At 34.0% G+C, this 72089-nt stretch overlaps 1 protein-coding gene across 1 annotated transcript; it reads right to left on the bottom strand.

Annotated features, from left to right (window-relative positions):
* Positions 1 to 6873: 6873 nt before the first annotated feature.
* Positions 6874 to 56654, bottom strand: LOC140437679 (uncharacterized). Its single transcript, XM_072527330.1, has 7 exons — positions 56289 to 56654; positions 48680 to 48926; positions 37990 to 38133; positions 35485 to 35634; positions 12622 to 12764; positions 11080 to 11260; positions 6874 to 7421 (listed from the first exon to the last, which is right to left on the bottom strand). Exons 1-7 carry the CDS (start codon positions 56546 to 56548, stop codon positions 7293 to 7295), a joined length of 1254 nt encoding a protein of 417 aa, XP_072383431.1. The 5' UTR covers positions 56549 to 56654; the 3' UTR covers positions 6874 to 7292.
* Between the last annotated feature and the right edge of the window lie 15435 nt (positions 56655 to 72089).

Below are 72089 nucleotides of genomic sequence, written 5' to 3' on the forward strand. Positions count from 1 at the left end.
GGACACATACAGACTTAATGATTATTTTGAGCAGCAGCTGATAAATTGCTGGCTTATAACATATTTTATTATTGATATCTGACATGCTATTTCGCAATTTAAATAGTAAAATTTTGACACTTATACCGATATATCTGCAAAATCAATATTGTTCGTTTTAAAAAACTTACCGTAGGCTAACTGAAAGTAATTAACAGTGCATTGGTAAAGTTATTAAAACATTTAAAGTAGTAATTCTGTCTCTAGTACCTTTTAAAATATAGATCTAAAAAGTTTTCACAGAATCATGTGGGAAATTATGTGGCATGAAAATGGGAATAGAAAATCTCGTAAACATAAAGAAGTACATGAATAGAAAACTGTTTCCAGTCGTCACAGATTTGACCTCTAAAAATCATATAAACAAGCTGATAGCTCTTGCTGATAATATCAATTTTGGGACTCCAAAAAAATGCAAAAAAGTTTACCACTTCTACCTCCCGGCTTCCCCCTAAAGCCCCCTTCGTAGGTGGGGCAAAATGGAAAAAATCGATTTACCAACAATTTGTACGCCTTAGAAAAAAATGTTTCAAACAAAAAATATAATCGAGATAATTTTAAACAAAATTGTTTATGAGCACTTTTTGTGCAAAATGGACCGTTCTCTTAGAAACAGCGCTTGAAGCGACCGGTGATTTTGATTGTTAGTTAAGCGCGCGAAATCAATTTTAAATAAAATTTGTATAAACTCGACGGTAAAAATTCAATATCTATTGGTCTGAGTGTCCCATCAACAAAAATCAAAATGCGTTTTAAAGGTGAAAAGAGCAACTATCGTATAAAATTTTTGTATTTTGCCGCAAATAAAGATAGTTTCTATAAATCTGTTGCGCGATTATATATGCCGCAAATAAAGATAATTTCTATAAATAAATAAATAAACGTTGCGCGATTTTTGAAATTGTTTATGAGTCTCATGAGATCAATAAAATTTATCACTTCCATTGACCGGTAGATATGAAATTTCCATTTTAAGAGCCTAATCTTCATAACCTATATTATGAAATTTCAATTTTGAATTTTGGCAACCAATGTGAGACATTTGAAATATGCCTAAAACACGCTGAATTTAACCTTTCACATCACAAACAATCGCACATCATGAAAAACGGGAGGTCTTAGAGGAAAGCCGGGGATAGAAGTGGTAAGCTTTTTTGAATCTTTTTTGGGATTCCAAAATTGACATTCTCAGCTTATGCATTGACATTTACGTGTGTGGCGACTAGAGTAGTACAGAGAATTTCTAAAAAGGTTTTGTTTTGTCATAATTTTAAGTCAAGCGGTCAGCTGCTGCCCAAGAATATTCGTTTCGGCTGAAACCACTTTTTCTAAACTTTCTCGCCGTGTGATATATTCTGTTATGTTATCAAATTGGGACTAACTTAATAAATAACATGGTGTTTGCTTGGTTTAATTTTATAAAAATATTCAAGTGTGAACTTTATTAATTTATAATTACTATCTTGTTTTTTCTCGAAGATATCGAAAAATGTACTACTAACAGAGACTTTAACACAAACATCATACATCTATTGATTTAGTTAAAAGAATTTGATTAAGTTTGTTTTCAGTATGGTTTCTTAATAAATGCAATATTTCATAGCTCTAAATCTTTTTACCAGCTCTTTGTGTTTCATTCGATGACATGCATTTCCATAATAACACGCAGATAGCTTTTTTAATATATCAAATAACAGTTTACAGTGTGCGTCAAAAATCCACCCTCTTTCAATTATTTTCTTAACCATAATATGTAAATTAAAACTTTTTTGAGTAACATTGTTTTTATGATATTTTAGTGACATCATCATTTAAAATGACGAATGGGCGAATTTTTTTAAATGAGATTATATAGCAAGTAATACCTCATTTGAAATCTCTTGTATTAATAAGTACGTTCATTCTGTTGTGACATTTCAGAATGAATACCCATTCAATATTAAATGATTATTGTATAAAAACAGTATGAACTAACCCTAATAACATGGTTGTCTTCAGTTTTTGTAGAATACAAATCAATTTATTTTTCCAGTATTCCACATTCTGATAAAGGTAATTTCGTATTGTATTGACATCTGTCAATAAATGTATTAAATGACAATTTATGACATTTACTGACATATTGTATTATATGACGTAATTCTTCCCCTTCAACCAATGGTCTCTTTGCTTCACCACAATGCTCAAAGATATCATTAGGCTAATTTCCATTTTTAAATGATAAAAATAACTCGTCTTAAACCAAACTAAAGATGCAAAAGCAATGGTAAACTTTAGACTGTTATGTTTGTTTATACCATTTATATCGGCCATGACACTGCAACCGACCTGCCCTCTACATTCAGTTTCAATCGCGAAGGGTTTTGTATTCTTGTGTACTCTGGTGACGTAACTCAGGCATCCCCACCCCAGTCGGAAGAGGCAACCGTAGTAAGTCTACGAACCATGGTCAGTACCAAATAATTTTCACAATTTAATGGTCACCATTTTGAAACTAGGCAACAGAAGTGCACAAAAATCTAGAAACATACAGTGACACAAGCGCTTTCTAGTGTTATTATAGCAAAATAGTTGATGACGTCATATTTTTGACAAATGTCAATAAAATATATTTATGATCCTGAAAAAATGAGTTTTTCTTTGACTGTCAGCTGGTTACAGATCATTTTCTCAATTCAATGATCACTATTTTCGAACGGCGCAATATAATTGCCCAAAAACGTTTAGAGCAGAACACGACCTTCCAAATGAAGTATTTTATGCATATAATCGCATTTATACTACATACTACATAAGAAGATCAAAGAAATATCGAATATACACAAAAGCCACCACAGAACAAGAATACGCAACGACAGAAACGAATACATAGAGTCAGAAGAGGAGATAGCAATGGCGTGGAAAGAATACGCAGAAAGATTTTTTAATGACGAAAGACCAACACAACCAACGCGCAAACTTCCTTCCGAAAACTTATCAGGGCCATCAATAATGCGAAGTGAAATAGAATATGCAGTTAGAACCACAAAGATGCATAAAGCAACAGGTCCAAATGAAATTAATATAGAAGCAATAAAACTGCTAGACGAGGAGAATATCGAAATCTTGGTAACGCTGTTCAATAGAATTTATGATACTGGTTACATTCCGCGAGAATGGCTGCAGTCATCCTTTGTGATGATCCCAAAAACAGCTAATGCCACAAAATGCAATGAACACCGCTTAATCAATTTAATGAGTCACTTGCTGAAACTCTTCCTTAGGATATTACACTCAAGAATGTACAAGATACTAGAAGAACTTAGCGGGTCAACACAATTCGGTTTTAAGGGAGGACTAGGAACAAGAGAGGCAATTTTATGTTTGAACACTTTAATACAAAACTGTTTAGATCAACGAAAAGATGTCTACCTCATCTTCATCGACTACGAGAAGGCATTTGACAATGTTAAACATGCTATCATGATGGAACTACTACATAGGGCCAACATTGACCAGAAGGAGATCAGAATTATTCAGAATCTATACTGGAACCAAATGGCAAAGGTGAGGATTGATCAAGACCAATATACGGATGAATTTGAAATCCGGAAAGGTGTCCGCCAAGGCTGCATACTCTCTCCGATGCTTTTTAATTTATATGTTGAAAATATATTTGCGGAAGCATTAGAAGACACGGAATTAGGCATTAAGGTGAACGGCATACCAATTAGCAACCTACGCTATGCGGACGACACAGTGATTATAACTGATAAATTGGAAGATCAGCAGTTATTACTTGATAGGGTGAATAGCATAGGTAAAAAATATGGCTTCAAAATCAACATTTTGAAAACGAAATATATGGTCATTAGCAGAAACCCTCCAGAAAACCCGATAATATGCATAGGTGACGATCGCATAAAACGCGTGAAAACTTTTAAATACCTTGGCACCACAATCAATGACCAATCGGATCCACAACAAGAGATAAAAACCCGAATACAAATGGCAAGACAAGCTTTTGTGAAATTCAGACCGCTCCTATGTAATCAAAACCTAAATTTCGAAATACGCTACAGAATGGTCAAGTGCTACATATGGTCCATCTTGCTTTATGGCATGGAAACGTGGACTTTGAAAAAAACATCTATCAACAAACTTGAAGCATTTGAAATGTGGTCATTAAGAAGAATGATGCGCATACCTTGGGTAGATAGAGTTCGAAACGATGACGTCCTTAAGAGAGCCGGCGTGGAAAGAGAACTCTTTAAATTAATTAAAAAACGCAAGATTGGTTACCTTGGGCACATATTGAGAGGAGCAAAATATGAAATACCACAGTTAATCCTACAAGGGAAGATCGAAGCTAGGAGGGGAGCCGGCCGCAAACAATTATCCTGGTTAAGAAATATTAAAGAATGGACAGGAATACACAATACAGGCGAGCTGTGTCACGCCGCCAAGAACAGAATTCTAGTAATGAGATAGTCGCCTACGCACTTTGGTGTATGGCATGTTAAGAAGAAGAAGAATCGCATTTATAATACTTTTACAAAATATGTGTCCGCTTTTTTTATTGATTATGTCACTAAGAGTACATAAACATAGTTTACAGGTGCCTTCGTGTAGATATGACTTTAGACGTGCTTTATATATGTTAAAATTATTCATATAAGAAGTATGCATCAAGTGACTGAGTGAAAATTAAGGATATTAGGCGACAATTAACTTTAAGGCTTTAATTAACCTTCTCACTATATGTGGATCTCTTGCCAAGGCTGATTATCTGTTTCCTAGCTGTGTACGACAAGAATGGAGCAGAAAAAAAATAAATAAAAATCAGCAAAGAAAAAGTTTTAATACTTATTGAGGTAAGGTGTCGACCCAAAAAGAGGTTCGAAAGCAGGCGCTACCACGTTCTTAAAGTCGGTTCGCTATATTTACGCGGGTTTCGGATTAACAAAATTATGCTAATGACTCATTGATAACCAGTTGCAGTAAACGACTTCCCAGAAAATTAGGTAAAAACTGCATTAATGGTCATATTTTAAAATACATTAAAATAACATTAGGGTAGGTATAAATTTGTTACAATATTGCAGTTGAATTGATTCTTTGCCAGTGTTGACATTGTATGTTTCGTGGAAATATTTAAAAATGCCTAGACGTGTGTTAGATGTAGATAGTCTAATTTGTAGTGTACATAAGTATTTTACGGATGAAAAAGAAAATGGCGGTCCTTTAAAATCGGTAATGTCTGTTCAACAACGCGTATGTGATGCTCTAGGAATTAGTGAAACCAAACTAAGAGGAGTATTACAAAATCGCAATAATGAACGGCCGAAAGAAGATCACCGAAAAACTCGCCTATCATTGAAAACGAAAGATATTCCAGATGGAAAAAAATTTGAAATTCGTGATACCATTTATCGAATGCGAGCCAACAAGGAACATGTGACCTTAAATACAATTCTCTCGGAATTAAAAGATAGAAAATTTGACGAAATTGGCAGAACAAGTCTATGGCAAGTGATACATAATTTGGGTTTCAAATTTCAAAAGGAGGATAACAGAAAAGCCCTTTGTGAAAGAAGTTCTGTTGTGCATAAAAGAATTAATTTTCTAAGAAAATATTCTAAATTAAAAGAAGAACGGGCACATTTTATATATTTAGATGAAACATGGATATTTTCTAGGGGTGCAACCAAGAGAATATGGCAAGATGATAACGTAAAGTCTATCAAACATACTGATGGAGAAGGGAAGCGACACATAATTTTACATGCAGGAGGGAAATCGGGTTTTATAGAAGGTGCTGATTTAATATTTTCATCTAAATCAAAATCAAGTGACTATCACGATAATATGAAAACAGAAATGTTTGTAAAATGGTTACATGAAAAACTTCTCCAAGGTTTAAGTGAGCCCAGCGTAATTATTTTAGACAATGCACCTTACCATTCTGAAGTATTAAACAAAAGTCCAACGAATTCTTGGACTGTTAATAAAATTAAAGAATGGTTGACAAAGGAACATATACCATTTACACAACATATTTTAAAATCAGAATTATTACGCTTGGCAAATATCCACGCAAAACCAAAAACCTTTGTTGTGGATCAGATTATTGAAAGTTACGGTCATCAAGTTTTACGTCTGCCACCGTATCATTGCCAGTTTAATCCCATCGAATATATATGGAGAATAGCAAAACAATATTATGACAACCATATTGGGCCTAACGGTTATAGCGACGACGCAGTTCGGGAAACTTGGCGAAAGGCACTTTCAATTGTAACTCCAGAAGTGTGGTGCAACTGTATATTCAAGTGCGAGAAACTAATAGAAGATTGGTGGACTCGTGAAAATAAAATAAACGAAATAAGTCCAATAATAATAACAATTAATGGTGATGACAGTGATGATGACGATTATGATATTTTTGATGATAATGACTGATTTTCATTTTTGTTGGCAAGTTAAATTTTTTTATTTTTCATTAGAAATTCTCACCATGGAACAAATATACATAGACCATATTTTCTGTGTGAAGTGTAATATAAAATTATTATTAGGTTTATATTAGCCACATTAGACTCCATTAATGAAGTAATTCTCCTTATTATACTGTCAATTATATAAAAGATTTTCCATTATTATTTAATTAAAAAAAGTTATGGATTATTTTTCATTTCATTTGACCAGTTGATATTTCCCCAAAGAGCAGGTAATTAAAACTAGGTACTTACAATAAAATTTTTAATCCGAAACCCGCGTAAATATAGCGAACCGACTATATCTACAATCTACATTTGATCAGCAGAGAAACTACAATCATGAGATTTTGTTAGCTTAAATTTTCACCAGTCAGATAAACATCTCATAAGTTTCTGTATACCTGAGAAAAATAGATGACTCAGTCTTGTTAATTTCTCAATGTGTCATCCTTGATTCTCCGAATTTGTTAATTTTATTTTTATGATTATTGCAAATAACAATTACAACAATTTTTGTCATTAAAAGTATAAAATATTTTTTAAACACGTTTTACTTATTAGTTAGTCTCAAAACGGAACTCATATACTTTGTCTAAGGAATGGTTAATCGCAATAATCTTTGCTTATTTCTAATCAAACAAAATAACAGAAAATATAAATATTCCAATTATAAAAAATAAACTATATATATCTTTATTTATTAAAATACACAATAAAAATAGTAAATAGGTGTTAACTTATAAAAAAAGTTTTTTTGAGCAATGCTTGTAAATTTCAATATTTGTGATAAACTGGTAACATAACTTCGATGATTTTTTGTAGAGCAGATAAAGACAATAAAGTTAGTTCTTTAGTAATTTTAACCCATTTCTTTTTCTTCTCCTCGAACAACTCCAAAGTTACCTAAATCAGTTTTACAAATTTTATATACAGTAATATTTGTTACACAAACAAAAAAGTCAAACACGGTGATATGGATGCGAAAATCTGAACAGCGCCTTTGTACTGTCCCACCATAAGATTGTATAGGCAATATAGAGGACGTAATTATGAAGGAATAAGGACCGTAAACTTGTTGTTTATTTGGGTTTATATGACTGCGGACACTAAATCCATTCGCCAGACCGTAAACTTTAATAACGGTAGCTACAGTAACTCATATTTTGAATATGAAGACAAGTCCTTAAGGGTTGGGTCTCCCCAAATGCTGAAATCTTATTATCTAGACACGAATCATTCCTGAATGACCGACGAGATTTTAAATTTAATGAATAAACGGAAAACAAAAATTGCTGATATATACAGGGAACTCAATAAAACTATTCATAGAAAGTGCAAAGAAGCAAAAGAGCATCATCAGGACGACCACGACACTCCCTTCACGGGTTAGGACTGAAGAGAGGTCTATACCGAGAACAAAATATTATCAAAATTAAAATCAAGAGATTGAGATGAATGAGTGGACTATTAAGGATAAAAAGTAAATACCCAGTCCGAAAATCGATGTTAAAAAAATTTCTGATAGAGAGACAACGATGAAAACAACGAAAAACGCTTGCTGGATGATGTGGAAGCAGATATACAGGTACCCGGAATAAGGACATGAAGAAGTCTGACTCTGAATATGGTACGCTGAAAGAAGCTTCAAAGGGAAACCTTTGTTAAAATATTGAAACTGGCTGCAAATATGATACGCAAATTAATTCAGGCACTTTTAACCAACATATATTTCAGCTAAAATAATTTATAATTACCATGTGCCTAATTTTTAAAACATCGTAAGTTATCGTTAATAACGCCCAGTGACTACTTAAACCAAACTATAAAAAAATACCTCCAAAATAATATCAAGAATGCTGCGAAACTTATTGAAATAAATAAATAAATGATTTTACATGTCAGAATAATTGTTCTTACCTTAATGATGCATATCATTATCTCTGCTCATCTTAGATGGATGATCAGAGTAACAAAAATAAGAGAATGAAGAATGGCTTTATTAGGAGAAGTTTATAGGTGAAATTAATTAATGGCAAAATGAGAGACCATAGGTTAAGATGGTTAGGGTGCACAATACGAAGAATTGCTGAATTGGAAATTTGTACCAGTATTAGGAGGGGAAGACCAAAGAAGACTGGATTTGGTAGAAGTGGTAAATCTTCTAAAGACCGTTAGGTCGTTAAGGATGCCCTGGCGTGTGCTGGATTCATGGTGGAAGTATCTACTAAAGTTCAACCCCTCAACTGGACTACTCATGCAGTAGGTCGTTTTCAGACCCGTGCATCACATGAATAGCCCGTCTTTTCGTTCTCTTTCCCCTTCTCTCTCTCCCTCTGTGTCTCTCTCTCTCTTGCCTTTGCTGCATATTCCTCTCTAGTATTTCCTTCTCTTTGGGTTACTGCCTCCTACATTGTTTTGTATTGAGTGTGTCCCCTCATTGCTACCTGCATTATTATATTTGCACTTACCCTACCTACCTTCCTGTGTAATTCATTTCCGTCGTCATTGAAAATTCTGCATTCGAATACACAGTGCTCAGCCGTATCTGATACTCCACATTCTGCTCAATTTCCATCCGCTACCTTCCCTATTCTTTCTAGGTAGGCCTTGAAGGAAACGTGTCCTGATAGGGACTGGGTGAAAAAGTAATTAATGTATACAAGAGAAATCATAGGATTTCTTACCCGGCGAAACTAATTAGTGTCTCTGTCGCTGAATTTCATCCAGTCTGCAATATTTGAAATTAATATCCTCGTCCAGGCCGCCCTATGCTCGTTTGTCCATTCTTCCTGCAACTCTGTTATACTTCTATTCCTAGCTACTATTTTCTCCTGCTCATCATTCCAGTAGGTTTCCACCCTTTCCTTCACCATCAGGTGGATGGGTAACACCCCTGCGATCACTTATATGGTCACCGTTGATGTTGTTCTGTATGCACGTGCTACTCTTAGCAGTGCTTTTCTTTGGGCTCTATCCAGAATTCTTCTATATTTCTTGATGTTAACCCATATCAATACCGCATAGAGTATAGTAGAGTGGACACCTTCCATTAAAATTCTCCTTTTTGCAGTCCCGGGTCCTTTCACATTGGGCATAATCATTGTCAGCGCCGAAGGTTGCGCCTTGCGAACGACGTACTGCACGTGCTCACTACAGGTTTGCCTCGTATCTAGGACTACCCCAAGTACCTCACTTTTTTGGCAGGTAAGATCCCTTCTCCCTACAGTGCAAACACTATATGGTCTCTCCCCCTTCATCCATAGAGGATCATAGTTTTAGTTCTCTGGGTCGCCAGCATGAGGTCCCTGCTTCATATCCACGTCTTCACTTTGTTGAGGGCTTGGTTCGGTCTATGCATGATTGACCAGTTTTCGTTGTATACAACCACCAGCACCACCAGATCATCCACATACGCTATTGCCTGTACACCAATGCCCAAGTCGGTCTCAAAAATCTCGTTGTAAAGAACATTTCAAAGCAATGGTTCCAGGACGGAGTCCTGAGGCACTTCCGCCATGCACCTATCCGTGAAGTAATTCTTGACCACGTTCTGCAGATAGAAAATTATTTCCGGTTAGTCTGATAATTTTCCAGCTAGCACTAATAAAAGTATTTCTTATATCGAGAAAGAAAGCCATCTGCTCCTACATATCTCCTCTTTATCCTGCTTATGGCATCTAGCGCAGATTTTCCTTTCCTACTAAACCCATACTGGCGGTGCCACCTTTTTCCATTATCTCCCTCTTCAGGCGTGTCTTCACAAAAATCTCAAAGACCTTGCCTAATGTATTTAACAGGCATATAGGTCTGTACACCCCAGGGTCATCTAATTCCTTTCTCGGTTTCAGGATATGTATGAGATTTACCAGAAGGTGCATATACTAGATATAGTATATTTTGATAAGGTAAGGGTATATAAAGAAACTAAAACAGGCTATTACACTGTTTGACAATACTTAATACAACTCACCTTAGCGCATACGTGAAAATACTGCTTGTAGAATACCAAACACTGATTTTAGACTGGATAGGTATACAATAGACCAGATTGCGCTACATAAATATTAGAAGAAAAAACACAACGAATTTAATATTGATGTTTTTTACCTTTTTGTAGATTTCAAATCAACTTATTAAAATATACACTATATAAAACCATGAATGAACCAGAGACCCCCGACAAAATAATGAGTATTTAAGGTGCAGAGGAAAGGGAAAGAGAATGAGGAAAGCGGTCTGCGCAGTGGAAGTAAAAGGGTTTTAAAAGCGATTTTTCCAAAGCCTTTTCCCTCCAAACACTTGTGAGATTACGACAAGGAGAAGCTCTGCTATTTCCGCATTTCAATGTAGCAGAAGAAGATCAAGACTTTAACAAGATAATAACAGCAGTAGTAGATAGAGACCAGTGGAAAAGTGCGACATATGTTCAAAAATGGATGGAATAAGGTGCGATAAGAACCTCATTCCATCCAGCGAGAAAATAACACATAATTAATCATATTCGGATAAACTCTTTTCAAAATACAGTCTTTTATAGTAAACCACATAGTTTAAGATTTACCTCGGCAAGATTTTCCCTTATCGTTATATTTTCGTCTTCTAGATTTTCTATACCATCTATATATACCATCAATTCGTTTTCCAAAGTTTTAACACGACGCTCTAATTCAATTTTTGTATGTTCTAAACTTGCCATATTATCTTTTAAGGAATCATTTAGTTTTACTTCCAATTGGAATTGTCTAAGAAAAAAATATAAGGTTAATGTTGAGCAATATTTTGAAATAGTAATATTGTCAAATGCTACCACAAATATGACGATTTCAATGGAATTATGTTAAATAGAATTGCAATATATTTTATCATAACATTTTGTGGTTAAAAGATATACATAATGCATTTTACAAAGAATATTGTTTGTTTCCCATTTGTGAACAGTTTTTTGCATCATCTTTAACAACAATTGCTAATCTACGTTAAAACTTGACATTCTTAGACTATTAAACGATAAATTTCGAATACTGAAGGGAACTTTATTAAGAACTTTATCTCTCGGTCTAAGATTGTGTGGAGGGTGCTCTATACTGAGTAGAACTTCAAGCAGGATATACTGGATGGGGAAGTTCTCATTCCCGAAACGGCGCGTCCCAGTAGCTGATAGGGAAAGTCCTATATAGAAATAGCACAGGTGTGTATTTAGAAGAATTTTAATAACTACACAGTTATTTTAATTTGACCGTAATTTTTTTTCGTTATGCAATTACAACAGTTATTTTATTGACTTTAGATTTGTTGATTGAATATGACACACTCATTCACACACATAAACATACACTTCAACATAAATACATAAACATACAAGCGAAACACTTCGCTTTCCCAATGCCGAGTTGAAATACCATCGTGCCCATGGGATGCATAGATAGCACAGGGAGAAATTTGTTATCTCAGTGATATTCCAGAAAGATGATGAATTTGGGGCATTATAGTCTTGGCACGGCATGTGCACGCTGCTGCGCTTGGCAAAATTTCGTCCCAACTTGTGGGAACAAAATGGACACGGAGACAAAAAGATATTGCCTGAAGGGGATTCAAAAAGAAGTATTTTTTTTTTTAATTTGAATTTTGAATTTACAAATGAAAATTTGCTCTGTCTGAAATAGGTCTCGATGACTTCAATCAGGATCCTACAGGCGAACCTTTAGCGCAGTAAAGCAACTATGGAAGTGTTAGATTTGCTCTTGATACTGGAGATCTTGGTATAACCATTGCCAAATAAATGAACAAGCTTTTATTGGCGGAGAGCTTATATAGCAGATCTGCTGAAATCTCGATGACTTATGTGTCAATGAAAGATGTATAGCAAGACCGATAGTAGTACGACTAGGAACAATTCAAGAAATCAGATATAGTATACACAGATATTATATTAAATTTTCTTGCTTTTAGATTAAATTTATGTAGAAGTATATACAGATCATGTTGATTCTCTGCTACAAGTACAACAGCATTTCTTAACTTTTAATTATTATTGACGGCCCAATTTTCAATCATTCTTTTCATCGCGCATTCCTTACAATAAATATGTAAAAGAGTCTCTTACTCTTGGACTGCCTCTAATTCTTCTTGTTTGTTCTTGAAATTTGATTCCATATTATGAAGATTATTCTCTATAATTTTGAATTTTTCTTCCAATTCGACAATCTTTTCATTTTGACTGGACACTTCCTGTTCTTGACAATTTAACTGAAATATTAAAGTTGTAAGTTAAAATTTGATGAATAATTTACAATAATAAAGAAAACTTTGGTTTACAAAATTAAAGAACAAACCAAACGTATCATTTGAACAGTCAAAGCGAAGAAAAGTAATTCTTTAAGCAGCGCCCAGCATTAATAAAGCAGTGTGGTATAATTATATTGAGATATTTTCAAAATACTAAAATCCGTTAAATTAAGAATTATCGCCCAAATAATTATTAACGAAAATATTAAGTCAAATTAAAAGATTTAGATTTTTTTCTATAGAAAATATGTCCCAAATATTGGAAGCGAGAAATAAAAATTTTGATCCAACCGAAAAGCAATGTACCAAAAGTGAATTTTTCAAGATGATCGGAATGATTTACACTCTAATATATTACAAAGACAATGAAGGAACAATGCTCTAAAAATAGAGAGAGAGAGAGAGAGAGAGAGAGAGAGAGAGAGAGAGAGAGAGAAAAGGTAAATTGATACTATATCAATTTTAATTTGCCTGTGCAATGATTTTTCAGTTTTATTTAAATCTATACCTAATATATAATTATTACAACTTTCCCATTTTGTTTACTATAAATAATAAGAAATGTCTATAAATAGCATAGCAAGGGAATTCCTTTAAACAATATTGATGTTTGATATTTCCGATACAACTCAACTACGATAATTTTACAACAAAATCTTTTTATGAATGAATTCGAAAAGGATAAAAATAGATTTAAATATGCATACGAGTGAAATCCGTAGGGGAATTCCAGTTTATATGGGAAATGGCATTGAAGAAATAGAGGTAAATGATTTTATGCGAAGAACACTTGTTGCCCACCACCCCCGCTATAACTTTTATTGCTGGTTATAGCCTTGCTTAATGTTCGAAGTAATAATAAATGTTCGAAGTTATAAAGGCCAACAATATTGTGAAAAAGAGCAAAGGTCAGACTTATGGACTTTTAAAACAGCAAATATCACAGGCCATGGAAAACAAAACATGTAAATCTCTATAAGAAATTCTAAGGTCCATTCTGCTCATTTTTCTTCAATACATAATCATTCACTATATTATCTTCTCTGACTGATCGTTACAATATACGAATCATCATAATTCGACAAACTTCTGACCTCTACACACTAAACTACTAGGATTGATCACTACTATACATGGATCTCCCACCAATCATAAACCTGCTGTTTACAAAGAGGTATTTTGATAAAGAGGCCGTTTTGGTATTATCTTTGCGTTTGTTTTTGTCTTAACATATTCGTTACCACCTCTCCTTTCCATCGATATCTTGTACGTTGAACCGTTTAGACGTTACAAGCTTAGTGTCCTTTTGGCAATACGCCGATATGTTTTTTCTATCTCAACGTCCTCTCCCCTTTCCAACGAGCCCTCTTATGTCACGATCTGGTGAGCCGTCGCGTCTTCACCTCAAAATGAGCCAAAAATGAGCAGAATGGACCTTAGAATTTCTTATGGAGATTTACATGGGAAAATGACCTGTTTTGCGCTCGTAGCCGTGCTGCTACTCATGAGAGTACTGAGATCAAGAAGAAACTATAGGGATCAAAGATAACTAAAATTAAATATCAACAGGGAAATTCTACGAGGAGTCTGAAAGGGATGATCTCATATTCAACATTTGCTAAGAATAGATTTTTCGAGAAGCCCTAGAAAACACGGCGGGAATAGCCGGAATAAATACTATTTAATGATAAACAGATAAAAGTTTTAGACATGCCGCTAACACCATCATTTTTGCTAACACTGCACAATGACTACAATTTTTAGTGAACTTAGTAAGATGTGGCGAACTTAACACAAAAAACCAAATAGATAAATTGAATTTTTCGATGCTAAATATTCTCCATATTGTTATAATAAAGTAGAGTCCTGCACTTTGATTGAGGCAACAACAAAGAGACTGAAACTATTCGAAAAGTGGACTAACAGAAGAACTGTTAAAGTATCATGGATGGTAAATAAGAAATTTTGGGTCACATTATGAGAAATACAACCAAATATAAATTACTTAAATGCTTTTTGCTAGGAAAAGTTCCGGCCAGCTCTAAGAATCTTTTTTTCTTTTATCACTAGGTAGGAAATCTGCAGACAGATGATGGAGGTAAACATTTCCGACATTGCTGAGTTCCTAAGCTAAAAAAAAACCCTTGAAAGTCTCTACCTCTGCCTAACCTTTTCTCCTTCGTTTTCCCTCCTACTCAAACATACATACATACCTTAACTCTACCACAGGGCTATTCAGACAGCAGCGGTTAACATTGTCATTGTCAAAATTATTGTCAATATTCAGTAATGGATAGGCACTAGATAGATAGTAGTTAAGAAAAAGAAGTAATGAATTATTTATTTCTCTTAACTATTTCTCTAACCCCTTTTTTGAGTTTTATTTAAAAAGATATATTTTGCATTTCTAATAATTATTTCAATAGTTACAACTAGTTGCTGTAATCGTTATAATTTGGCACCTCGAAGCGGCGTCCTTATTTTAAATAGCTAGAGGTCCTTCCTGTTGTTTTGTTTGTCGATTTGTTCCAGGAGATTCATGTAAGTAGCCCTTTGTTTTATTTTTGTAGTTGCCCCAATCCAACCCCCTTGCCATTCACTTATCCACGACCCAGCTACTCCAAATAAACCCTGAGTGCCGTTCGCATAAGTTTCGTTTGTTTTGCTTGCCCTATCTCTACCCCCAGTAACTTCTGTCCCCAATTTTCAACCCCCCATAGTAATACCCTATGTGGTAGGCAAAATATTACGTTACAACAGGCACAAAAATATGGCGTTCATATCGAAACTGGACTCACTTTGTGAAGGCGTTTGATAATGAGCGTTACCTGTCTTCTCTCTTTCCTTGTCTAAGGAAGAGACATAAAGATAGCCCTCGATAAAGATAGTTAAATAATTTTTTCGAACATTCGCATAAGATTTACAATACTTATAGGAAAGAAAAAGTATTGCATAGGTGGAAAGAAGTCCATATAAAATAAAATTAAATTAAATATAGTGATAAAAATAGCTTAAGCTAAAAAAATAGCCTTAGGCTTTATAAATAAATAAAAACAAAGTTGTCTTGTTATAAAGTGTTGTTTATAAGCATTTATTTGACTATTTTACATTGCCATATTATGTATAGTTATATAATGTTCAGAATCGTGTAGCAACAAATTATTTTTAAAACAGCTCGTGGAAGATTCCCATGTAATTATTAAAACATTACAAGCAATAACAACCATATTAATAATAATAGTCAATGAATGAATCCAAAAAGTTTAAAAATAGATGCAAATATTACACCTATTGCACTATTTACTATATTCTAATTAATTCGGACTTGGGATTTCCATTTTGTGTTTTGATATTCTCCGTGAACTTCAAGATTCTTGATAAAGGTTAAATTGTTTTTGTGTTTTCCGAATCGTAATTCCCCTCATTAGCATCGAAAATGAGGTAGGTATACATCAGTTAGTTGGGTTTTACGTTTTATTGCAACTAGTTTGGTAAATGTATTGTAAATAACAGGTGTTTGTTACCGCTTTAGCTGTATGCTTATGGATGTATGTGTAATAATGCAATGACATTAATTCATTTCATTTCATTTCATTCGCTACTGACATTAAAGAAATTGATTATATTTTTTGTACATATAAATGCTGCTAGATTGATACTACTAGTAGGCTAGGTATAAGGAAACGGTAGAAAGGCCAAAATCTACCAATTTTTTGCAGTTAGCTGGATCTAAATGAAACTTTATGCATTCGATTCCTAAGAGCGTTGGGAAATCTTGTGAACTAAAGTGATAATGTCTACTTATAGGAGGCTATTGATTATATTTAAAAAAATAGGGCTAAAAGGAACTACATTATAAAAGGTGTTTTATTGTTTCGTATTGTCAATGGATCCCCAAATATGAAAAAACCGCGGAGGACTACCATTTAAAGGGGTGCGTTTTTGAGAAAGGAGTGAATTATTCCCTATGCCGTAGGGTACAAATAAGTGAATTCTATGCACTTTTCGTAGATATACATCTACAGAAAAATTGTTCAAAATTAAATTTCCTATGGAAATGTCACCTTTTTAAGTTAAAAATAATTATTTTTGACAGAAATTTATTTAAAAAACGAAGCAAATTTTATTTATAATATGGCACTTGACACATTTAAATTTACATATATTTAGTATAAAACATAATACATATATTCTAACTTATTTATAAAGTCTATCGACTCTGGAGTCCCCATTAGGAAATCCTCTGACCTGCCATGATAGATCTTATGGGACACTGTTCTGTGATGTGACAGATAGTTTGTGGTATGCAGGGTAAGCTGCTAGACTATTGTTCGATCCATTCTCGAGTTCAAGTGGTCGTTAACTTAAACTCATTTTTCACGGCAGTCTGTGCTGTTTTTATTAGAAGTCGTCTGGAGCGTAGGGGGTTAGTGTTGGCAGCGCCTATATCTTATTGGATTGGCAGGATCTCGTTACTAAGTATCTTTATGTACTCACTAGTGAGGCAGTATATGCGCCATAGTTTAGGTGGTGGAATGTGGCTCAGTACTGGGAGACATTTCGTAGGAATGGATTTTATAAGGCCAGCAATCATTCTCGTTGTATTGTTCATTTGGGCATCTACTTTGTGTATATGTGGGCTGTTAAGTCAGGCTGAAGAGCAGTATTCCGCGCTTGAGCAGACAAGGCCCAGGGTAGATGATCGCGATGCTCCCCATGTTGTACCGTATAGCTTGTTGTACTTTATTGTTTCATTGTAGGCGAGTGTGGTGTTTTCGAATTGAATATTGAATGTTCTCCCTGCAAAGCTTGTTATTTTGGTGGAAACTGGAAACCTCTGTTTTGGTAGCATTTGGTTGGAGCCTCCATTTACGGAAATGCTTTCCCACTGTGTGTAAGTCCGCCGTGAGGATTTCTTCTGTTTCTTTAAATGACTTACACCTTGTTGCAAGGATGATGAACGAAGCAAAAAACAACATTAACACATGCGATTTTTCTTTTTTACCCCATAACTTTTTTCCACGAAACTGTAGGTATATGCATTGCTGTGTAGAAGAAAAACTTTTATCCTTCCTTTTATAATGACGTTTGGTGAAAGTATTTAGGATTTACAATATCCCAGATACGATTTTTCAAAGTTTGCCACTCACACCATTTTTTGGCCGTTTTCCCTATTTTTTCGCAAACATTGTTCTATAACTATTTTCTACTTAGTTTTCAGTACATGTAGTGGTATATACAGTGTGTCAATTTTAAAACTTACAATGGGCTATATCTCACGAACAAAAGCTGATATAGAAAAATGCTTGAAACCGTTTCTAAGATAGTAAGGAGAACTAATGACATGAAAGAGAACTCACCCCCAGCAACCCCCTAGACCCCACCCACCTCAACCAAAAAAATTTAAATTGCAAACCCCTACTTGTGATACATAATGGAAAAGACTATAAAAAATGCTATCCAATGGTATAAATAATAATTATATAGAGTGAAGCAATAATTGTGAAACATTTTAGTTTAAATGGTAAATTTAATGAGGTTTTTGTTGATTTTGTTGATGACCCTGTAAAGATTATTGTTTAATAATTATTTAAAATTAATTATTTAAACAAAACTGTTGGTACTGGAGTGATGCAAACCCGAATCGATTCAGAAAAGGTCACACTCAATATCCTGAAAAACTGAATTTTTGGGCAGGAATATCAGGCGATGCTGTAATTGGCCCCTTGTTCATACCAGGCAATTTAAGTGGCGATATTTATCTCGATATGCTAAAAACACCATCGAACCTTTAATTGTGCATGAATTAGAGAACCAAAGGGACGATCAAGGCAACCTAGCTCTAGACGAAGATTTGCTGCACTTCCAACAAGATGGTACACATCCTCACTATGCAGCTTCAGTTAGGCACTGGTTGAATACTAACTATCCGAACAAATGGATTGGAAGGAGAGGTCCGATTGAGTGGCCGCCGAGGTCACCAGACTTACCGCCACCTGACTTTTTTCTATGAGGTTACCTCAAGTCAGTTGTTTATAAAACTCAACCTGCGTCACTTGGGGAATTGTGAGAAAGAATTACGCAAGCATGTTGCGCTATTACTAGAACAATATTTGCCAAAGTTTGAGCAGAATTTGAAAATAGGCTGTAATATTGTTTACAAAACAACGGAACCCACTTTGAACATTTACTTAATTGGCATTTTTAACAAATTTGTAGTTCAACAAAAACCTCATTACATTTTCATTGGATATCATTGTTTATAGTCTTTTCAATGATGTATCACAACTAGTGGTTTGCGATTTAAACTTTTTTGCTTGTGGTGGTTGGGGCCTAGGGTGTTGATGCAGGTGAGTTCTTTTTCATGTCATTTTAGTTCTTCCTTACTATCCTAGAAACGGTTTCAAGTATTTTTCGATATCAGCTTTTATTCGTGAGATATAGTCCATTGTAATAAGTTTTAAAATTGACACACTGTATTAAGTATATGCAGGATATAGGTATACATTAAATTAAAAGAAAAATCAATTAGCTTGAAAATGGTCTATAGTAAAAGGTTCTAGACCTAATTTTAAGCGAGATCCGGTTGTAAGTTTTCTCCTTTTAACGATTTTGCTAAGTTTTATAGCTATTTTTTAAATTTCTCATTATAACTTTTTTTCTTGTATATTTGGGTATATGCATTAAAAAATAAAAAAAGCTTATTTTCTGTGCTTTAAAATTATTGATTGTAAACTATTCGTGAATAATTAAAACATTAATATGATTAAACTATCATTTTTTTAAAATAAATTCTAACTTGAATGTACTGTCGGGTTTGTTATTGATACCACAGTTTTGAATCCTAATGATAGATACTTTTTCGTGTTATAAATAAGGAAAATATGTCAGTGTACTATTTGTAGGCTCCCTTATAACTAGCTATAATGAATAATTGAACGTTTGACTTCCTAGTTGTATGCATGCAGACGAAATGGCGCTGATGATTTTCTCGTGCGGCGCCCATTCACCCTCGAACCGAATGAGTCACACTCTACCCCATCGGCCCACTGATTACCCACACCGCTCGCTTCATTCAACTCGATCCCTATTCCGGGAAATTCTGGAATCCCTCTTCCAGGAAAATTCTGATACCCTCTTCTGAGAAATTCCGACGATACAACGGTTTGTCTGAACTGAAAACTTTCTTAGTGTTTACGGGGTGGATTGAGAAATTTGTTTTTAAAAGAGGAAGTAGTATTTTACAATTAGAAGTAGAATATTATAAACTAAGGAGAAAAAAATAGTATACTACAAAAAGCAGCTGAAACGATGAAAGGGGTCATGAAAAATACGGAAAATACCTAAAAAAAATTAAAAAAATGTACGAATAGACAAAAATTGTAAAAATATGGATGATTTTTAATGGAAATGATTTAAATGCAATGAAATAATAACATTTATCTATATACATAAAAGGTTTTGACGACAGGTCCCACTGTAAGTCCAGTAAACTAACGGCGCGCGGCGCCATCTAGGAAAGAAATATGAACTACCATATTTCAATCATGTTTGGTTCTTGAAACGATATGTTTAATTAATAATACTGTATTAATAATATAATAATACACTGCGCTCCAAAATTAACGCATAATTTTAAAAATCCTGGTAAATCAAATAATTTTAATGTTTCGATTTTTGTGTTAATGTATTATTGTTACCCCCGGTATATTGTAAAATTTATCGAAATAACGGTAAAAAACGCTGATGTTTTTACCATTTTTTGCAAATAAAATAAAAAACATGCTAATTGTGCTTCATTCTATTTCGAATTTAGTTGGGTTGGATTACGTTGTGCTGAACGTTTAAAGCGGGTTTTTCAAGTTTATTAAGTGTTTTTTCTTTGAAATGAACCACCAGCAGTAAGAAAATCGAAATTTGTCAGAAAGTGACTGTTTTAGAATCGTTACTCTTCGCGAAGAAGGATACACTCAGATAGAACTCGCTGAACGTTTTAACGTCACCCAGTCAACAATTTCAAGAGTGTTAACACGTTTTTCTGTTACTGGAAGTAACTCGATAAGACCCGGTCAAGGCCGTAGAAGGGTTACAACTCCTAATCAAGACCGGTTTTTGACACTTCGTACACTGAGACAAAGGTTTGTTACCAGTACTTCTCTACAAAATGAATTTTTGGATCGTTATAACTTTGAAATCAGCCAAAAGACGATTAGAAGAAGACTTGCCGAAAACGACCTACACCCTGGAAGGACACCAATTGGCCCATTATTGACCAGAGACCATAGAAGGCAAAGATTGCATTTTGTTCGTCAACATGTTGATTGGAATAATGACGATTGGGGAAGAATATTGTTCACCGATGAATCCAGGTACTGTCTTTTTTCTGATGATAGGAGAAACCGAGTGTATAGAAAGCCTCCAAGAATTCCAATATATTTCCAGAAATATATTGGAATTCCTGCCATGGATTGGCCTACGAGAAGTCCTAACCTCAACCCAATAGAACATGTTTGGGACATCATAGGCAGACGACTACGACAACTATCTAATGCACCAAACACATTAGATGCACTGTTTTTGAGGTTGGTTGAAATTTGGGATCAAATTGATCAAGAAGAAATCAGAACGATTATTCTCAGTATGAGAGATTGTTATCAAGCAGTAATAAATGCTAGAGGAGGCAATACTAGTACACGGCACTAGTATTTTCTTCAACTTTAAAAATTTCAATTTCGTCAATAATTTATAACGTTAGTTTGTTTAGATCAGTTGTTTGTTTAGATGTTTAGATTTATAATGTTATATTGTTAATTTCAATACATTTTTTGTAAAAAAGAAGTGTTTTATTTAAGATGTTCTAAAACAACCATAAAGAAGAAAAGAACAAACATAAATTTTTTCATTCCAACTCAAAATAAGAATTTTAAAATTTTAGCGTTAATTTTGGAGCGCGGTGTATATTTAATAATTAATTTTAATAATATTTTTAAGGTAGAATAATTATATATATATATAAAGCTTTACGTTATTTTAGATTTAAAACCTAACGCCATCTAGGAGAGAAAATCTAATTTAATTAATTTTGTCGAAAATTGCTAAAAATATAAATTACTGTAATTGTAAGGTAAGATCAATGACCTATAATAAATGTCACTGGGTGGTAAGATAAACATACAGTTACTATAAAGATAAAATGACGTTTAATAAACGTCAACGCTTTATCAAAATAAAATAAAAACTAAATGAAATTAAATAAAATTAAATAAAGGTAAATAGAATTAAATAAAATTAAATTGTTTAACTCCCAAAACCCCCCTGGGTGCGCCACTGCGTTTAACTCCATGACCGGATCGAGTACCCAGCCGTGGTGCTTATAGAGACACTACACTGGAGAAGCGAACTGGCCGAAACTCGTAATAGGGAAAGGAGAAGAGTCGGTGTACTCAATGCTCTATGTGGAAAATTTGGACGGACACACCCACGTACACTCATACATACATATAAAACATACATTCGGCCCGTGATTGAATATAGAGCTTATATTATATATGCTATGTTCAGTCGCGACCTAACACAACAACTGCCGGAATAGGAGAGAAGAATTCTGCGTAAAGTAAATTACAAACATAAAGCTACTTGTCCGCCCTTATACATCAATTATCGCACACCGAGCCCATAAATGTGAGGCTCTCCTCTGAGCATGAGTTACACGATTCAAACCATCAGAAGCCAAAACTTCAGACCCCAAAATACAATAAAAACTACCTGCTCATCTTTTGGTAATGTATTCATCAGACATCCCACAAGAAAACACCCCTTCCTTCCTACCGACTTATTACCGACTTATTATATTAAATTACCGACCTTAGCCAGCAAAGAACTCCCTGATGAATACATGTACATCCTGGAGTTAACTCCACTTTATTACAGTAACTAGTCAAATAGCTTACTTCGAGGTCTGCTACGGACAGGGAGGGATCGGTTTTCTGTGGTTTCTCGATCCCATTGCACAATTGTACCTGTCCTTAGGGAAGTTACAGCCACAGCTGCCCTCACTGAAACTCAATAAATTTTCAATTATTTTACATACTTAAATTCAGTCATATTATTCATACCTATTAATATACTAACAATTTCTGAAAAGAACCGTTTTAGCACCAACCCTTTCACCTCCGACCACCTACCTCCACAAAGCTACCTCCTCCACAGGAACAACATTCACCGAGCCAAACCACCAGTGAAACCAACCTCGTCATGAAGAGGTGGAAGACACCTATGATGTGAAACAGGACACACAGAAATCCACCGAAAGAAAAATCCATTCAGAGATTCGACATGACAACGAAGCTAGGACAAAATAGATCACTTGAGAAAGACACTCTAGCCGAAACAGCTGTAGTGATAATAATTTAAAAAAAAATTTGTGGAAATGTTGAAAATAAAAGTTTTCAGTGTTTTATTGTTATATATATATATATATATATATATATATATATATATATATATATATATATATATATATAAAGCTTTAAAAGACATTAAATACAATTCTCAAATATTTCTTTTGAATCCACCCCTTAAGACAATATCTTTTCCCAAACTAGACGTATTTTCTGTATTCCTATAAATTAATAAACAAACAACACCACCCTCGTTTCACTACCACCCTTGACCTTTGGCCTATGACTCATTCTTCCAAATTCACTCTTCTCATGTGTTCGGATGTGTCAGTTTTATAAATTGAGTTTCGGGGATGATGCCGCTTTAAGCGTACACCAACGCCGACACAAAATTACGTCACTTCGACCCGGCAAACAGTTTTCCGTGTTTTCCTAGCGTTGTAGCGGAGATGAGTAATATTTCATTATAGTAATAGATTCATAATACGGCTGTGACACATCGCTTTTCAATACATAGCTTCAAAGGTGATTTTTGGCATTAGATAATAAACGAAAATACGTTCTAAAAGGGGTAGTATTTTAAGCGAAATGAATATTTTATACAAGGAAATAAACCAAAATAATAATAATGTATAAAATATGTAATTAATGTAATAAAAATTACATTTGCTTCTTTGTCGTTTTATAATTAATCTTTGTAGGTCATCTTCATTATCGGCTGTTATTATGGCGTCGTCGGCGTAGCATATTATCCTTATTTCCTTTTCTCCCATTCTATATCCTCTTCTTTTTTTAACTTTCTTTATGATTTCATCCATTATCAGATTAAATATTAATGGGCTCAGCGAATCTCCTTGTCTAATGCCAGTTTCATATTTGATAGGTTGCGATAGTTTTCCTTTATATTTTACCATAGCTATGTTATCTTTATATATATTTTCAATGGTTTTTACTAAATCCAGTGATATTCCCTTTTCATATAATAAATGTATCGCGTCCCGAATTCTCACTCTATCAAACGTTTTCTTCAAATCTATCAGACACATATATGCTGGTTTGTTGTATTCCAGCGACTTTTCTTTTATTTGTCTTATTACAAAAACTTCAAACATGCCTGATCTTCCTGTCCGAAATCCTTGCTGTTCATCTTGCAGAGATATTCTTTCGTTTATTTTTGTCGCTATTATAAATGCATTTTAAAGCGTTTTTATGAAGAACATTTGTTCGGAACACACTGTAACTGTAATCGAACGGAAGGTGATATTTTGGCATAAATTGGTAACACTTATTTGACAGTTGCGGTGTTGACTAATGTTAATAAGTAATGAAAAAAGTGTTGTTTTTGTTTAAGTATTCCATTTTACATCTTTATACGACGCATACAAGCGGCTAATTGTTTTTAACAAGATTATTTTTTAACACTTGTTTTGTTTCTATTTATTTACATTAAAGATTTTTTTATACTTTGGCAACTATGTCAACTTCGATCTCTGTCAATGATAATGACGTGCAACGGTAAGTAAATTAGATGGATTGTAATTAATTATAAAATCATTTACTGCGACACTGACAAAATTTACATCTTCACTAGAAATAAGCCACATGCTTCAATATTCATAAGAAATCTCACTGTTTTTGTATCTTTTTACTTGTAGATAGCAATATTATAACATGATAGTTTGGTTCTACTAAAAAAGTGTTGATTTCCAATGGCAATTCGCCGAAACGTTTGAACAACAATAAAGTGTTAGAATGGTAACAAAATACCTGCCTGCGAAAAGGATTTGCTTTCGATCTTGGGATGACCGAAACCGAGAATTTGAAATAGGATTTGGTTGGTGAATAATTATTGATATATCTGTTTAAAATTCAAATACATAACTACAATTAAAGGATTTTTCTATTTTTTATAAAAAAATTCAGAATTCGTGTTTGGTACCACATCGTAACAGTTTCAAACCGGATACTTGTGGTTTTATTTATGTGTAAACTACGGTCAAGCTAATAATTAACTCATATTCGTGTAAGAAATAGCATTTAATTAGAGCAATAATATAAAGTTACATTATAAAGTTGTATTATCGTACGAAGTTTTTTTATTTTCTATAAGCCGTGATGAAAATTTAACCGTTCATTTAATTTAAATTTAATTGTATCCCACCTCGAGCCACTACTTATAATAGTTCTGTTTTTTCCATATGCAATAACCGGTGAACATTTGTGTACATCGACTAAATATCCTGTTTCACATAAACTCCCCAAGCATTTAGCCCCATTTGCATTCTGTATTATTTTAATTCACAGTAATACAGTTCGTCCGCGAGTTATTTGTCTATCTATGGCACTCCTTATCTAGCATCCTAGACCTTTTAAAAATACAAAACTTTTAAACAAACCTGAAAGGCAAACTTTTCAATCAGATCAATTGTGGCGACCTTAGCTCTCCGGCTGTACTGTCTTAAGAAGCTATAAAGCCCAGGTTCTATTCGCGGTACTGACAAGAATTTTTTCAATTGCTTCGGAGGGCACGTAAAGCCATTGGTACCGGCTACTTAAGCCATATTAGGGGCGCTTGCGTGATCTAAAAAGCCTAACAATAAACCTAAGCCAGAAGGTTACACGAAGTTACCTAGCGACTAGTACGAACCATAAACTGTGGCGGTACTTGGACTATAATTCAATGCAGAAAAGGATATAAAATTAGATCTGGCACGGACGATGAACACAGAAGACTTTCAAAAGAAATAAGGAATGAAGTAAAGAAATCAGTTGAGCAAAGATAAAAAAAGATTATATCCTCCAAATATGTGCGGGAATTGAAGAATATGATTTTCGCAATGAACCGAATGGATCTATTTCAAAAATTTAAACTCTTTGCCAGATAAACAAAGAAATCTACAAACCGACTTTGAAAAAATTTTTGTTGCCTGGAAATTTTCGCGTATTAAATTTTGACACTTGAATCACGAGACGTCAGTCAAGTGATTTTGTCAAATTTTCATAAGCGAAAATTGCAAAAACGCGACAAACTTAAATAAAACCAAAAGAAAATTTTGCCGGTAAATAATTTTCTCTCGAATGATATTCGACAAGACCATTTCACGAGACAATGCACCATATCAACGAAACATAATCTTTATTTATTTGTTAACAATATTAAATGTACAATTAGTATAAGCTATGGTAGTTTGCCCATTCTTTTCTACCAAAGCATGATTTTGTGTATTATTGACCTGTAGCATTTGGGAATTCGAAGGTGCAGCTTCATTTGTTTTTCTTAGATTTTCGATCATCTTCTTGTGGTGATTGAAATCCACAGCTGAAGATCGATGAGAATGGTTTATTTTATGTTTTTTTGTCTCTATTCCCATTTTTTCAGCTGACATTTTTGTCCACTTAGATACGGTGTATCAAGAGACCACCGCTAATTTATTTAGAGCCGCCGTAAACAAAGTTATTATTGCCAATATGATCGCCAACGTTCGATAATCGGACAGGGTACTGAAAGAAGAAGAAGTACATCCATCTTTCAAGCGCAAAATTTCTCACCCGTAGGAACAGCGAACATTGGGTCCAAATAGAGCTTCTGGACCTCTGCGTGTTTAATGGGACATTTTCCGAAACCATTTTTTTGATTTCTTCACCGGGCTGGCATCTAAATCTTGATTTTTCGTCTGGATTCATTATGTATGTCCAAAATTGATTACGCCTCAATGACGTTTGTCAAACTGACAACAATAGAATTACCAGACACATTGGTGACGAATCTTTCATAACATTTTCGCTGAGAAAAGACCGTCATGAAGGAGTTTTGTCAGTAGGAAACGTGGCGTTGCTATAACGTTTTATCAGTTAAAAATAGTCTAGTGAAATAGTCAATTAACTATGCCAAAGAGTCCATACACGTCCTTGATAAGGACGTGTATTTGTGCTTTATGGACTTTAGAAAAGCATTTGACAATGTCAATCATGAACAATTGATAGATATTCTGCGAAAGACAGGTATTGACGATAAGGACATTCGAATTGTGGCAAACCTATACTGGGGTCAAACAGCAAGAGCAAAAATTGGCAACGAACTCACTGAAAGTGTGCAGATCAAAAGAGGTGTCCGTCAGGGATGTATATTATCCCCACTCCTATTCAATATTTGTTCCGAAGAAATATTTAACAAATGTATGGAAAATGCAAATGAGGGCATAAAAATAAACGGCGAGTTAACGAACAATATAAGATATGCCGACGACACGGTGATCCTTGCCAGTACCATAGACGAATTACAGCAGGTAATGGAAAGAGTTTATTCAGTTAGTGAGGAATACGGCCTGAGCCTCAACTTCAAGAAGACAAAGTGGATGCTGATAAGCAGGAAGCAACAGCCTGCTCGACAGTTACGGATAAGTAACATACTAATTGACCATGTAGAATCTTATGTGTACCTTGGCACCAACGTAAATGCAAAATGGGAACAGGCCACAGAAATTAAGGCGAGAATAGAACGAGCTAGAGCAGCATTTAGCAATATGAAAAAGCTCCTCATAAGCAAAGATTTGTCTCTTCCCCTAAAACTACGTCTAGTTAAATGCTACATTTTTCCGATATTACTGTATGGTGTGGAGGCCTGGACGCTGACGGAGACGCTCACGAGAAAACTAGAATTATTCGAAATGTGGGTGTACCGACGCATTCTTCGTATATCCTGGACCGAACATGTCACCAACATAGAGGTAATCGAAAGAATCGGAAAGGAGAAAGAAATCGTGAATACAATTAAACAAAGAAAGCTTGAATATCTAGGCCACATATTGAGACACGATAAGTACCGTCTACTGCAATTGATTGTCCAGGGAAAAATAGACAGTAAGCGAGGGCCAGGCAGGAGAAGACACTCGTGGCTCCAAAATCTGAGGAAGCTGTTCGGGCTCACATCGGTCGAACTATTCAGAAGCGCCGCAAACAAGATCAGAATTGCCATGTTAATAGCCAACGTTCGCAACGGACAGGGCACTTGAAGAAGAAGAAGAAAGAGTCCATAGCACCGTTTTCGTAGTAAAAGACACTATCAAATAGCTAAAGAAAAATAAATCTCCTGGTATTGATGCTATACAAGAAGAGCTACTGAAATAGCTAACTGACAAAGGAATACAGATCATCTACTCTCTCTGTGCCGCTTTATGGAGCACAGGAAAATAGTCAAGTGACTGGTATTCTTCAATCTACATATACTTATTTCATTACATAAAAACGGAGCTACTACCAGATACGAGAACTGTCGTACATTATGCCTTATATCCCATGCCAGTAAAATCATGCTATATATCCTTAAAAAGAAAGATCCGAAGAAGATCCCCAACAAGATGGAAGACCAAATTACCAGAATATGCAAAATACCTATGCATGAGTTAAAAGAAATGATCAGAGACATAGATCTTTGAAGACGAACAATACACGACAATACGATGACCATTACACTCCCTCCTTAACCCCTTTACAAAAACAAGGTTTTGTAAAAGAAAAGGGTACCCGATAACAATTACTTAACTTGCGACAACTTATTAACTTAACTTATCAATTAACTAAGTCTAGAGAATTTCAGATACCAACGCTGTTTCGTGAACAACCAAAAGGTATTTGATTGCGTTATTTGACAAAATTTTTGGCGATTCTAATAAATATTAACGCATCTACACACCTAGTTACACTTAATAAAAATCTATTAGAGTCTGATGAGGCCACAGTAAGGTCAGATTAGAAGTATTTAAGTCGTTGAAAGTAAGAAAGTCGGCTTAAAAATAAATAAAATCAAGCAAAGATCATGTTAGAAGACAGATTTCCTATTGTACAATTAGCAGATCGCTTACATGAATACGAGATGGTAGAGAGCTTCAGATATTTATAGTACGACAAGAAATTGGGGAGGGTGACGCATAAATGTAACATAATCTACTAATTGTGCAAGGTGCAAATCAAACATGTCGTTTACTGCTTTCTACATTTATATGTTATTATTCAATTAAATTTTGTGTCCAAGGCGTACATAATTTTTTTTTTGGGTGATGTCTTATCCTATATTTATAGAAAACTATAGAAAACGTCATGCAAGAGAATAGAGAGAAAATGGACAGGACAAAACACGAAGCAAAGAGATGACTATCTGAGAACTGGAAACAAGCACAAAATAAAAAGAGGAAGAGCAAGAACAAGATGAAGGTTCATCAAACGACTGCTCAAAAATTTATAAAATTAGAAATTGTGAATTTTTAGATTTTTCAGGAAAATAAAAATTATAAAGTTGTTAATTTTTCATCGAGTTACCCCGTTTTAGAAAATAGACTGTTCTACGTTTTCTACAACTGGAGATACTGCAAATTTTTCGCGCCCTCCAATCTGAAGTTCCAATCTCACAATCTAACGGACTACAAGCTTCTTTCCCCATCACACACCATTGGCAGAGTCAGCGTGAGACTGTTCTCTTTAAAGTGCCACTACTTATTTCAAATTACATAAAATGCAAAGTCCGTGTCAGACGGTCAAATTGACAGCACATGACGTCACATGCTGAGTTTGATCAAATCCTCTAAAAATAGAGGATCTTCTACTTTTCAAGGTCAGTTTGATCAAAATTTAATTTTCATTGGTCGAAAAATATTAAATAAAAAAAAATAAAAAGTGACAATCAACAGTTAGATATAAAGTGATAAAATTCATTTTCCTATTTTTCTTTGATTGACAGCACATTGACAGTGTCTTTGACACAGTGACACTTTATTTATCTTCCTAATTTGTTATAAAATAAAAATAAAAATTTAAAATATCTTGGAGCCAGGAACAAGTTTCTACATAATTGATTTATATCGAGAAAAATACTGTTTATAGAATGGGAATCATCCCGATTATTATAAAAGATCCTTTCAACCTTTTTATTTTTATTGTGGATAAGAAAAATTAGAATCGTAAATAAAGCGCAAGTAAAAGAAATAAGCAAAAAGGACAATTTATTTCATTGTAATACGTCAATTTGGTCTTCTTCTTCTTCGTTTGTTTTTGGGTTTCGATTATATAATCATTTACCCAGTACATGTAAGGTTATGCTCGTCTTGGTCTAGGCAATGCACAACCAGGGATAAATTTCTACTTCTGTTTACTTTACTGCTAATTGACAACTGGGTGATACTGAAAGATCAGCTTTTTCATTTGTTTATCTTCTTCATTTAAGGTTACTTTTTACTGCTAATTGGCAACTGGGTGATACTGAAAGATGAGCTTCTCCATTTATTTATTTTCTTCATTCAGGGTTACTGTTTACTGCTAATTGACAACTGGGTGATACTGAAAGATTTGGTCAATTTGGTCAAATTTGATTGATCGTGTGACAGGCACATTTTTAAAATTTGAACAAACTGTAATTATGACGTCATTGCGTCAGTTTGCTCAAAGTAGTTTGATCAAATATTTGACCGTGTGACACGGACTTTAGGTATACAAAATATATAAAAAATTAGAAATTTACCTTGGTCATTATCATATCATGATATGTATAGTAGAATCTACTTCTTAATATAATCTACATACAAATTTAAAATATTAATAAAAAATTATGGTTATTCTTTGATTAATAAATTTCTAGATATACGAAATAAAAGAATATGCCCCATTCCAAATACACTGATATATATTTTTAATACTTCACTGTGGCACTTGTTACTTCGACAAATACCTTGAGAAAATTTCAGCTTTTGTTAATTTTCTTAAGAAGAAAAATCAAAAAATAATAAAAAAGACTTACAGTGAAATATGCTTGTTTTAACATACACTTTAATTGTAGTACATATGGAAGTCATTTAATGACGAATAATGGAATGACCTGAGGGAGACTGTGTTAGCTTTGGTCCTGTAAGGAGACAGGACGTGTTGCTTTGGACATGTTTCATCAGCTTGATAACAAGAGATAATCCAGAAATTAAGAAAACCCTCAAGCTTAAAAACACAAACACTTCTAAATCCTTTCCTTTTATTTCTGGCGGGTGAACCAAACTGTTCGGCCGGATTTCCTGACTTCTAAACGAAAAATAAAGAAAAATGTTCTGTCGCTATGATGCGAATTCACTTAACCTCGGATCTTAAGCGGAGAATGTGACATCTATTTATCTGAGGCGCAGAAGACTTCACTCGTCTATTTTGGTTGTCTACTTCAAATATTATTTTAAAATTCATGTGAGATGACAAGAGAAGAAAATAAAAGAAGGATAGCATTTGATCTCGTGAAGGCATCTGACAGTATAAATAAACATTTCGATTATGCTTATTCTCGTCCGAAAATCTAAAACTCAATTCCCAATTAAATAAAAACCTTATTTTTATTATAAACAGAGTGGACAAAAATGTTACCAAGCCAAGACGATGAGTTTCTCACTGTTGCTTATACTCTGTTATACTTTTTTATACTTCAATAAATTTTTAATAAGTATGAGTAATTTTTCAACTTCTTCTACAGAAGAATCTACACTTCTCCAAGAAATTAACGCACCACTTTGAAATATTAAAATATTTTATTAGCGTTAATAAAAATTTTCATTGTAATGTTATATTTTGCAAGCCCCTTGTATATGCTATTCTTACACTCTATATTTAAAAGAAGCAACAAATGTACTAATTCTATAAATATACTAATTTCCAAATGTTCACGAATTTTATTCGGCTACTGCTTAATTGTTGATTATTGTTAATTGTGTTTATTATGGAGCGTCAATCACGTAATTTAACCCGAGATGAATGTGCCCAAGCAGTGATACTGTCGGAAGAAGGTTGGAGTTACCGAAGAAGAACAGGGGATCATACTCGCAGACCAGGCAAGGACGAAACCGGGTAACTATACCTATTCAAGATCGATTTTTAAGAGTTTCTGCTCTTCGACAACGTTTTGTAACACATCGAAGTCTACAAATTCAGCTTCGAGACGTGCATTCTATACAAATTAGTACTGAAACTGTTTGCCATCGACTTAGGGAATACAACTTAACACCTAGGATTGCCACCCCAGGTCTTCTATTAACTACAGAGCATCGAAAGGGGAGACTACATTTTGCCAGAGAACACGTTAATTGGTTAGAGGCTGACTGGGAACGAGTGCTATTTACTGATGAATCCCGATTTTGTTTGTACAATAACGACAGACGTGTTCGTGTGTTGCGACGACCCAACGAACGATATACTCAGTGTAACATCTCACACACCACATTTTTTGGTGGAGGATCCGTTATGGTGTGGGGTGGAATTTCTTTGACCGCACGTACGGACCTAGTGGTCATAAAAAATGGAACTGTTACAGCTAAAAGGTACATATTGGAGATCCCGGGGCAACATGTAGTACCATTCGCTCCTTATATCGGTGAAAAGTTCTTACTAATGCAAGATAATGCCAGACCTCACGCTGCACAGATCGTCAGAAGTTATCTAGAAGAAGTAGAAATTAACACTATGGAATCGCCAGCACATAGTCCAAATTTAAATCCGATTGAAAATCTCTGGAATATCCTTGGTAGGCGATTAAGAGCGACACCGATCTAACCAAACAACTTACAGGAAGTGGGAGCGAGGCTGATCCAGATTTGGAGAGAACTAAACCAAAATGAAATATGGCAATTAATTTTAGGTATGGGCCAACAATGTGAGGCTGTTATACGTAGTAGCGGTGGAAACACTCGTTATTAAGACTTTTTTCATAATTTTAGTTTACTTTTCTTATCAATATTTTTTTAGAATTTTCCGTTTTATTTTTTTTTCTCCTGTACTTCAACATTTTCTGCTGATTAGACAAATTGTTATAATTACTAATAAAATGTAGAATAAATCTGGTGAAGTTTTATTTTTTATTCTTTGACTGTTTACAAATAAAATTGATTTATTGAAGTGGTGCGTTAATTTCTTGGAGAAGTGTATTTGTTCAAAAAATTTGAGAAAACTCATGGTGATTCGTAGTCAATAGATTTCTTTCTGAAGTTTTTTAGAATTTAATTCGATCTTTGAACTGTTTGAATCAATTAAACGGGGAAATCGGGAGCAATTAAAAAAATTAAGGGAACGGTCATTATTGTAAAGGTTCAAAAAAATTTTCAGCGTAATTTTTTTATGGATATAAGCCAACAAACGCACACTGGCCCGCGGGCCGGTCCAGGTCTGATGCTAATAACCGTGCGTGGTTGATGCGTATAGTATAAAAAAATAATTTGTAGGAAAAATCTTGAACTTGAATTACATAAATTTTTGTACTGCCAATAATATATACAACATAGACGTAAAATTAGTGAGTTCAACGAAATGTAAAGGCCCTATAAAAACTTAATTAATCTGTCAAATTAAAAAATATGGTAACAACTTGTACCAGCGTTTTTATTAACAATTCTTTGCGTATAATACAAGCCATCATCAACAATACCTAATAAATAATATTTATGACAAGATGATCGATCTGGGAATTTTATTTTAATTAGCAATATTGGTTTTTATAGTATAGAAATTTATGAGATAAAAAAACCGGAAATAAGTCGGAAATAGGCATCTATGGGAGACTGGATTTTCCAGCAGTTTGTGGTTGAGTACCACACATATTTTTGCCGCGGTCGCTTTTATGGTGATGTAATGTTTTGATTCAAAATTACCTATTTGGAATTTGGCGGAGTTGTTTTAATAAAATGTAATGGGATTCGAATCCAGAAATTTTTGGAAAAAAATAAATATACTGAATGGAAATCTTATCCATTATAGATCGGAAATTTTAATATTGCCAAAATAATATTTTGTAGGAATAAAAAGCCGGGATTTTGTATATAAACATCAAAACTAAAAATATGTCGGAATTTCTTTGCATTTTCCCAACAAAATCAATTTCACGCCATTGATTATGTCATGACATATTACGTTGCATAGTTATTATTGTAGTAATAGAGGAAGTAATGTAATATACGCTTCTTTATTATTATTATCATCGTCAATTTACAATTTACTCAACAGAAAAAAACGTATTCAGTAAGTATGAGTGGCAAGGGGCTTCTAGTGGATACCATCCGTTAACGGTTCTCCGAGTCTTCACCTTATCTCCAGGTCCCGGTTCTGTTTAGACGACTAGTTTCTTCTTCTTAAGGTATCCTCTTCTGTAAAATGTTGGTGATTATCATGACTATTTGTATTCTGTTTACAGCTGCTATAAAAAGTTTATTTGAAAAACATTCTAGCTATTCGCTCCAACGCTACGGCAAAATACCAGTTACAGAAGCTGGTATTTTTAGTTTTTTGTGTGCTCTCTGGTTATAATAAAGATTTTTCATAATTCTTAATCTCGCTTATCCATTTGTTTTTTTTTTAGATTGCTATAAGTTGATCGTATCTTATCATTTCGGACTCTTTTTTCGTCTAGTAACTGATAGTGGTTTGGACAATTCTCTCAATATTTGACAATTATTTATGGAACTTTTTTCTTAGCACTGATGATTCCATTCTGTTATGAATGAAATATTAACGTCGTTATGACATGTCTGATTAGAAACAGACCATACAGAATTGGTATTGTTCGAAGAGCTTTGGACTCGAAAGATTAAATGTAGCTGTATTTGAGGTTAGTTTATAAAAAACAAGATTATAAAAAAGCTTTCTATGATCAATCAGGGGACGTACCTACTGAGTGATATTTCATCAGAGAGTTCGTACATTTTATATTTAGTTTTTTGACTTTATATAGATTTTCGAAGATAGTTATATAGAATTGCAGTATTATTGATATTGATATGTATTTTAACCTAGATTACTGACGACTAGAATTAGCACTACGGATATTGTCTAAATAAAAACGGGTCTAATTTATGCAGGTGTGAAAAAATAATTTATTCAAATTCTTTTTTTTTGTACCAATAATGTTGCATTATAAGATAACACAAATTTACATTTAGACATTTAACAAAAACTTCAGTAGTTTATTGTCGATAAAGTAACTATAGGTAAATATAAGTAAATATATATAAATACGAAACGATTAACGAAAAGAAGTATAATACAGGGCTGGACTGTGTTTCTTTGGAAAGAAATATATACAGAGCAGTATTAAGAAATAAGTATGTTAGAGCCCTAATAGGTATGATTGATCCAAACTCGTCGAAATGAAATATTCTAAAATCCAAATAGAATATTTGTTTCCAAATACAATATAAAACAACACAATACAATGGAATACAGATTAGAATAAAATTATTTAAGAATAACTTGATTTATCAAGAGAGGAAATTATTTACCTTTGATATTAAATCGAGTTTTTCTTCCCTTCGCCTCATAAGTTGTTCTTGCGATTTTGATAATTGGTCTGTAGTCTTTATCAGATCGAGTTTGGTCAAAGTTAAGTTTTTCTTTGTATTTACCAGATCGTCTTGAATGATTTTTAATTCCTGTAATGATAATGATTAAATTACAATAATAAACTATATAAAGTAAAGAACTAACTGACCCTATTGAAACTGGCAATGGTATAAGACAGGAAGATTCCCTTAGTCCTCTATTGTTCAACCATAGATGAAATAATAAAAAAAGTAATAACTAAAAAAGGATACCAAATGGGAGAAAAATAACTACTCTACTACTCGACGAGAAGAATGTTGACAGCAAAAGAAACAGACAGCAGAGATGAGTAGAAAGTGTAGAATGGAATGATCGTATAAGACGAATGACATCAAATAGAGCAGTTAAGACGGTTCCCCAATAGGAAGACGATCAGTAGGAAGACCACGTAAACGATAGAACGTCAACTTGCTGAAGGCACATTGAAAAACAGACAGAGTCATGTTTACATAAAAGGAAGAAGAAAGGGAGGAAGAAGAAGAATTACATGAAGGTACTATTTGATAATAATCCTAGTCTCTTTGTTTTTGATATAAATTTTCTTTTTTTGGTTTAAAAAACTCACTGTTAAATTCACTGTTGTACATTTCACGGTACTGTCTTAATGTTGCAATAGACGAGGTAGGATGTTCTTTTTACATCCACTCGGTATACAAATCAAAAAGTTTATTTTAGAAATATTTAGGGTCTATTCAAAATATAATTTTGTTGTTTTTTTCTAAGGAAATGAGACTATATATAATAAAATTGTAACAACAGTTACGGTGTAGTTTTTGAAATATGAGAATTATTTTGATAAACTATGGTACGATACAGTATTTTTCAACGAAAATTGGATTTGGTTTAACGTTGTATCTGTGGTTACTAGGTTATTGTATAAATAATTCAAATATTTTTTATATTTACGATACTCCCATTCAGAATCTTTTTTATATATGCAGTTACAGCCACACCGACCATATTGGCGGATAGAGCATTATACAAAGTTGTACAAGAAGAACACTGTAACTCAATCTCGCCAAAAAATATTAGTTACAACGTTATTCTATGAAGGGGTCGACATAAACCTAGCAAGGCAAAAAAAACAAAATGGCGTCTAACAAGAACGTATAGTCTTATCCAGCATCAGACAGGAAAATATCCTTCGCCCATGCCTTTTTAACATATTAATGAAGCTAATCATTCATAGTGGAAACGAAGTTAATGCAGGGTTCAGGATGGATGCCGGTTTAACAATATGAAATTTCGTGTCAAAAACCCAATATATGCTAATATCCAAAGATCTGATACTATGTAAGTTGGTAATAAATGAGCTCGCTATAAATCAGGTGATAAATTTCAATTACTTAGGTAGGGTACATATATCGAGGATCAGAAGCATAATGAATGAACGGAACATTTAGATTAGAAAAGCCGCAACAATATCAGAGTGTTTGCAGGACATAATATGGAGAAATAAATTATTACCGTAGAGATTTAGACGTGAATTTATAAGACCTACGTCAAGACCATATTAAATGATAGGATACGTAAGGATGACACGCTAAGAGAATTGGGAGTGGAACGAATCCAGAATGAATTGCAAACTGGCCCACAAAACATAAATCATATTCAAGACGTCCACTTGGTAAGCCACTAAAACGTTGGTATAACAGCTGGATATTAAGGTCACAAGGAGACAGATGACAGAAATGATAGGACCTCATATTAAAAGAAGGACAAGAAGAATAAGAAAAATGAGAAGAAAGTAAAGGCTTTACTGCATAACCTTTTGGTTTTAGAATGTGGTACTACTAACATAAAAGATTGTAAAACTAAAATTTCGTCAATAAAGAGCTTTTGAATTATATTTTAGATATATGATCTCTTATTAAACTGTTAGCATAATTATAATAGCTATATTTAAAAGATCCTTGCCAATATCACGTAAATTAGAAATGAAAATCTATCCTACATTACACCTACATTACAATTAATTATAAAAGAACCAAATTTGATATTAAGTCCTACGTAGGGAAAACCGGGGCTTCATTATAATATTTTAAAGGCTGTAAATACCCACAAAAAAATTTTATATATCATTAAGCACTGAAATGACTTAAGTAGTATACGCAATTTAGTTCTAACGTTGCACTTGTCTTCGTATTTGATAAGACAAATGATATATCAAACATTCGGTGCGCGGTTATAAATTATTCTAAAGTTTTTTTACGGGGGGATCTTTTGTTAGTGATATAAGTGAGTGATTATTTGTAAAGTGCAGCATAATTCAGTGTGATAATTTTTGGACTTACAAATTTTGGATATTAATTTAAAACTATAATACTTTTGCGAGGTAAGTGAATTTTACAATGCCCTGATCGAAATTGGAAACACTATATTATAGATTTTTGGAATTTTCTTACCTGCATCAAATTGTTATTAGTTATTTCTAACACGCTAACTTTCTTGGACATATTATGGCATTCCTGTAAAGCCTCATTTCGCCTTTCACATTCTGACTTTCTCATGCTCTTCAGAAAATCAACTTGTAATTCTAGTTGACTAATCTAAAAAAAATTAGTTTTAAAACGTTTTAACATTGTTTATTGACATTATTACGAAGTAAGATCAATAGAAAAAAGCATTGAAACTATTGGTATAAACTGAATGAAATTTCAATTAACAAAATCAAATATGTAGACGATACCATCATCATTGCTGAAAATTTGAACGGCTTACAAACATTAATAATAATAACCAAAGTAGTAAAAATTAGTGAAAATAAAAGTGGTACAGTACTGTAGACTAACGCAAAGCTTCGTACCTTTTTTCATACCAATATTTTTAAAATTACATAAAGTTATTTTATTATTCATTTAAACTTCAAATTGATAAAGTTTACATGTTGTATAACGACTCTTCTCGTGACGTAATTGGACTCTTTCAAATGTTTACTGTGACGGCTATTTCGTAAAAAGCCATAAGCTTTTAATACGTGCTGTTTTAAAAAGCTCTTCCAAAGTATAAACATGAAAATTCAACTTAAAATGTTTTACTAATACTCTTTTTGCAGCTCCTTAATTGTATTTACATGAAATTATTTTAGAACGAGAAGTGTCATAAAAATTTAAACAGATGATTCAATATTGTTCATAATTGGATGACATTTCTGACAACAAATGGAGAGTCACTCTCAACCCAATCAAAACACAAGCCATCCTCTTCAGGTGCCCGGGAACTTCTTGGTTTGAAGATGAAGACAACCTGATAGAGCTCTATGGAGCCAGACTCCCGTTTCAAAGTTCGGTCACCTACTCGGGTGTTCAATTTCGGAGCAACCTCAATTGGGATACTGAACTAAATCGCATCCTAAACAGAGTGAGAAGAAGGGCTAGACTCCTGGAAGACCTATCAGGCAAATCTTGGGGTACACAGAGCGAGATTCCCCTACACACTTATAAAGGCTACATCAGACCTATTATTGAATATAGAGCTGTTCTTTACTCCTCACTGAACAACCACCAAATAAACGCCATCATAGCTACCGAACGCAAGATCTTGAGAAAGATCATGAGAAAGCGTGCTGACTATCCGTCGGCATTACTCCACCAACTGGCAAACATACCCACCATAGCGAGCAGAATCCGAACTCTCGGCAATAATTATGTCTTTTGCAACGTAACAAAGTTCCAACAGAGCAAAGAAGGTTCTTAAAACATCTTGACACCACCTAGGACACATACTCACCAGACACCCCGCTAAGAAATTTCCCTTCCTACCGGCACTTCTCAATTTGGCTGAAAACGAGTTTCAGAAGCGACACCAATAAGATATCGCAGATTTTAACAATCTGCAAGCCAAAAATGCTCAATCAAAAGAGCCATTCCCAAAGTACAGCTGGTAACACACGATAGTACCCCCTCAAAGCAGCATGGCTAGCAACCTTTCACACCACACACCACAAACGACACAACGACACCCACACTGACTGACTACTGCTTCTTAGCAAGACACTCGTCTTCTCAATCTATCCTTCAAAAACACAAACAGCATTCGCATACTGATGTGCCCACATCTTGAAGAGGCGTCCCGCCTAAACGAGATATAAATAACGTCACCATCCACCCCAGGTAGTCAGCAGGATGAAGGCTTCTTCGTTGTCTGTAGGACCTTCCTTAGTCTGGTGCTCTGCATCTCTGGGAGACGGTACAGGCCTTATGTCATTAACGTGGATTGTCCTGTTGACGTCTCGGTCCCGATGGACATCTGACGCCAAAGTTCTTCCTTAATAGTGCCAAATATTTTTCTTAGGACGTTTCTCTCAAAGACGTCCAGCTTCTTTTTTGTGTTTTCTGTCACCACCCATATCTCGCATCCATAACATACTATTGTTCTGATAACAGTTTTTATACCCTGATTTTCGATCTCCAGTGTGTGTTTTTGGAGCGGAATACATAATCGAGTGACAAATAAGTTTCGTTTCCCTTTACTATTTTTCTTTGAATTTCTGGTGCTTCTGTTCCATCTGTGCTTAATGCAATGCAACTCCCAAATATGTTAAACTCTTGTCTGTGTTAGTTTTTTTTCTCCTTTGAATATTTATTTCTTGTCCGGTATCTTTTGCCCCTATTATAATTATCTCTAGTCCGTTTTTTTTGACCCTGTTAATATATCTTCAATTTTTCTAAAATAACTAAAAATTTGGCGTTAATTAAAAAAGTAAAAACATTTTAAATCGGTCGTTTTTCGTCATTCTGAGTACATAAATTCTAAAACCAGCCCACTTTTTCTTTGTAAACCTGCATTATTTGCGTGATTGGTAGGTCTTTACGGCACGACTGCTCAGAATATTCAGACTTTACTGGAACGAAAAAAATGCAAACTAAAGTTTGTCAACACATTCTATTTCCGTCAACTCAGTCACCTTCTGGCTTATTACCTATACATCAGCAGAGGTATTGAGTCACATGTGCGACGCCTGATGAAACTTAAAACCGACGCTATGTGTCCAGACGTCGTTAATAAGAGCTTGATGTGACATTCGCGATTATTAATCCATAAAACAAAAAACACAGCTATTTTTAGAATTAGTAGATTTTAAAAAACCCGTGTTTTTCAAATTTAGGAATTGTTGGACATAATTTATAATTTATGAATTTGCTATTCAATAAGCACTATCTGTTAGTTTATATGTTCTTATTATTATAATTCTGTCTAATAATAAATAATTATCAAAAATTGGAATTAAAAGTACCAAACAATCGGAAATGTTTTGATTCTACATAACAAAATAGTGGATATTTTCTTGCACTTTTCCTACAACATTTCCTTTTGCGATTTGGTAATTATGGATGAATATAAACGCAAATTAATTGTAATACAAATGACATTTTTGTTCTCTTTGGTGTTTAGATTTTTAATCCGGAAATAGTTTTCAAAAAATTCTTAAATAAAATCTTATATCAATTTTTCAAAATTTTATTTCAGAATTTTTTGAAAAGGATTTCCGGATTAGAAATCGGAATTAGAGAATATAAAATCTTCAGTGAAAAACATGCCACGCGAAAAATGTTTCATAACCATTTTAAATATTAGTTATGAACCTAACAGACCTGCATGGGGAGGAGGTTATGACCAAAATAGCTAAGTGGAGCTGACAGGGAGAGTACTTTCTCCCCTCCTGTAATTATCCTCCTCTAATTATGGTAAGAGGATAATACGAACATGGTCTATCCAGCACTCTTCAACGAACATTAAATACCCTTACTAGGTGAGGTGGTGTGACAGGGAAAAACTCTCTATCAATCTTAGCAAAACAGTAGTAGTCACGTTCACAAAGAGACGGAATCTAGATAACAACTGGATGCCCGCACTGTATGGAGAAACTGTCAAAGAGGATAATGAGGTAGTACTAGATAAGCGGCTTACATGGAACGTCAATTTGGTAAGAATAACCAACAAAGCGAAGCTTTTCTTTTGATATCTTAAAGGATATGTGGGAAGTCATGTGGTATGGAACCCAAACGGATGGACTCGCTATATATGACTGTAGTCAGCCCTATAATTACATATAGAGCACTAGTATGGTGGTCGAAATGCTAATAAAAACTACCAGACAGAAGGTGAATAAGCTTAATCTTAACCTGAATTAATGTCAAATTTTCGACCATTGTCTGTTCCATCTGTGGTATCTAAGATTATTGAATATGCAATGCTAAAAAAACTTTTATCATTTGGATAAAATTTGATCAATTTTTGGATATCAACCGAATTATCACAAAACATCAACATGGTTTTTGAAATACTTTTTCTACTTCTACAACCATTAACAGTCTATATGAAGAAGTTTTAGTCTCAATTGAAAACAGTGAAAATCCAACTTCAATTTTTTGTGACCTCAGTCGTGCTTTTGTTTGTGTGCAACACGATGTACTCCTCGATAGATTGTACAGATATGGTGTTAGGGGAGTTGGCCATAGTTGGTTTGGATCCTATTTGAAAAACCGACACCAAATAGTTAAAATAAAAAATGACTTCAACATTTCAATGTCTATTCCGATTGTTAATAAGAATGGAGTATCACAGGGTTCCATATTGGGCCGATATTATTTATTTTGGATATTAATGAACTACCACATATAATGACTAATGCATTTGTATCAGTTTATGTGGATGACTCAACAATGCTATATCGCAATAAACACAAATTTTTTACAAGATTAAATAACAACCTCACTAAAGATATTCTCTGGTTGGTCCAGTAATCAATCGCTCATGTTCAATGTTCACAAAACTAATATTGTATCATTTACATCCCGTGCAAGTTCTATTAAACCTGATCTAAGTATTGTCATCAATTGTGAGAGTATTTTGAATTGTACTGTACTGTTTTTGGGAGTGACTTTCGGCTCTCAACTCATAAGTGTCATCAAATGAAAAATTTGGGTAGAATACTTAGTCTGCATCATATTCGTCTTTTTTATTTTACTGAAGTCGCCACTACACTGCAGTCACCAATGAGTTACGGTATAATTATCTGGAGTGGCTCTCCTAGTATAAAAGAAGTATCAAGTTCCAAAAGAAGTATCAAGGCCCACAATGTCTTTCAGGTATTCCGTATGGTTGGTCTTGTAAAAGTCTATTTAGAGATTTAAATGTATTAACAATGTATGGAATTTACAATTTGGAATTATTGATACTAATTCATAAGAATCATAGAATTTTTGAAGTTATACGACTATACGCGCGCTCCACGTTAGAAATTTGTATGGGAGTGAATCTGTGAAATCATTACATATGTAAGATAATGAGTAAGAGAGAGACAGAAGATATATTTTCTCTCTCTTCCTCTCTCGAATATAAAAATGTTCCTTTTATATATAATATTTAATATTATATATATTATATATATATATATATATATATATATATATATATATATATATATATATATACATATATTATATATAATAAAATATTTATTAATATTATTATTTATGTGATATGTTTTGTATTATTTATTAAATGTTCATAATTATATTAGTCTTTTGTATTTCAAAATAATAATCTCAATAAATCATTGTATGACCCAGAACTGTCAAGTATCCTAGCCTGTCACGCGGGAGACCGGAGTTCGATTCCCAGTCGGGGAGGACTTTTTTATTAATATTATTACATGGTAAATTAAACACATGCGTAAATAGAAAAGTTATGTATATTATTGTCATTTTTAAATACTTATCAATATTGCATTTTAATTTGTATTGTATTATTATATTGAATTATGTTGCACTGTATTCTAGTGTATTTTTTTATGTATATTATTGTCATTTTTAAATACTTATCAACATTGCATTTTAATTTATATTGTATTACTATATTGAATTATGTTGCAGTGTATTGTATTATATTTTTATATTAATAACAAAATAAACAATGAATTTTACTGCAGAGTATGTGTAAAAAAATTTTTGCATTCAACTCCTTTCATACATATATGAAAATAAAAATATACATTTTCATCAAAATATTGATTCAATCTTTCATTTACTATACTCCTACTACAGGTCAAATGTTGTTTATTAATTGTTAGTAAGTTGTTATTAATTCTGTTTCTCTTTTTGCTATGTCTTACCTATAGCATTACATATGTAATGATTGTGCAGACTGACTCCCAAATAAATTTGTAACGGCGAATGCGTGTATAGAAGTGTAACTTCTACCGGCAGTCCCGCTGGACTGCCACACCCTTTTTTTATATAACAATGATATTCACTCACACAACACAAGAAATAAGAGACAGTTTGTAGTACTCTATAGACATTTAGAAATAAGTAGTAAGTCATCTACTGTCCGTGGTTTATTACTGTATAATAAACTTCCTGAAAAATTTAAAAACATTAGGTATTTCAACTACAGCTTTTAAAAACAAAGTTAAAGAGTACTTAGTGATCACGTGTCCTTATAAATTGGGTGAATATTACGAGAGTGTACCTGTGAATGCCCAAGCTACAACACAACCAAAATTATTATTATTTTAATTGTTGTATTACGCGGTCTATATTGTACGCTTTATATGTATTGTAATGTTTGAAATGTATAAAAGTCATTTCCAGTCGCCTTGTCAGGGACAAATGGGAGTCGAATAATAAAACGAATCTCGTAAATGCATATCAATGCTGGTATACACACAGCTCTAAAGCCTGTGCCTGCAGGCACTAATAAAGAGGAACTGCAGGGACAGAGATCGGCACTGGAATCTAATCGAAGTGACTCTGAATTAGTTTGGAACTGTCTTCAGAATTCGATTCGGATCGAAACAAGTAACAAAGTAAGTCTACTCTGGGTGCCTGGACATACTGGTATTGAAAGGAACGAAAAACGCCATAGGACGAACGAAAGAAATATTCATAGGCCCAGAATATGTCGCTGAAATAATAAGAAGCACGAGGACGATATCGGACTGGGAGAAATGAATGAAACGTAATCACTGAACAAATAAACAAATAAATCGTAAACATTCGAAATCGTAAACGTACGAATAGGAATAATCTGCGAAGTATCGTAGGTCTCCTAACAGAACACTGTCGCCTCAAGGGGCATATGAATAAAATCGGACTGACAAAAAATACGGATTGCTAAATTTTTCACACGTGAAAGACAAGACGACAGAACACTTTCTGTGTAACAGCCCGGAGTTGAATAGATTGAGGCTCAATTAATACGTATCATTAAATCGAGCCCTAATACTGTAGAAGTGTCACCAAAGACTATAATACACTTTGTTAAATAGACTGGGCTAAAAGGAGAACCTAACCTAACGTAACCTAAGTTTATAAAGGATTTTAGAAAATAAAATCTGGGAATTCCATCCAATTCGGTCCTAAGACGATTACGAGACAATAAAATATCCAAAGGCTTAAAGTTAAGACCATCATATTTAAAGATGGATAAAATTTTCCAGATTGAAATTTGAAACTTCTGAAATTTGAAGAATGTAAAAAAATATTATAATTAATTCTGGTTTAATTACAACTATAAAATATTCAATGAAAAAGATCATTGCAAAACCACCCAGTAAGGACTGGATATATTTTGCTTCCATATTATACATATATTTATGTTGATAGTGCTTCCTTATTAAAAATTCCATGGAGTACCGGTTCGCCGTCTACTCTTTTAAAAAAATACTATGTTTGACCATGAAATTTTATAAAATATGTATATACCATACATTTCTATTATATAATTTACCATTTAGTCTGAATATAAAGTGATATTAAAAGAAAAATACCATTCTTCAAATTTTTGTGTTTCGGGCATATCTTGGTTCCATCTTCTTCTTGTAGTATATATATCCGTTAGGTATGTTGGCGACCATCATGGCAATCGGTATTGGAAACTGCTGCTCTGAAAAGATTTGTGGTTGTTGTATTGAACCACGTACGTACATTTTTCAACCAGGAAATCCTTCGCCTTCCTGGTCGTCGTTTTCCTTCCATACTGGTTCCACACTGTGTTGATAAATAATTGATCTGGTGCCTTTTAAAATCCACTGCAGCAAAATAATATTATATTATGCTCTTCTATAGACTTGTCATACTCTAGGGACACTCTTCTAGAATGTTTAATTCTTCAGAGTACTCGGGTGGTTTTTCTTGATTAGTAGTATTTTTAATAGAAAGTTGCCGAGTACTTCTCTTTGATCTGACCCAATATATGGTTATGTTAAAGCTGTTATTTCGAGAATTTATTTTGGTATTATTTCTACATTTTTATCAACATTTGCGATTATGTTATTAAGTAGTCTTTCGTTCACTGTCGACCTTTTGTATTCTGCCTGGAGTACTTAACAAACAACTAACCAATAAGCTAATACACTTAACAATAAATTATAGTATAATTATAAATAAAAACTAAAATAAAACAGGAATTTATCACAGACTACCAAACATTGTCCAGCAAAAAACAGATCTAGAATAACTTTGTATCGAATATAAGAATACAGCCAAAGAAATTTGCACAAATAACTACTCTAAAAGTGACGGTATGCGGAATAAAAAGCAATAAAAGGATGAGAGAAGATATCTTAAAACTATTGCAACAACAAACCAAACGAGATAGAATCTGGTTATTTAAAAATTAAGTCAAATGAAAATGAACAAATATATGAATGAAAAATCGAAGAAATTGAAACAATACTAGGTAAACATGATTTTTTTTATATAATTATATTTCTTTTTTGTATATTTTTGTATAAAAAAGCGGCATGTTTACAACAAAATTTCCATTCGCATTGGTTGACAATAATGGCAAAAGCGATTTGAATGAAAAAGAAATCGACGGTACGAAGAGACCTGTCTGCTTATTCGAAGACCCGGTTCAGATAGAGACAGAATTACAATAGCTAGAGATGAGCGCTTTGTCGCTTTTAGTGCTTTAAGAAACCGAACCGTCACGGCAGTTTCCCTTGGAAATTATCTGCAAGAAGTGTGAAATGTAAATGTAAGTGCATGGACAGTTAGGAGGCGACTTCTCGAACTAAAGTAACTGGACCGCGCTGTTTTTCCATGAACACTGAATTGCCAGATTGAATTTTGCACGAGAACACTTGGCTTGAATAATACAGGAATGGAGTCATGTATTGTTTTCCGATGAATCGAGATTCTGTTTTACGGGCTCAGACAAACGTGTAAGAGTGTGGTGACGTTTAGGCGGAAAATATGCTCAAGCATGTGTTGCCGAGCGATTTCCATTTGTGAAGGGTCAGTTAGGGCATGGGGTGGTATATGGTTTGACGTTCGCACGAAGTTAGTCTTTATCGAGAATGGGACGATAACTGCGCATAGGTACCTAACACAGATTCTAGATGACTATATTTTACCATTCATGGTTATTCTTGGAGACGACGCAACATCTATGTATGATAATTACTACTCTGATAGTTACTGAGTATCTTGACAAAGTTCAAACCACACGATTTGTTTGGTCTGCATGCAGTCGAGTAGACCATGTTTGGGATAAGACGAAGAGACCTGTATGGAATCATCTGCTGGCCCTCAGAAACTAGCTTCGCGACATATTGGTGTAGGAATGGAACAATCTTCCGTAGAATGTGATCCAAAATCTGATCCTAAGCATGCCTCGTCGTTTGCAAGATGTTATCACTGCCAGAGGAAGGAATACTCGCTACGAAAGTTCTTAAAATGTCTTTTGTTTCAACAAAAAGGACAGCAAATTAAAATTGTCCTTTTTCAATATTTAGTACATCAAAGGAACTGTTCATTTTCATTCCTTTCAACGTTGTTTTCTTTAAGCAAAGTTAATAAATTATGTTACAGCCGAAAATGTTAAAAAAGAATAATAATTTCTATAATTCAAATTACGGGGTGGCTCTAATTTTATGCTCGGCAGTGTATATTTACCCCATTCATCAATTTTATTTTCTAATTTATAATAAATTTTCCTTAAGCAATTCTGTTTCATAATAGATAGATAGATAGATAGATGATGATGGAGACAAGTTTGGTCTAGAGCTAAAATGGAATGTTCATAGACTCTGTTTTTGATTCTTCGATCAGTTTGGCCTAAGTAAGATCGTGGACAGTCTGCACGAGAAATTTCATTACCTCCATGTTGTTCGTTTGGAATGTTCTTTTTACCGGAACGAACAGTAGATGAAAGTTTTTGGTGAGGAGTAAATATGATCTTTATTGCCTTTGGTTTGAGAATTTTACCGATTTTGTCAGTGACTTTAATTATAAGGAAGAAAAGCTTCCGTGTGATGAGGATCTGATTTCTTAGAATAAGATTGAACAGAAGATGGTAATGATCTGGAATCAAGAATATTAATGACTGAATTAATTTGTAAAGCTGGGTGATGGGAATTGGGATGCATGTCGGTTGGTATGAGTGAGTTTTGGCTGTCGAGGAACAGTAGAAATTAATAAGTTTCCATCTTTATCGTGAACTGGGTACTAGAATGTATATTATTTAAAAGTAAACATTAAAAATCCTGGCCGTGGAGTCAAATGACGAACATATCTTCAACATATCGTAGCCAGAATGTGGGTTTAAACACTAATAAGGATAGTGCTTGGGTCTGTCAAGTCTTCTATAAAGATATTGGCAATTACTGATGAGTGAACCATTGGGCACTATTGTAGAACAGTAGAACTTATTTTGGAAGATAAAGTAAGTGGCAAATATACAATTTTTATTGAGAGAAAAATGGTATTGCTGGATATGGTATTTATATTGCAGAATATTTAGGGTTTTGTCAATAGAAATGTTTGCAACAAGTTAAATGCTAAAAAGTTATAAGTGAGATAAGACATTCTTTTTAGAAGTTCGATAAAGTTAAAAGAATTTTTGGCAAAGGTTGAAGCATTTTCAGCGAGGGCTGTAGTGTTTTGGCCAAGTATTTTGCCAATAGTTTATGAATTTTGTATGTATTCGAGGTGTTCTAGAAGACTTTTTAAGAATACACATATTTTAAAATATACTTAATTTCGTATTTATTTGGGGCTTATCCAGATTGTAGAAAGTGTCACTAAAAAATGGTCAGTGGGTTTATAGAATAAATACCGCCATTATCTCCCCCTGTATACAAACCTGGTTCTGTTGGCGTCCATTTGACTCGGAAAGCGTCTGTAGGCGCGCTTTGGTACGGCGCCAGACAAACAATAACAGTCGCTGATACACTGTACACACCGCCCAGTCTCTTGTGCAGCGCCGTCGTTGTGCATGAGACGCCAAAGCTGGCGTCCCGTCCAAGGGTCTCGGCGTTGCGTGTAGCGCCACTTGCAGGGTGGTGTGGAGATCCGGTGTGTCGCCATCGAAACTCAACTTGAGGAATTGTCTGTAAATATTATCAACGATCGTGAATAATCATTTTATAATATGTAATTAGTTTGTGAAAGTATACGAGGTTCAATTAAAAATTTTTTATTCGTTGAAAACATATTTATTTCCTTGGATAAAGTATGACTCTCAAATAGAAAGTATAATAATTATTTAACAGTGAGTAACATGGCTGTTCGCAACATGGGCTGCCCTTGGGACCATTTTCTGTCCAAGTATCCCATAAATTGTCCGCCTTGTATATGACGTAAGGTGGCAGAAGTATACCTGAGGCGATCCACAAATCATTATGGATGTAGCAGATTTTGAATGGTTGCGTATTTTCTCGGGATATTTAGTACCTCTTTGGTAAATGCACAATTTTTTTCCGGGGTCATCTGAGACGTTGGACTTGTCGTAATTAAAAATATTTTCAACTGGAACATTTTTAATCGTTTGTTGTAAATTCTCAAAGTATTTTTTAATCAGGTCCAGAGATACTTCCGCTCGGCTTTTTTTAATATTAGATGCTAATCTTTTACCAGAAATAGCTCCGTGTCTCTTCAACAAGCTATTTACCCAGTCAATTCCAGGAATATTCTCCTTAAATCTAGATACACTTCTACCAGTTTTGTCGAAAAGCTTTTGATGAACATTCTTAAATCCATTGCACTTAGAGGATATCGAGAGAGATATAGAGAACGTACGTAACGTGGGGTTAGATTGATCACTTGATCAATGTAACCCCATTCAATATTATCCGCCATCTTAAAAAAGCTGGCGTTAGTTAAAATGCTAGATACTTGAAATTATTATTACAGAACCATACAACATAATTTTATAACAATAGAAATAGCGAATTTACCTCTGTTCTTTCTCTACCATCAAAAGTACACAAACTATAAAAATATGCCAAAAATTATGGTTTATTTCAAAGCCGCATAACTTCTTCCCAATGCCAATTGCAAACTAAAAACGACGTTAACTGATCATAGTCAAGATCCAAGAAATGAATAGTGCCACGCCCAGAAACAATTTTACATTGTTGCCGGTTGTATCTACATATATGTGATACAACGACAAATGATCAATGTCACCCCGGGAGATCAATCTCACCCCATTTTACGGTAATTGAAAAAAAAGTTTTAAATGTTTTAGATCGTTTGTTGTGTGCAAGTTTAAATCCAGCTTTTTTAAGCATATTTCAAATGCCTCACATTTGTTGCCAAAAGTTAAAACTAAAATTTCATGCTATAGGTTTTTAAGGTTAGGCTCTAGTAATCGAAACTTTATAGTGGCTAGTCAATGAAAGGGATAGATTGTAATAATTTCGTGAGAATTTTAAAAAATGGCATAAATCGCGCCACGTTTTTTATTTAACACCTGTATAAAAATACATTTACTGTATATCCCAGATATTTAAATCGGTGTACTCTTTCAATACGTTCGGCTTCAATATTCAGGTCGATATGTTGAATGTTCTTTTTATGGTGATCAGTAAAAAGAACATTCAACATATCGACCTGAATATTGAAGCCGAACGTATTCAAAGAGTACACCGATTTAAATATCTGGGATATACAGTAAATGATAAGTGGGACCCAGATGTAGAGATTAAGATCCGAATTGAAATAGCAAGATCCAAATTCATCAAAATGAGAAAGCTCTTAAGCAACCGCCACCAAAGCGTTAACCTCCGATGGCGCGCCACGAAATGTTATAACTATAAAGAAGTTAACGGCTCTAGAAATGTGGCTGTATCGACGCATACTCAGAATACCTTGGACAGACAGAGTGACCAACACAGAGACATTAAGACGAATGGGTAAAGAGATGGAATTGTTAACAACTGTTAAAAGAAGGAAAGCGTCATACCTGGGCCATGTGTTCCGTAATGATAAGTACAGTCTGCTACAGCTTATTGTGGAAGGCAAGATTGAAGGTAGAAGAGGTTTGATGAAACCTATCGTTTGATGGTCGCCAACCTTCGGTAGAAGACGGCACATAAAGAAGATAAAATCTGAGTTGATTTGCGGCAAATCATAAAAACTGCATAAGAAAGCTGAACGCTTTACCTTTAAAACGCATCTTGATCTTTAAATCGACGGTCGCTTCAAGTGTTGTTTCTACTCAAAAAATGCTTTTAAACATTTTTGTTTGAAATTATCTCAGCTACATTTAGACATTTTAAACGCTACATTTTTTATTTGAAACATTTTTTCTACGGTATACAGATTCTTGGTAAATCGGTTTTTTGCGTTTTTACCCCCCTGCGAGGGTGGTCTTAGGGGGAAGCCCGGGGGTAAAAGTGGTAAATTTTTTTGCAACTTTTTTGGGGTCCCAAAATTAATATTTTCTGCAAAATTCATCTTGTTCGTATGATTTTTAGGGGTCAACTCTCTGACGACTGGACTAATAAAGATTCACAACAATTGCTATCGACGAAGCGCGATTTTCACATTTTAACGCAATTGAGCGATAACTGACGGTCCCCAAAGAACATCAAACTTTCATTTTCATTCACAAAAGAGATCTTTATTAGGTGTCTGTAGAAAAATGTTATTATCTCTAAATATTTTGAAAAAATATTAGTGTGTTAATTTTCTTCATGAGTTTATATTTATGAAAAAATGCATTAAATCTTTATTATTAGACTGCTTTATTATTTTCTAAATAATTTAAGGAAACATGAGATTTTATTTTTATCTGAAATTATAGAAAAGTTCTCGTATATAATATATGTCAAGTAGTGCAATTCGCACGAAAGTATAAAGATGATTTACAGCTTAGATATTTTTTAATTATAATATATAACTATATAATTATCATACAAATACACGTGGACCAAATTATTATTAATCATAACATGTAATAGGCACCAAATAACCATAGGTATAATTGTTAAAATATAATTCATGTTCAATCTCATACATTACTAAGAAAATTTAGTTAATTACTTTTTCCCATTTTTTATATCGTAAATGGTAAGAATTCCACGAACAGTCACTTAATTGCTTTTCCCCAGTTAAACATAAACAAAATGAATGATTTGATTTAACATTTTTTATTGTGATGATCAGATTTATTTATTGTCCTGTTTTAAATGGCATAATACACTCCTTATGTGCGATATTAAATACACAAATTAAAAATAAAGTGGTATAGTAGGTGGTACTGTAGACTAGCGCGAACTTCATATTATGTTTTCTGTATTTCTAAAATTTAAATACAGTTATTAAAATTGAATACAGTAATTTTATTATTTATTTATTATTTATATTTTAAACAAATTATATTAAAAAATATGTCGCAGTCGGCTGTACAGTAGATTAGCGAGAAGCTGCTATGTTTTCTGTATTTTTAAGATTTTAATATTTTTAAAATTGAACAAATTAATTTTATTATTTATAATTTAAATAAATTACATTATATTAGAATGAGGCAACACATTATTATGCTTGCTCATAACGCCACCTGCTAACGTATTAACAAATTATACGTTGTTTACTTCTGACAGACCTGTCAAAATTCATGCAGGAATAACGGATATCACAAAAAGCCTCAAGAAACACCACATCAACGTCATAACAGTTGACTTTAATTCAACAATCGGCAAAAAAGTAGCTGATATCTGGAGGATACGGATTCGGCACACGCAATGGTAGGAGTGATCGTCTGATACAATTTTCCAAGAAGAAGAATATGTGGTATCAAACACCTGGTTTAAACTACCTTCCAGGCGAAATATAGATGAAAATCACTTCAATACAATAATCAAAAGATTGTAAGGAATCAAATTGATTTTGTTTTGATTAATCAAAGATTTAAATCAAGTATCCAGAGTGCAAAAACCATCCAGGTATGGACGTAGGATCAGACCACAATCCAGTCGTTTTCAATCTCAAACAAAAACTAAAAATAATACGCCAAATTAAACTAAACAAGTGCAACATTGAAATACTTCTAAACGAAGTTAATAAAGAAAAATTAGCAAGCAAACTTAATGAAGAACTAAAAAAACAATCAGAACAAAAGACGAAGAAAAAGAAAATATATGGCAAACCATAAAAAATACCCTACTTGGTACAAAAAGAAAAACTTAAGAATACGAAAAGTAAGAATCAGAAAATATGGATGACGGAAGATACTTTGGAAATCAAGGAATAGAGAAGAAAACACAAAAACAACCCACATCTATATGCAGAACTCCAAAGAACCATAGATTCAAAAATCAAAGAAGCAAAAAAAAGTGGAAAAATGAAATATGTGACGAAATAGAAAATCTAGACAACAAACATAATACATTCAACCTCTACAAAAAATTAAAAGAAACCTCCAATAATAACAAGAAACATAATATATCCACTCTAGCTCAGAACAAAGAAAGAATAATTGTAAAAAGAAGCGAACAAATTTAAGTATGAGAGTAATTTATCGAAAAATCCCTTGCGGATGACAGACCTGAATTTCAACAGACGTCGACGTGGGAGATGGAAAGACCGCCAATCCTAGACGTAGAGGTAAAACATGCGATACAATGTGCAAAGAATTGGAAAGCTTGTGGACCAGATGAAATAGAAATACATGTCAACAACATAAAACTACTAATACATCTTGCTCTTTGTGGCAGACTTTATCGAAAGCTTTGTTGTAGCCTTTGAAACAGACGTACATATCTTGGTTCACATCCAAGCATCTCTGGATTAGTACGTTGAATGCAAAGAGAGCTTCACGGGTACAAACGCCTCTACGGAATCCAAATTGGGATTCTTCAATATCCATATCAAGTATTTGATAAATGCGTTTATGGATGATCTTTAAAAACATTTTAAGTATGTGAGGCATCAGGCTTATGGTGCGGTGGTCGGTGCATTCTCTAGCATTTTTCTTTTTTGGGAGATAAATAAATGCTGAGGTCAACCATTCATTGGGTATGTCACCAGACTGATAAATTTTATTAAAGAGTATTAAGAAGGACATCCATGTACTCATTTTCTATTATTTTAAGGAGATCAATAGGCAGTTGATCTGGCCCCGGGCTTTTTCCGTTTCTGATGTTCTTTAGTACATACAATATTTCTTCCTTTGTAATTTCTGTACTTGTTTCTCTGTCCTCAAAAGACATGTATTGTAGGTTTCCTCTTTCGTCATCGAAGAGCTCTTACATATATTCTTTCCATCGTTTTAGCTTTTCGTCAGTCGTTATCATAGTATTTCCATTTTTATCTAAAGGAGTTGTGTTGTGGTTTCTTTTTTGCAGCCCTGCCATTTCTTTGACCTTTTTTCCTCATAGTAAGTTTGTTTTGCCTCTTTTATTATTTTTCTGACTTCATTGTTAATGATTTTGTAATTGTGACTGTCTTTGTTCTTGGCTTGTCTTATTTGGTCCATCTGCCGAGTATTTCATCGGTCATCCAGTTGTCTCTCTTTCTTATCGGTTCTTTTAATATCTCTTTGCATGTAACGAGGAGGCAGTTTTTAATGTTTCCCATTGTTGGTTTATCTCGTAGGTGTTAGTATCTAATTTATCAAAGTTTTCGTATATTTTCTGCTGGAGTTTGTTTTTTATATCAGCTTCTTTCAGTTTTCTAACATGTAATTTTGGAGTTCTTTGGGGTTTTCTAATACGTTTAAACTTAAGCGTGATATTAGCGATAAGTGGGTTTTGGTCTGATGTGACATATGCTCCTGGATATGTTATAACTGATTTGATGGTGTTACGATATCTCTCTTTAATCATTATATAATCGATTTGGTTTCTTACCACTTTTTCAGGTTTATCTGCTGGCAGCGCCATGTGTATAACCGTCTCATAGGTAATTTAAAGAACGTGTTTGTGATTATTAGACTTTGTTCTTGGCAGAATTGTATTAGACGATCTCCTCTATCGTTACGTTCCCCTAGTCCTTGATCTTCCATTATTGTTCTAGCTCTTCTGGAATATCTGTCATTTTCAGTGCATCTTCAATTTGTTGATAGAATGTTTCTACTTCATCTTCGGTTGCATCTGTCGTGGCGCATATACTTGGATTAAATTTAGTTTTGTGTGTGATGTCTTTATTTGTAGTAACATCACTGTTTCTGAGATTAGGACAAAACCCTCTATTGACTTATTGACCTCTGTATCGACAATAATTGCTACTCCACGTCTATGCTGGTTGTCAATGTTTCCCGAGTAATATAAGGTACCGGTTTCTGTCAAAAGGTATCCTGAGTTAGGCCACCATGTTTCGCTTATACCTAATATATTTATATTCATTCTTCTCATGTCCTGAAGGATGTTAATGAGTCACTTACTAAAAATATGTTTACATAAATATAAGAGCATATAGACTTGAATTTATAAAAAATGTGAAATAGACGTGACTCTCAGTTCGGATTTAGAAAAGCCTTGGGAATAAAAGAGGAGCTGTTTGCAACTCTAACACTCATTCAAAAATGCCTCGATCACCAGAAAAAAGTATAACTCTGTTTCACAGATTACCAGAAGGTTTTTCACAGAGTCCAGCATAAAAAATTGTTGTATGAACTACAGAAAATAAAGCTCGGGGAAAAAGATCTCAGCATAATTCAAAACCTTTATTGAAATCAAGAAGCAACCTTAAAATATTCCCACACTACTAAAAGCGTCCGTATACAAATTTTTGTATAATAAGTTTTTTTTTTGTAAGTACAGAATATTTACCTCCGTAAATGCGCATAGTCATTTTTAAAGTTCCGTTGAGTGTACATATTTTGAGATAACAATAAATCCTTTACTCGACTTATAAGTATTATTTCACATTATCGATCGAGAAGTCAAGACATAGGGCACTCGAAATGTACACATATGTTATTTCCATTCCGTTTATGAAATGCCTTATTATATTTGTTATGAATTTTTCTATACAATCCACTAAGCCGAACATGCCAATAATCCGGCACCCTCTGGTTTTTTAATAGTGCCTGATTAGTGAGATTCTACTATACTTCAACTTCTAATACAAGAAGGATAAGTGGAAAAAATCAGTAAGAAGAAGTCGTTCTTGTTTAAAACAATCTGCGCGAATGGTTTAACTCCACCAATAACCATTTGTTTAGTGAGGGAATTTTCAGAACGAAGACACTTGAATTTATAATTTTAATTTATTACTTTTTATTTCAAACTTTTAACCTTATTAAGAGTTCATCAATGTACTTTTATCATAGTTAATAAATTAACCAAAAGATCTTTGGTTGGAGCGTTGTAAGTTAAATATCAAAACACCTTGTATAAAATAGAAATACTGCAGAACACTAAAATAAATATAGGTTTAGAGTTATATATTGAATTTAACATAGACAACATGTTTAAAATATAAAATATAAAATATCACGACATGCTACTAAGTAAAACACTCACGTTTTCTTTCGTTTGGACTTCGTCGGCGTAATCTCCGCAACAGTTTGTGCCTTGGCGAGACAATTGTGTTTTTTGACTTTGCCCATCTCTTCGAGTGCTTGCTCAAGTTTTGCTTTTATGTTTTCATCACGTGGTGCCTTCACGTTGAATTTTCTCGAAGAAGGAACTGGGAACCTTTTCCTCGGTGTCGTTTTCTTGACACCGTCCCCATCACCCTTCGGCGTAAAATATTCTTCTTGATTATCTTTACTGTCTTCCATGTTTTTTTTTGTATTTTCAAATTTATATTAAGGGTATAAAATATTTATTCAGTGTTCGATTATATAAGTGACATATGTGTCATAGACAAATATATTTAAATTGGTTATCAGAGCATACTGCTTATATAAATTTGCAAAAAAATATTAAAACCTTGACAGTGACTATTGAACGGTTTCACTTTATTGCACTATCAGCAGGACTCCGTCCATAAAGTAACCTATAATTTAGTGATTTGCTAAATTACCTACAGTATTAAAAATTAAGGAAACAAATCGATTGTCGGTTTAAATTTACTGTTCCTAAAATATACAGCGGGTAGCGGGTAGGAACTCCTTTGGAGTCCCTTGGATTCTATTGGATAGTCCTATCAGGGAAAGTGAATCAATCCCTGCCCTCCGCAGATTCCAGGAGCTTCTTGACCCGGGAAGCTAGCACCTGCTAAGGGTCCCTTGTCCAGGGTCACGGATGAAGTCCAGAACGGCATCCAAGGCGACGAAGAATACTTTCGATACGGCGAAGATGGCGGAGCTGGCAACCCTTGATTTTAGGGATAGTATAAGATCACAAACTGTAGCGTCTGATCCAGAGTGGACGGCTACGAACAGCGTCTGATCCAGAATGGACGGCTGAATACACACTCACCAACACGTCTGGCCAGCGCGGTGTTTTAAGGCTAATAACCTCCCCAAAATGATGGCGAATTCTAAAACGATAGGAGTAAGTCCCCAGGTGGGTAGATCATACAGTGTTGGCAAGTCCCACTCCTTTATAAAAAAAGGACAGCTTTATGGAATCTAGGGGAAGCAAGAAATCGCTAAAAACAACAAACTTGAATATAGCAACACTCAATGTAAGGTCCTTAAACAGAGATGAAAAAATCTATGAGCTAGAAGAAGAAATAAAGGACCTAAAGTGGGACATAATTGGTCTCGCAGAGGTAAAAAGGAAAGGTGAGGAGCGCATAACATTGCAATCAGGTAACAACACAAAGAACAAAGTCTAAACAGCGTAGGATTTCTGGTTTCTAAGAAACATGCTAATAAAATAGAACAATATGTGGGAATCTCAGAAAGAATTGCAATGATTGTGATGAATATAAACGAGAAAATCACCCTAAAAATCATTCAAGTGTACGCCCCAACTTCAACACACCCCGATGAAGAAATAGATGAGTTCTACGAGAAAATAATAGAAACCAACACGAACTATCACAGCACTTACACACTTATAATAGGAGATTTCAACGCTAAGATTGGACAACGACTAGAAGAAAGCGAAAACTATATTGGTGAATTCGGCTATGGTGTTAGAAATGAGAGAGGAGAAACCCTGGTTAACTTCCTACATAGCAACAAATATTTCGTAATGAACACATTTTATAAGAAAAAACCGCAAAGAAAGTGGACGTGGTTATCACCAGACGGAAAAACAAGGAACGAAATCGATTACATCATGTGTAACAAGAAAGGTATCGTAGAAGATGTAACAGTAATAAATAATGTCTCTCTGGGTAGTGATCACAGAATGGTTAGAGCTAAACTAAGGATTAAGTATAGCAAACGTAGAATTAACTTTAATAACACGATACAAATAGACACAGAAAAGCTAAAAGTCGATAAAGAAAAATATGCTAGCAAATTAAAAACCGCCCAAGCACTGTCACTAAACAAAAGAAATACTACAGAATACAAAGAACTTAATCGAGCCATACGAAAACAGATAAAAGACGATATTAAAAAACATCAACAAGAACATGTAGAAAGAGTGATAGAGAAAAATCGAAGTCTGAAATATACCAAACCAAAATTGGGAAAGAAAAATATTATAACTATGAAAAATCAAAAAGGCCAACTAGAAACAAGCAAAGCTCAGATATCAAACATAGTTGAAAACTTCTATACTGAGTTATACCGCTCAAGAAACGATCCCCCCGACTCTTCAAAGCAAAATCTGAAAAGACAAATAACAAACGTAAATTCTGAAGTAATGCCCGAAATAAGCGAAGTAGAAATAGAAAATGCAATTAAAGAATTGAAAAGAAATAAAGCACCGAGTAGTGATGGAATTCTGGCAGAAATGTTGAAAGAAGGCGGAGAAGAAGTCATCAGGTACCTAAAAATACTTTTTAATAAATGCCTATTTGAACGAAACATACCAAAGGAATGGAATACTGCTAACACAATATTAATACACAAAAAAAGTGACAATACAGATCTGAAAAATTATCGTCCAATATCACTACTATCACAACTTTATAAAACATTCACAAAAATAATTACAAATAGATTGACAACAAAGTTCGATGTATATCAACCAGTAGAGCAAGCCGGATTTAGAAAAGGGTTCAGTACATGTGACCATCTTCACACACTAAAGGTCCTAATAGAAAAAGTTAACGAATACAATTTACCAATCTGTTTAGCATTTATAGACTACGAGAAAGCTTTTGACAGCATAGAATTATGGGCTATTGAGGAAGCACTGGTCAACAGCAAAATAGATTCTAGATATAGGATATTAATACATAATATATATCAACACGCAGAAATGGTAGTCACGATGGATAACGGAATGAAAACGAGGCCAATAAAAATCAACCGAGGAGTAAGACAGGGAGACACCATATCTCCAAAACTATTTACTGCCGCACTTACTCTGCGTGGTATCTCACTAATAGATCGGCAAACGAACGAAGCAATCCGGAACAAAACAAAAATAAAGGACGCCGCGAAACAGGCAGCTAAATTAAAATGGAAATGGGCTGGACACAACGAACGTCTCGAAAATGGTAGATGGAACAAAGAAGTCGGAAACTGGCGACCGTACGATGCGAAGAGACCAAGAGAGACTGTGGCTAAAGGACTAGTTTCCAAGCCAACTCACCATCTTTAAATCACTAAATTGGGAAACGAAGGGACTATCGATAAACGGAAAGTATTTAAACCATCTAAGATATGCAGATGACGTAGTACTAATAGCCGACAGCTGGAAAGAACTGAAGACGATGATCGATGAGCTTCATACGGAATCCATAAAAAAACGACTGAAAATGAATCTGAGTAAAACTAAGCTAATGTCGAATAAAGATGATCAACCGACGATAACCATCCAAGGAACAAAAGTGGAACATGTAGAAGAATACATATATCTGGGTCAGAATATCAAGGTAAACAAAGAAAACCAAACTACCGAAATAAGCAGACGAGTAAGAATGGGATGGGCCGCATTTGGAAAACTCTCATACATACTGAAAGACAAAAAGATACCCCAAAACCTTCAAACCAAAGTGTTCGATTCTTGTATCCTTCCCGTTCTCACTTACGGAGCTCAAACCTGGACGTTCACAAAAAAGAACATGGACAAGATTCGAAAAACTCAGCGAGCCATGGAACGACAGATGCTTGGTATCTCACTAATAGATCGGCAAACGAACGAAGCAATCCGGAACAAAACAAAAATAAAGGACGCCGCGAAACAGGCAGCTAAATTAAAATGGAAATGGGCTGGACACAACGAACGTCTCGAAAATGGTAGATGGAACAAAGAAGTCGGAAACTGGCGACCGTACGATGCGAAGAGACCAAGAGAGACTGTGGCTAAAGGACTAGTTTCCAAGCCAACTCACCAAACACACACACACACACACACACAAGAGGAAGACCCCAAATGCGCTGGAGCGACGATATCAAAAGAGTCGCAGGACCAATGTGGAAACGCCTAACACACAACAGGGATGAATGGCGAGAAACGGGAGAGGCCTTTATTCGACAATTCGGATAGAAAAAGGGCTGTATAAAAAAAAATATATATACAGGAAGAATCCTCATCAACCGCGCAGGATTATTAGTGGAGGTATTCACCATTTGTTTTTAAATTATATTACTGATAACATTCACCGTTTTTTTTAATATCCAGTAACTAATATTGATTAACCAGATACAGCATTCTTAAGCGCAGCAATAGGCTATAGGTATGCTATTAGTACATACATACCACAGATTTTCATAGTGTTGTGTCCATTGTTCGTTAATGATTATAAGTTGACGGTATCTTTTAATGTTCTATTCATTTGTTTTATCATTATGCAAGCAAAAGTTTGTCCACAATATAAATCATTTTTAATTTTGCTTATAAATTCTCAATACCCTTCTTCAATTAGATATTGTCATGTTAATTCGTCAATTGATCCGTAGATCTAACTTTTGCAACAACCCTTAGGTAGTCCAGTAGTCCGTGTGGAACCACTATTACACTTTAGGCATAAGGTGATTATTCCTGTTAACAAATGACAAAGGATTCTCATAGAAATTATGTTTAAAAAACTAGAGGAAAGTAAGTATAAATTGAAGTCTACAAATATTTTATAAAATCAATTAAAATTGAATAAAATTAAGAAAGAAAACATACTTAACGGTGCTACATTACTCATGTTCTCGTAGCTAGAATGAAACAGAATCGCATCTAATATCATTTAATTACTGGTTATGATGTAGTTCGGAAATAAACTAAATAATCGTTGTTTCATCGTTCGACCTTTGATTAAACAACTGCGTCACAAACAAACAATATAAACCAAAGTAGAAGTTTCTAATCCATACACCTTGCGTTCAAAAACTAATTTTTAAAAACTTACAAGATCTACATTATTGTCACTATTGTAGAACGTATGAAATCTCAAAGACTTACCCATCGCATTCATTTTTCAACCTTAAGATCATCATCTTATTCAAAAGCCAGGTTAAAAAAGATTTGCAACAAGTGACAATCCCACCTGATGACCTCCAAGATCGTCAAGGTCTCAGAGATAAGGTAAAATCTACTAAATTATGAGAAAATGATAAGAATAGTCAAGATTTTATAGGGGAAACACAAGTGCGAAAAAACAGTTCAAGTCACCAAATCTTGACCATGTGCCATCCAAGAAAAGGAAACGTGATGACTCAATGCTTAATGATAAATAAAAGGGATGTCTTTAGCTTATTTGGGGAAGAAGTTGCTGTTACATTACGAAATTTGCCTACCACTTATGCTCAAGCTACAGTGCAACACCTGATAAGCACGATTCTGTTTGAAGAAAAATTGGGCATGTATAACTATCCAAAATCACAACAGCCACCACCGCAATATTATCCTCAGCCCCAGCGCCAGCAGTATCCTGTTGGTTCAATAATGACTTTGGTACCGCACCCATCCCCAGAGCATATGTTCTTCTTTTACTAACCCCTCAACTCCGACAGAATCAGGTACTGAAGATGACGAAGTCATAGATCATTTCATTCAACAACTATAATGTCCGGGACGTGGCACGTCACAATAAGCACAGTACCACAGTGGATATGACAGCATGATTTTTAATTTTGGGTTTGATACTTACATTTATCCGAAAACTTAGTTTTATATCCGAATTAATTTACTTCATTTGACTGCTGTGGTGCGTTTTTGTAAGTTTCGTATTAGTTAATAAAATTTGATAATATAAACCTCTTTCAGTGTGAATGTAGTTTTAGTAAAACTCTACTTACCATTTTGTAATCTTGTAATGTGGCAATAAGGGCTTCGCAGACCTAGGGAATAATTTGAGAAATCACTTGTTTTGAAATTTTGAAGAGATACATCAGTGAGTGATACGAATCTCCAGTAGATAAAAATCGTAATGTCACAGCAAGACGCTCCTTTGTTGGAATGGCAGGTCTACAATTAGCGTCTTGCTTACAAATTTTTGGCCCGATTTTTTGCAACAAATATTCAAATTCACTTTCCGACATTCGAAAAAAATTTCTGAAACCAGCGTTACATCTGTATTCAAGCTTCAATATATCGATATCATCCTTTTTCAAATCTTCCATCAGATTACTATCGCTATACCGATTTCTACTTTGAAGGACTTGGTTGTACCCAAAATCTTCTTTCACGCGATAATTTACGTTTTTTAGTTGTGGTAATAAGAAATGCGGCACAAACAATAATGTCATCTTCGTCACACATTTTCGTTTCGACTGTCGACAAATATTGTGCCTACCTGGTGTGGACATGTGAAGCTTTTTCGATTTTTCGGTTGACAGTGTCGATAGACAACGTCGACTCAATGAGGATGCGGCTTAAGAATCCTATCCCTTTCACTATCCTATCTCCTCGTCCCGCTGGCAAGTGTTCACAAGAAAGGAAAGAGGAACGAACATTCCATTAAAATGAAACCGTAGTGGCACAGTGGCAGAGAAGCAAAACACGGTCATGAGAAAGATGAAAAAAACTTCGTTGTCGTTAGTAGGCCGAAACGGTAATTAAATTTATTATTGTACTATAGTCAAACAACGAGACTGCCCCAAACAAAAATATGTACACCAACAAATGTGCTTCTGCTTATGTTTCTTATAAAGACTGATTACCTAATTAATACAAATAAATTTTCATATTTATTAGTATAATTTTACTGTCTATGATTATAAAAACAACATGGAGTGCTATCACCGCTACGAAGCTTTTTGTTTACGCACAATAAATAATTTGTATCCTAACCTACGCTCACAATTGTTAATTATGTGTGAAGTAAAAGGTCAAGATCAGAGGAATTGTTATTGAGTACGTTGTAGGGATTTTCCGTTGAACGTGGTAGTAAATTAAAACTGTAAATTCGGTATACTTTACCAAAAACGCGTAGTAATGTGGGTTTTTACCTATGCAGTTACATAAAAAGTTATGGAAGGTTAGTTTATATAATTGTCATATTAAGTATAGCTTCTGTTGATTTTTCCTACGTTAGGCAACTATAAAAAGTTGATATTGCATTTCCTGTGTATAGCTGCATTAAAATATTTGATTGGTAATAAACTAGTGGGTTTAGTTGGTAATAAACTGCAAATTATAAAATAAACTCTTTATCCAGTTTCGACGTTTCGGTTTCGACGCAGTTTCACAATAATTGGTGTGGATATGTAACAAATTAAATACATGTAAGGAAGTCCTAAAGAAGCAAGACAGTACATACATCAACTTTATGTGCCATATGAAAATTGTCTGATGTTAAGCGATTGTAAACCAAAAACATAAGCTTACCACAGTATATTTCACGAATTTGCTATTTGACTATTTTGGATTAGGGATGAAAGCTTTGATTTAAACGGTTCGCTTTGCTAAGAAAGTTAATAGCAAATGCTTCCAATATTTGAAGCACTGCCTAAGACAAGCAAAAACACGGTTTTAAGAGAGAGAAAAATACAATTATTAGTGCAAAAATATATGAAAATTACAAATTCTAAATACTACAAATACAAATACTAAAAAAAAATATTGGCATTTGTGGACCTGAGAAAGGCGTATGACTCTGTACCAAGGTCAGAACTATGGGAGTTCTATGGGAAAGAGAAAAAGATTCTATAAGAACTATGGGAAAGTGTCCATTAAAATGGGAACAAGAATCATAGGAGACTTCCCCACAACAAAAGGGATCCTGCAGGGTTGTTCCACATCTCCAACCCTATTTAAAATATACTTAGAGAAAGTCTTGACTACATGGAAAAGAAAATGCGAAGACATGGGAATACCGGTACGGAACGAATACCTATATACGTTAAGCTTTGCAGACGATCAAGTAGTGATTGCACAAGACCAAGACGACCTCAGCTACGCTACACGATGAAGAAACTACAAGAATATATCTACCTGGCCTAGATATTAACCTCGCGAAAACAGAGGTACCTATCTACAAGTGAAGAAGACATAGAAGATCTACAGATTCATGACAACGTAACAATCAAAGGAAAGGATAAATTCAAATACTTAGGGTTTATAATCACGAAAAAGGCAACAACAGAGGAAGAAATTACACAAAGATTAGGACAAACAAGAACAGAAATCCGACAACTTAACTCAGTATGGTGGGATAAACACCTAAATATGAAAAACACAGATTTATAAAACATTAGTGCGAAGTATTATGACATATGGGGCTGAAAATTGGATCATAAACAAGAAAAACAGCAGTAAGATAGTAGCAACAGAGATGGAATGCCTGCGAAGATGCTGCAGAGTAACAAGAATGGATAGGAGAAGTAATGACGAAATAAAGCAAAGAACATTAATAGAAACAGACATACTAACATATATAGAACAAAAGACACTAAAGTGGTATGGACATGTAAGAAGAACTAGCGACAGCAGATGGATAAAGATAATAACCGAATGAGCCCCATAGGAAGGAGGAAAAGAGGACGACCCCGAAAATCCTGGAGAATGAGAAACGATGGAGAATGGGACAACAGAGAGAGATGGAAACGGTTGAGCGAGGGAAGGGAGTGAATACTGTAGAATCACTGAATAAATATATATATATATATATATATATATATATATATATATATATATATATATATATATATATATATATATATTGTTAAGCTATTTAAATTGTATTATATTGCTTATTTAGAAAAAATCCTGTCTATATTTATTAAATGATCTAATCTCCAATTAATCACAATAAATCAGCATTAATTAATTACAATCTCAGGCTATTTAACTTGTACTATTTACCTTTGATCGTGGATTCAAAATATTTTCCAATTGGCTTCCTAATTGGGATAGGTAATATGACCTGAATAAAATACATAGAATTTCAACTGAACTATATGTGAGATGTCCTTTATTTTAATGAAATTTTATATAACAATCAATCCTGTAATATTTGCAATATACTAACTTTAAATATATGAGAAGTTGTTTTCTATCATGGACCCAAATGTTATTTTACATTGATTTTTAATATGTGTTATAACTAAGCTCTTTTTATAATTTTTTTTTAATGATCGCAAAATTAACTGTCTCTATTATTTATTCAATTTATTTAATTAATAAATGAAAACCACACTCCTGCTCTAATGAAAATTGACTGACCTTTCTTTCTCTGCCGTTGCAATTCTATGGCCACGCCACAAAAAAAATCCTTTCTCTGCTTCTGCTCCTATTGTGGTCCAGATGACGTACACCTTTCTCCTATCTGTCCTTGTATCTGCAACCCAACACTCGTGTTAGTCTATGCAGCCTCCTTTTGAGCCAATCTCCGCGCCTGTTTATAACTCCAAATGTTTCCGGCTTCGTCTGATATTAATATTCTTATACCCTTTGGTTTTTCTATCTCTCTGTACCCCGTTCCTCACACTGGTCAGCTTTTACACAGCAAATAAACACACCCGGTAAATTACGTCTTCGGGACTTCAAACAAACACAAATCACAAAGCTCCTTCCTTCTTGGACGACGAAAACTGACTAACCAACCTTTTTCCTCTCTCCTATCTCATAGCCAAAACCACCACCTCCTTGCATTCAAAAATTGACCAATAAAAATCATCCACCTCTGTGACGTATATCGTTACCAACCAACTCTCTCTATAAAACGTCATTCGGGTAATTCCAGAAAACAACATTCTTTAATTATTCTAACTAAATCTATCTGCTTTACAAATATTTCTTACTAATAGGTACAAACGATACCTGTTTCTCAATTCAATGTCTTTTGTTAATAAACTTTTACCGATATAATCTTTCGGGGAGAAAAACCACCGCAAATCCCGGTCTATTGTTTTAAACACTTTCTATATACACTTTTATTCCGGGTAAATCCATTCCACAATAACCGACTTATTTAAATTTCTTATCGATAATATTTGAAAGTCTTGTCTCTGAGGCCTAATGAACAATTCTTCGAACAACTTAAAATACATATTTTGTCTTATACAGGATGTTTGAAAATTTATATGCCCGTGTCTTTATGAAATATCAATAATTTTAATTTTTATTTAAGTAATAAAATTTGTATATCGGTTTTTTATTGCTTATGGACATTCAAAAGTACAACAATATATATATATATATATATATATATATATATATATATATATATATATATATATATATATATACAAATTCTATTGTTTCTAAATTGTAGTGGTAAGCATCTACTAATAAAATGATAACTGATAAAAAATAGAGAGTTATTGAAGAGATGTTGGAGGCTCGAGATAACGAAGATGTATTTCCTCTACTTTCCTCCCCACTCTGCGCACTGCCTTCAGCCTTTAGATGTTACACTGATGAAGCCTATTATTGTTTATTATGAAGAAGAAGTGCGAAGATGATTAAGATTGATTCCTTGAAAAGAAGTGACTTTTTTTCAGATTGCATCGTTGTTTGGAGCTGCAGCTACAATGAAAACAGCCCTGAGCGGCTTCAGGAAAACAGGAAAACAGGAAAACAGGTGGCCTCTAAGTGTTAATGTCTTTTCCTTTCATCTACACCAACACATATTCAAATAGACGATAATTTGAAGCCCAGTAACGAAAATGATTTGTTAACGACGAATGAAGTAGCTGAGGAGGAACAAATTAGTCAAAATTATGCCACCACTGAACTCATCGGAACAAACTATAAAAATTATAACAGTTTTCATGAATGCCAGAAACTGTTTCAAATCCTCCGGTTAGAAGTAACACAACGTCATTTCTGACTGTTTCTTCTCAACATGTTCTACCGATACCCGATACCGAAAGTGGAACAGGATAAGAAAAAAACTTCTCGAAAAAAAAGGAAAAAAGTCATTCTGACTTAAAAGAGTTGAAAAGGGCCAAGGAAGAAACAAAAGCTAAGGCGGCTAAAAAAGAGGGCGGGTAAAAAGAAAAGTGAGCTTCAATAGAGACGATAGTAAAGCCACTAAAGAGAAAGCGGTTAAAAAGAAGAGGCTGTTGTTAAATAAAGGTGTGGAAGACAAGAAAAGAGACTCTGGTTCCGCACTTGGGCACTGAAGATGATGCCCAGTGTGTACTGCCAAGAGGTTTATTTAACTTTCCATACAGTTGGACACATAATTCTTGTGCAGCCGTAGATAGCGAAGATTATGAATCAGTTTTCATCTGTGAATTATGTGTCAATTAAAAATTATGTTAGGGGTAATATTAATAAAATTTATTTCCCACTAATTATATTTTTAGTCCATGCTTTCCTTACGACTGTACGCATTAAAAGCTATTAAAAAATTAAATCCTGTTCTACCCCGTATACGGGGCGGAATTAGAAAAGTTAACTGCTTGCATATCAAGTAAAATTGTCAATTTTTCCAGTCTAAAGTTTTATTTTATTTATTGTTTTTTAGAATAAATGATTAATTAATTTCTGCAGTTTGTTTAATTTTCAATAAAAACTTGTTGACGTGCCATTCCACTCGTGTTCCCCTAAATATAATTTGATAGTAAATTTAATTATTGTTTGTTAATTTAATGTTTAAAAATAATAATTATATTTATATGAAATTATTTTAAAACGAGAATTATTATAAAAATTTAAACAGATGATTTAATTTGGTTATTAATCGGATGACATTTATGACTTTTAAATTCTGACAATCGTTGCAAATCGAATCTTTTATTGACAAATATTCGTTTAATTTTATACTTCTCATTTAATGTCTGTATTTTGTTAGTTACTTTCCATGAAGTTTTAATTTAAACCTGCTTAGAGTAAATATATAGTGGGTGATCGACGTGCGAGCCATAATACCGCAGTTTTAAGAACGACGGTTTTACTCGCGGCTCGTTGGTGCTGATCGACTAGCGAGCAAAACGGTCATTGTCAACCGTCCACAGCTAACATATTGTGTTCAGACGAGCCAAGTAAAAAATAAAACAAACTGACGAGCCGCGAGCCAGGCTCGTAGGTATATAAAACCGCGGTATTGCAATGATACACTGACGAGCTTTACCGACGAGCCACAAAACCGCAGTTTTACTCGCCTGTCGATCATGGCCTTATGATAACTAGAAACGAATTGATCGAGATTAGTGAATCGTGTGAAAACCGCTATTTTATGACGCTACTCATGACGACGCCATCTTGTGGCGCTAGTTCCGTGACGATCGCCTCAGCATTTTACTATAGAGAAAAAAGTAATACAACGCCAGTATAGAAGCTTCGCTTTAAAAATCAACTTCTACTTTAAAGCGAGAATCAGGAGAAATATTTGGATACAGTTGCATCCGACATCCATCCAGGTGGAACGATAACAAGAGGAAAATATTAAGTTTATAACAGAAGATAAAGTAATAAACGTTCATTAAAAGGCAAAAGTTCGTCAGATTCCCCAATATGGACAAATCAGTAACAGAATCCGAATTAAATCACGTTACAAACAAAAAAGAAGAAGAGTGTTGCAAACTAATAAACTAATGATAAAAAATACCCAATTAATATTCAAAAATATAATTTAAAAAACAAAATATTTAGCTTAATGAATGGGATATCCCAGCTTTTTAATCACCTATTTGATAAATAACTATCATTCACCTTTGGTCCACTGATAAATTTATACAACTATAGAAATAAGATGAATTAAATTACACCACTTAAAAACACAAAGTTGGGTTTCCCGTCTTTATAAATATCACATAATCATTTGAATAAATAACAATAAGCCGGTTTCTGGAAATTCCAACCACTAATGACGTGATACGTTGGTTTTTCCAAGTTTAATTTATAATTATTAGTATTATTGTTAGTACAGGCGGAAGATCAAAATATTATCTCCGGCACCAGCAGTTGTGACAAGGTTAAAGAGGTTGGCGTAGCTGTTTGTAAATATTTGATAAGATTTTTTGACAGTAGTATCTCCAGTTTGTTGGATAAAACCGTCTACGGACATTTTTAAATTCACAGACTTTTTTTAAAATCTTTAAGAAGAGTTGTAAGATTCATACCAAAAAATTACTAAAAATCTCAGATCTTTTTTTTGCGTGTTGAAATTTACTTGAATAGTCATTAGATGCATCAGTAGTTTTTTGGCTTGTCTTCTTAAAAACAAAACGACGATTAATAAAAAAATCAAAAATAAATCTAAATTATTCAGTTTTTAATTAAAATATTTAATAAATAGTCCGGTCGTCAGAGACGAAAATGCCACTCGACCTCTAAAAAATCATTCGACCAAGCTGAATTTTGCTGAGAATATCAATTTTGGAACCCAAAAAAGATGCAAAAAAGATTGGTCTTGGTGACACTCATTATAAGAATGGCCACTTACAAAAAAGCGATGATCTACTATTTGAATTTTAGCGTTTCTGACAATGTAGAGCCAAAATTTTACTGTCAGATGACTCTTATTTTGGCCACAGTTGTCGCTAAATGTAGTTATGTGTTTCACAGATGGGGAAAGGCTTTTGATATATTTTAGGAGATAAGATGATATTTCCTGACATCTACGTAACGCCTGACCTTCGTGTCATATAGACAAATGGGTCATTCCAGTATATAGGTTATGGGTCCCTAAGTCATAGGTCTTTAGTTGCCTTAAATACTAATATGCTTTAGAAGTTGACACATTAGGAGTTGGCATAGTTATTTGCAGGTCGAAGATGATTGCAACCTTGCTATAGATTGTCTCAATGTGACTAGTCTGTACAGGGTAAATGCACAACATCGATGCCATATTTCTTTACAAACGTGTATTAAAATAAACGTCACTTCTTACTACTTAGCCTAATCCATCTTTTGTATTGAGGTTAGCTTAAGTACTAATGCCCACTAACGGCCCTGTCTGACTTCCTTCTCTCAGTGCTTCTCAAACATAAATAATATTTGCTACAACATACTTGGGTTAAATTAAAATAAAATGAAAATTAAGAGATGCCTTTTATTTATGTCACACAAGCAGTTTGTTTTTAATTCTACAGTATGTGCTAGCGATACAAACCATTTGTTTATAGATTTAAATAAAATCGAATAAAATAAAACTAAAATATAAGGAAACATTTTATTTATGTATTGTTCCGTTCAAAAGTTAAGGATGGAAGGACTTTTAAAAACCGCACTGTATATGTTGGCAGTAACAAAAAGTAGAAATATTCGAAAATAAAACTAATAAATAAGTTGAAAATAAAAAAGGTTATTGTATTTAATTTCGTGTATAAGTAATCGTAATTATACACCATTATATTTAGTTCCTTTTTCTGTCAATCGCTGTCACATTTAGTTTCTGCTTCACTATCATCATCATCATTATTATCGTCACTGTCATTACTATCTCCGTTATTTATATTTATAATAATTGGTTCGATTTCATTCAACAAATTGTCAATGTCCCACATTTTTTTTTCTGTTGCTATCACGTGGTTTACGTAGTTTTTCCATTTCTCTGGCGTAATCACCCGGTACGCTGCTGTAATTAAATTTCGCATTTCAGCTTCTTTAAAATTCGCGTTGCGTCCAGCTATATACCGTTTCACTTCACTCCAAACCATTTCGATGGGATTGAGTTCACAGTGATAGGGTGACAGAAACCATTCTTGAATATCTTTTTTAGTGTTGAACTGTTGAGAATTTGTTCTGACTTTCTGTTGTGATAGGAGGCATTGTCCATTACCACAACAGTTTTTTCTGGCAAATTTAGCATTAAGTTATTTTCGAACCAATCTTCGAAGGTCGGTCCATCCATTTCGTAGTGGTAGTCCTGAGTATTTTTCTTTGAAAGAAATATAACATAACTTCAATCACATTGTCAGATATTTACCAAAACAGAGTTGATTTAGAGGCACAAATCTTTCTCAGTTGTGCCAACACTTCACTAAAAAAAGTGTTGTACCAACGTAAAAAACCGTAATATCGTAGAAAAGATTGGTAGACTGACAGAAAACAACATAAAGGGTTCAATTCTGTGTTCTCCGGAAGAAGGGCCCATAGGCCTATAGGCCCATAGGCCTATAGGCCCATTCATTATTGTAGCCACCGCCTCAATTTCTGTCGTTGATGTTGTTTTAACTGATGTTTTTCAGCTTTATAATTTCTTTTCTGTCGCTATTTAGCTTTCTTCTCAGAACTGTCATTCTTTTATTTTGTTCGATAGTTAGTGTTTGTTTGTAGTGTCTAATGTCATTCCGGATACTTTTGGAGATCTCTTTGTTTATAAAACTTATTTCTTGAGTTGCTCCGATTCATCTCTCTTTGTTTTTCCATTAATGCTTTGGTGTGGCAGCAGATTTTATTCTCTTTGTCCCGCTTTTGTTGCCTTTATTAGCGCTGCTGTGTTCTAGAGTTGTTTAGCTTTTTAATGTTTGTTGTGTCTATATTTCCTAGTGGTTCAGTTACAGTTTTTTTGAATTTTCGTGAGTTTTCTGGATCTTACCATGTTTTCCTCGTTGGTTTTTTATCATTCGCGATCTTTCCTTTTTGATGTTTTTACCCACTGTACTGGTACTGATGCTATCGACACCGACAGATACTTGGTTCAGTACTGTGATGTTGCTGATGGTCGATTGCATTTTAAGACTGCGCATTAAACAAACATTGTTATTTTTTTATTATATTGTTTCTCGTGTCTAGTTTCGATTCGAGTCGTATTAAACACAAAATATGTTTATCTTTCGCTATATTCAATGCATTCATCTAAATGGTAGTCCAAGGATATCGTGTTTAACATTTCTGGATTAATAATACTATTATTAATTCTAATTATATACTTCGAACTTTTCTAATGAACTACCTGTTATAGTAGTACGTATTTTGATG

This window comes from Diabrotica undecimpunctata, chromosome 3, assembly GCF_040954645.1.
Source record: "Diabrotica undecimpunctata isolate CICGRU chromosome 3, icDiaUnde3, whole genome shotgun sequence".
NCBI classification, from domain to species: Eukaryota; Metazoa; Arthropoda; class Insecta; order Coleoptera; family Chrysomelidae; genus Diabrotica; species Diabrotica undecimpunctata.

Coding starts and splice junctions, on each gene's coding strand:
- LOC140437679 (XM_072527330.1), bottom strand. CDS start 56,548: ATGGAAGACAGTAAAGATAATCAAGAAGAATATTTTACGCCGAAGGGT. Junction 11,261..12,621: donor GAATTAGAGGCAGTCCAAGA/GTAAGAGACTCT, acceptor TTTTTTTCTTAG/ACAATTCCAATTGGAAGTAA. Junction 7,422..11,079: donor TAAGGGAAAATCTTGCCGAG/GTAAATCTTAAA, acceptor AAACTGATTTAG/GTAACTTTGGAGTTGTTCGA.